General features: G+C 35.3%; 4 protein-coding genes across 6 annotated transcripts in view; 3 read left to right on the top strand and 1 right to left on the bottom strand.

Moving 5' to 3' along the window:
• The window catches only part of LOC127845961 (protein PML-like), a 6,099-nt gene extending 2,049 nt beyond the window's left edge, over positions 1-4,050 (top strand). The window contains exons 2-3 of the mRNA XM_052377138.1: positions 1,898-2,901; positions 3,698-4,050. Coding sequence (XP_052233098.1) covers positions 1,898-2,901; positions 3,698-4,050 — 1,357 coding nt within the window. The remainder of the gene's footprint in view (positions 1-1,897; positions 2,902-3,697) is intronic.
• A 25,140-nt stretch (positions 4,051-29,190) lies between these two features.
• Positions 29,191-31,859, bottom strand: LOC127845960 (uncharacterized). The gene is made up of 3 exons (XM_052377137.1): positions 31,553-31,859; positions 31,056-31,177; positions 29,191-30,177 (listed from the first exon to the last, which is right to left on the bottom strand). The coding sequence occupies exons 1-3, from the start codon at positions 31,839-31,841 to the stop codon at positions 29,191-29,193; spliced, it is 1,398 nt and encodes a 465-aa protein (XP_052233097.1). The 5' UTR covers positions 31,842-31,859.
• Positions 31,860-34,563: 2,704 nt separating this feature from the next.
• Positions 34,564-55,939, top strand: LOC127845860 (vitamin D3 hydroxylase-associated protein-like). Of its 3 annotated transcripts, none has more exons than XR_008033440.1 (20): positions 34,564-34,596; positions 36,381-36,492; positions 36,849-36,929; positions 37,533-37,646; positions 38,196-38,252; positions 38,578-38,650; positions 39,138-39,226; positions 45,151-45,212; positions 45,945-46,063; positions 46,446-46,533; positions 47,016-47,056; positions 47,285-47,409; positions 48,541-48,666; positions 48,946-49,043; positions 49,531-49,636; positions 50,735-50,778; positions 52,225-52,264; positions 52,565-52,669; positions 52,797-52,936; positions 54,852-55,939. XR_008033440.1 is itself a non-coding variant. In XM_052377029.1 (20 exons), exons 2-20 carry the CDS (start codon positions 36,394-36,396, stop codon positions 54,975-54,977), a joined length of 1,740 nt encoding a protein of 579 aa, XP_052232989.1. In that variant the 5' UTR covers positions 34,567-34,596; positions 36,381-36,393; the 3' UTR covers positions 54,978-55,939. The 3 variants fall into 3 exon arrangements, 2 of the variants coding, with proteins under 2 accessions (XP_052232990.1, XP_052232989.1); XM_052377029.1 differs by having other exon boundaries at positions 34,567-34,596; positions 52,565-52,676; XM_052377030.1 differs by lacking the exon at positions 54,852-55,939 and having other exon boundaries at positions 52,779-52,811.
• Positions 55,940-64,195: 8,256 nt separating this feature from the next.
• On the top strand, positions 64,196-66,205 carry LOC127845959 (aquaporin-4-like). The gene is made up of 3 exons (XM_052377136.1): positions 64,196-64,750; positions 65,605-65,685; positions 65,935-66,205. Exons 1-3 carry the CDS (start codon positions 64,196-64,198, stop codon positions 66,154-66,156), a joined length of 858 nt encoding a protein of 285 aa, XP_052233096.1. The 3' UTR covers positions 66,157-66,205.
• The last annotated feature ends 5,884 nt before the right edge of the window (positions 66,206-72,089 follow it).

Raw genomic sequence — 72,089 nt, 5'->3', positions numbered from 1 at the left:
AAGGAGGGAGGGGTGGAGTGAAGAGGGGTGTATAGTGTGGGGTTGTGGACATTTATTACATTATCTTCCAAAAAAGCGAAAAAAAAAAAAAAAAAAATCGGGGGGGTGGGGGGGGGGGGGGTGGGGGGGGGCGATGGGGGGGGGGGTATTTTTTGGGTGCGATGGTTGGACGGTATTTCAAACATAACCGTTTCAAAAAAAAAATGGGGGGGGGGGGGTATAGTGTGAGGGTGTGGTGGTAATTTGTGAGATGATCTTTAAAAAAAAAAAAAAAAAAATCAAAAAAAAAATTGGGGGGGTGGGGTGGGGGGGGTGGGGGTATAGTGTGAGGGTGTGGTGGTCCTTTGTGAGATGATCTTAAAAAAAGAAAAAAAAATTTAGGGGGGGGGGAGGGCGGAGGGGAGGGGGGGGAGGGCACGGGGGATGGATTGGGTGGAGTCTATTGTGGTATGTCAGGTAAGAGTAGTTTCGTCAAAGTATCAATCAAATCTAATCATAAATAGAAGTTATGGCAATTTTAGCAAAATTTAATAATTTGACCTTGAGAGTCAAGGTCATTCAAAGGTCAAGGTAAAATTCAACTTGCCAGGTACAGTAACCTCATGATAGCATGAAAGTATTTGAAGTTTGAAAGCAATAGCATTGATACTTAAGAAGTAAAGTGGATCGAAACACAAAATTTAACCATATATTAAAAGTTACTAAGTCAAAAAAGGGCCATAATTCCGTAACAATGACAACCAGAGTTATGCAACTTGTCCTTTTACTGTACCCTTATGATAGTTTGTGAGTGTTCCAAGTATGAAAGCAATATCTATGATACTTTAGGGGTAGAGTGGACCAAAACATAAATCTTAACCAAATTTTCAATTTTCTAAGTATAAAGGGCCCATTATTTCGTCCAAATGCCAGTCAGAGTTACATAACTTTGCCTGCACGGTCCCCTTATGATAGTTCATAAGTGTTGCAAGTATGAAAGCAATAGCTTTGATACTGTAGGAATAAAGTGGACCTAAACACAAAACTTAATCAAATTTTCAATTTTCTAAGTATAAAAAGGGCACATAATTCTGTCAAAATGCCAGTCAGAGTTACATTACTTTGCCTCCACAGTCCCCTTATGATAGTAAGTGTTGCAAGAATGAAAGCAAGAGCTTTTATGCTTAAGGAATAAAATGGACCTAAACGCAAAACTTAACCAAAATTATCAATTTTCTAAGTATAAAAAGGGCACATAATTCTGTCAAAATGCATGCCAGAGTTATCTAACTTTGCCTGCCCAGTCCCCTCATGATAGTTAGTAAGTGTACCAAGTTTGAATGCAATAGCATTGATACTTACTGAGAAAATAGGACCTAAACGCAAAACTTAACCAAAATTATCAATTTTCTAAGTATAAAAAGGGCACATAATTCTGTCAAAATGCACGCCAGAGTTATCTAACTTTGCCTGCCCAGTCCCCTCATGATAGTAAGTAAGTGTACCAAGTTTGAATGCAATAGCATTGATACTTTCTGAGAAAAGTGGACCTAAACGCAAAACTTAACCGGACGCCAACGCCGACGCAGACGCCGACGCCGACGCCAAAGTGATGACAATAGCTCATAATTTTTTTTCAAAAAATAGATGAGCTAAAAAAGACAGCAGTTTTAAGCTATCTTTGTAATTTGGTCACTGATTTCACATCCAATAAAATATCTGTTGAAATTAATATGTAGGTTTTAGATTAAAATAAATAAATACTTATGTAAATAGCATGTTGACCTAAAGCTAAATTCTAGTATGTGAACTATTTCATTCTGATTTTACCAAAGTACTTTAGATTCCCATTACACAATCTTTTAAAACTATTAAGTATTGTATACAGGTGTAATTTTTTTTTTCAATTTTCTTTCAGACACTGCCAAAAGATAACTCTTATATCCGACATCGTAAAAAGCCAGTCAACAGACCTTCAACAACTTTCAGTTTCTATCCAAACTATTCTAAAAGAGTTGAAGAAACTTCAAGACAACCAAGAGGCTAGCATTCAGTATGTGCAAAGTTCATATGATGAACAGTTACACAAGATACAGAACACTCGCAGAGAAATAAACGCAGCCCTAGACACTATTGAACAGAAGACACGAAAGGAAATGTTAGATACTCTAACCAAACTGCAGGCCTCTACCAAAAGTGAAGCTGATAATTGCATCAGGCTTAGGGATGAATTGAAACGACTTCGAGACGCCACACAGGACATAAGTGATAAAAGCAAGCAGGAGTTATCGTTTATTGCCACCAGAAAATGCGAGGAAATAATAAAACAATCTAAAACTTTTTTGAATAGCACTCTTCAGGATAAATTTTATATATCATTCCAGCCTAACAGTGAAATTGTACAGTACTTGTCAACACTGTTAGGTCTTGGGAAGATTGAACGAATGATGGTACAAGATAATCCAAACAAGGTTATCACTGTGCAGGGCAAGTCTGAACACAATGTGAAAATATCAAGTGATTCAGAGGAATGTGGTATCATAGCAATCCTTGTTCTCCCAGCCAAACAGATCCTGGTTGCAGACAACGAGAATAAGAAAGTCAAGCTTCTTGACCAGCAGTACGAGGTGGTGAGTCACTGTAGTGTGACTGGCTATCCATCGACCCTGTGTGATATCACACCCAGTGAAGTGGCTGTTACTGTGAATGACCCTGCTAAGAACATACATCAGGTCCAGTTCATCACAGTCAACAACAGACAGCTGGTAATAGGAAGAAAGCTTCAGTTTAAACATGCATGTGTTGGTATTGCTTTCCACCAGGGAGACATGTATATTACTACTTGTACTGCACTGTACAAGTATACACTGAATGGGAAACTTGTCAGCAAGATGTATGAGGATACATCAGACAGTTATACAGGTAAGAATCATTGTTAATGAATCATTATATGTGATTTGTTCAATAAATACATTTAAAATGTTCCGTCAGTGTATTATTTCAACCGAAGTTTAGAAAATAATTAATGTTTCGTATCGTTCCCAGAATGCCATGTCTAAAAATATTGTGAAATAATTAAATTTTGTTTACATAAAATTTAATGGATTGGTAAAATCGGGCATATTTAGTAGATCTTTTAATTGTTTGTTGCTTTTTATAATATCTGATATAAGAATTTGACCTAAAATGTTGTTGAACATTTGATTGTGTGGTTCAATAACTGTTTGTAACCTGCTTTTTTTTGTTTTGTTTTTTAATATTTAGTAAATGAGCATGACTTAATAAGTTCAGCAACTGACTTTCATAACTGATGAAGAATATGGATCCAATATCAACCATATAGTTATTCTTTTGAATGATGATCATAAAATATTCCATTTTGTGTCAATACCATTATAACCAAGTTTGTATGTATGGGTAATGTTAATGAGTTATACCACCTGACATATTCCTGTTCATATTAAAGCGTAATTATTTCTTTCTACGTTGTTTGTGAAGACTTTAATTATTCTAACACCAGTCACTAACAAACATTTAGAACACTGGAACAGAACTTCCTGCCAAACATAAATATTTATTATTAGTGGATTTTATACATATCTTAATAATTTGTTGTCTCTGGTATTTTTAACAACACATTATTTATACAGTTTCAATAAGATTTATTATTAACTACTATACATGTTATTCAATATGTTGATGGTACTCTGTTTTACAGTATTCGGGTGTGCTGTGAGCCCCACAGGGGACAAGTTGTACATCATTAATTGCCCCCAGCAAAAGCTCCTGACTCTGGCCAGGGATGGTTCAGTCCTGGCCACATTCACTGACCATGCACTACAATTGCTAAATGGTCTTCATGTGACACCTGCAGGCCAAGTGCTAGTCAGTGCTAACGGGTCCAACACTATCCTACAAGTAGATAGTGAGGGCAAGAGAAAGCTGGCTACTCTTGGTACAAAGGAGGATGGAGTGGTGGAACCAATATCAGTCTGCTACAACAGACACACTGCCTCCATCATTGTGGGATTATACAAGAAGAGTAGTATCATCGTGTTCAAAGTGGGATAGTGTAATTTAACATGTATCTTGATTGATGATTCAGAGGATTTAAATTGCCATGTGATTGTGTTGTTGTGTGTAAGAACATTTTGTTAGGATAATAAAGACTTTTTAGTGTTTTTGCAGGTGCATTTATTTTGTAAACAAATAATGTCATAAGTTCAAAGATATTTCTGTGAACATTAGAATTGATATAGGGTGTATTACTGGTATAGTGTTACATCTATAACAATTGTTTTTGTTTTTCTCATTGACTATACAAGTCAACATAAACTGCTGGTGAAAATACAGGAACAGTTTTAGATCAGAATATAATGTCTGTCATTTTTACATAACATCAACATGACACTGTAACTATATTTATCATACCGCTGCATTATAATCTGACTGATATAAAACTGCATGATATATTTTTTATATCAGTTCAACAGGAATTTTCTTATATCAGTCGATGATAGGAGATAGGTCATATTACTCGGAATCAACTACAAAGTAATATTTTTTAGTAAAATTGATTCAGATTCAACAAAACAAACAATTTGATACCAAAATGTGCTATATTTTTAACACAAAAATGCTACACAAACAGCAAAAACATATTTTACAAATATTAAGCGCAAGAGCTCATGACGTCATTATTAACATGTCAAACAACAAAAATCATATTCTTTCCCGCTTAAAATGCAGCTTTTTAGCGATTTTTTCATTATTTCTCTATACTCCGGACGTAGAGGTATGATAAACAGAAAAACAGGTTACTGCCTGATGTTTTTGTTATATATCAGGATCGGCTGAAATAAAACTAGAGCTTTGTCACAGACATGCCGAATACCCCCACATGCCGCATTGACATATAATATTTTGCATGTCGTCTTCACAAAAAACAGCGGACACCATGCTCAATTTTTAAAACGCACTAAGTGACCCCTTGACCTGGTTCTTGACCCAGAAAGGCCCATGTTCTAACTTGGCCTTAAGATCATCTCAATAAAACTTCTGACCAAGTTTGTTAAAGATCGGATGTAAACGACTTGAATTAGAGAACGGACACCATGCTGAATGTTAAAAAACGCACTAAGAGACCACGTGACCTAGTTTGAAGCCCGGAATGGCCCATGTTCAAACTTGTCCTAGAGATCATTTAGATAAAATGTGTGACCAAGTTTTGTGAGGATTGGATAAAAACTACTTGAATTAGAGAGCGGACAACATGATGACGTTTAAAAATTACTAAGATACCCCGTGACCTAGTTTTTGACCCGGCATGACCCATATTCAAACTTGACCTAGACATCATCTAGATACAATTTCTGACCAAGTTTGGTGAAGATTGGATGAAAACTACTTGAATTAGACAGCGGACAACATCGTGATGTTTAAAACGCACTAAGTGACCACGGGACCTTGTTTTGGACCCGGCATGACCCATATTCAAACTTGCCCTAGACATTATCAAGATACAACTTCTGACCAATTTTGGTGAAGATTGGATAAAAACTACTTGAATTAGAGAGCAGACAACATGGTGAGGTTTAAAACACACTAAGTGACCCCGTGACCTAGTTTTTGACCCGGCATGGCCCATGTTCGAACTAGTTACAACTTCTGACCAAGTGTGGTGAAGATCGGATTTAAACTACTTAAAATAGAGAGCGGACACCATGCTCAATGTGTAAAACATACTAAGTGACCCTGTGACCTAGTTTTTGATCTGGCATGGCCCATGTTCGAACTTGGCCTTCAGATCATCTAGATAAAACTTCTGACCAAGTTTGGTGAAGATCGGATGAAAACTACTTGAATAAGAGAGAGGACACCATGCTGAATGTTAAAAAACGCACTAAGTGACCCCGTGACCTAGTTTTTGACCCGGCAAGGCCCATGTTCAAACATGGCCTTAAGATCATCTAGATACAACTTCTGACCAAGTTTGGTGAAGATCTGATCAAAACTACTTGAATTAGAGAGCGGACAACATGCTGAATGTTTAAAATGCACTCAGTGACCCCGTGACCTAGTTTTTGACCCGGCAAGGCCCATGTTCGAACTTGGCCTAGACATCACGTAGATACAACTTCTGACCAAGTTTGGTGAAGATCGGATGAAAACTACTTGAATTAGAGAGTGGATACTTAATACGGACCGAGAGACAGACCAACCGACAAGTTCATTCCAATATACCCCCCTAACTTTGTTTGTGGGGTATAATAAGCCTCGCCGTTATATTATTCTAAGCCTTGCCTCATATATTACAAAAAGATCAGACAGTTACCTGTTATTCTCTCTCACTATATATATATGTACATATATAGGCTAGAATTTCTTTAACATACATAAACATGTATTGAAGATGAATTAAATTGTTTGTATTGTTGATTTTGAAGCATGATGAATACAGTGGAAACCTGATGGCTAGAACTACCGTTTGGCTAGAACTCTTCTCGAAGAACCGATTTTTTATTGATATATATTTATTTATTATATGGTATTTGTTTGATTGTATGTGTAACTACATAAGTATATTCGAAACCGATTGCAGTGTTCTGAAACCAATTGCAGTGTTCTGCCGTGGATGCGCCCTTGCATCATTGGCGCAAAAAAAGAGATTTGTCCCCACCCGTATTCCGTATATGGGTCCGCGGGCACACAAGAATTAGGCATAAAAACTAATCGATTCAATTTGTAAGTTGGTAAAGAAATTGAGTGAATGCGTAACTAGAACAATTTTTTTCATTGGAAATGTCATTTCGCAGCCAATGGTTAATTTTAGTGAACTGAAAGTCAATAGTAGTCATCTGCCGGTCATGACCAATGTCCCTATGAACTTTCCTGATACCAGGCCTAAGTGTTCTTGAGTTATCATCTGGAAAATATTTTATTGTTTTGAGTCAATGTGACCTTGACCTTTGACCTAGTGACCTGAAAATCAATAGGGGTCATCTGGCGGTCATGACCAAAATGTTCCCATGAACTTTCCTGATCCCAGGCTTAAGCAGTCTTGAGTTATCATCCGGAAACCATTTTACTGTTTCAATTCACTGACATCTTGACCTTTGACCTCGTGACCTGAAAATCGATAGGGGTCATCTGCCAGTCATGATCAATGTATCTATGAACATTCCTGATCCCAGGCCTAAGTGTTCTTGAGTTATCATTTGGAAACCATTTGGTGGACGGACCGACCGACTGATTGACCGACATGTGCAAAACAATATACCCCCTCTTCCTCGAAGGGTTGCATAATAAATATTATATAAGCTACATCTGGAACTAATACTGACAGTGACAAATATAAGTGTAACAAGCAAATTCGTTGAATTGATATCCCCAGCCATTATACTTCTGGACATATAAGTATTCTGGACGGATAAACAAGGCCAATGTGCATCATCCTCTTATCCATATGTATACTCATACCAAGTTTCAATGAAATCTGTCAAAGAACTTCCAATATATGTCTTCGGACACACAAACAAAGTATGTTTTCAAGATACAAAGGGCCATAACTCCGTTATTATCCGATGGTGTACAATGCCATATAAGGTGCATCATCCTCTTATCCATATATAAACTCATTCCAAGTTTCAATAAAATCCGTCAAAGCACTTTCAAGATATGGCTCTGGACACACACAAAAAGCATTTTTTCAAGATACAAAGGGCCATTACTCCGTTATTATCCGATAGTGTTCAATGCCATTTGGCGTGCATCATCCTCTTATCCATATATATACTCATACCAAATTTCAATGAAATCCGGCAAAGCACTTCCAAGATATGGCTACGGACACAAAAGTGCCGGTCAGACGGACGGACGGACGGACAACGCCAAAACAATATCCCTCCGCCTATGGCTGGGGATAATAACATTATAAGTTCTTCTGGTTGTATTTTTTGTGCATATCAATTAAAACAAGAGCTGTCACCATAGGATGACTTATGCCCCCCCCTATAAACGCTTGATAGAAGTTATGAGCTTTTTCGAAACCTAAACGCAGATTTCGAAACCTAAACGCAGACCCTAAGTTAAAGGTCAAGGTCACAGGGGTCAAAATTTGTGTGCGTATGGAAAGGCCTTGTCCGTATACACATGCATACCAAATATGTAGGTTATATCTCAAGGGACATAGAAGTTATGAGCATTTTTCAGAACCTAAACGAAGATTTCGAAACATAAACGCGGACCCTAACTTCAAGGTCAAGGTCACAGGGGTCAAAATTTGTGTGCATATGGAAAGGCCTTGTCCATATACACATGCATACCAAATATGAAGGTTATATCTCAAGGGACATAGAAGTAATGAGCATTTTTCGAAACCTAAACGTAAAGTGTGATGGAAAGACGGACGGACAGACAGACGGACTGACGTAGTTTCACGATCACTATATGCCCCCTTTTCTTTGAAAGGGGGCATAAAAATATATGTGGACATAATCTAATTTAATTTCAATATTTTAAATAAACAATATGTAATTGTGTGAAGTATACATAATGCAAAATAATTAAAATGTAAAATTAAGTCAAACATATTGTATGTGAACAATATATATTTAAGTCCCACATACACACATTGACACAAATGCACACAAGCACTTCAGCACAAACACTGAGTGTTACCTCCTTAGAGAGTCTGTAGTCACACTCTGTTACCAAGGGAGACGGTCCACTGGAGAAACACTTCACACCCATGTTGATGAACTGAAAAACACAACATGGTGTACACCTGGTATTCATAGCACACATCATACAGAACACAACATGGTGTACACCTGGTATTCATAGCACACATCATACAGAGGAATAATGCATTTATACAGAGGAGGTAATCACGTAATAAGCAAGATTGCAACGTCCATGCCAAGACAGTTATTTCTCGCCGTTTTATACCCTTCATTACTTTTGTTTATTTTTTAAATGAAGCTCACGTTTCAGCCATACCAGTAAAAAAGGTGATAAGCATTTATTTCATATTTAAATTCGCTTTTTATCTCGACTTTACTTCCTGCACATTTTCTTAGTGGAGCCCTAATGAGGTCATCCTGCTAAGAAATTTCGCAGCTAGTAACATTGAGTTATAGAGCGAATATTACTATGAAATAAACGCCAGTAACTTTCTTGCTAATATGGTTAGAAAGTCAGCGGAATTAAAACAAGAGGGCCAAGATGGCCCTAGTTCGCTCACCTGAGAGAAGTCGGTTCATTCAATCTTTACCAAATGTCAAACTTGACCTAGATATTGTCCAGACAAACATCCTGGTCAAGTTTCATCATTATTTCATCTACGAGTCATGATCAATATACCTATGAAATTTCATGATCCTAGGCATTCTTGAGTTATCATCCAGAAACCATTTTTCTAAGTTGAGTCACCGTAACCTTGACAGCCATTGTGTGAATACGTTATTTGGCACTGTGACCTTGACCTTTGACCCATTGACCTGATAATCAATAGGGGTCATCTGCGAGTCATGATCAATATACCTATGAAGTTTCGTGATCCTAAGGCATAAGCGTTCTTGAATTATCATCGGGAAACCATTTTACTATTTCACCCCGTCCTTGACCTTTGACCTAGTGACCTGAAATCAATAGGAATCATCTTCGAGTCATGATCATTGTACCTATGAAGTTTCATGATCCTAGGCATAAGCGCTTTTGAGTTATCATCTGGAAACCATTTTACTATTTCGGGTCAACGTGACCTTGACCTTTGACCTAGTGACCTGAAAATCAATAGGGGTCATCTACGAGTCATGATCAATGTACCTGTAACATTCTATTATGTAAAGTTGGAATACAACATTAATTCTAGAATGGACTGTTTCAGCTTCATTTGCTTGGTTATTACCATGCAGACGTCAGTGGTCATAAAAACAACGATTAAAACCATAAATTATAGTTATCAATTAAAAATAGATGGACCTTTACTCATGCACCGCATGGGTAAACCCCCTTTGCTCATGCACCGTATGGGCAAACTCCCTTTGATCATGCACCATATGGGCAAACCCCCTTTGCTCATGCACCGTATGGGCAAACTCCCTTTGCTCATAAAAATACTGTGGATGAGCAAAGGGGTTTTGCCCATGTAGTGTATGAGCAAAGGGGGCTTGCCCATACGGTGATGAAACAGTCCATTCTATAAATAATGTTGTATTCCAACTTTACATAATAGACTGTTTAGAAGACTATAAGATGTCTCAACATACTAAATTTATTAGCCCTAGGCCCAATGGTTATGGACGAGTAGATTTTGAAAGTTTTCACTGAATAGGCCTTATATAAGCATATGTTCAATTTTGTGACCCCCTGGGCAGGGTCAAATTTGACCCCAGGGGCATAATTTGAAGAAATTTGGTAGAGGACTATTAGATGCCTCTACATACCAAATTTGATATCCCTAGGCCATATGGTTATGGACGAGAATATTTTGAAAGTTTTCACAAAATAGGCCTTATATAAGCATATGTTCAATTTTGTGACCCCCGGGGCAGGTTCAAATTTGACCCCAGGGGCATAATTTAAAGAAATTTGGTAGAGGACTATAAGATGTCTCAACATACCAAATTTGATAGACCTAGGCCCAATGGTAATGGACGAGAAGATTTTGAAAGTTTTCACAAAATAGGCCTTATATAAGCATATGTTCAATTTTGTGACCCCCGGGGCAGGGTCAAATTTGACCCCAGGGGCATAATTTGAAGAAATTTGTTAGAGGACTATAAGATGTCTCAACATACCAAATTTGATAGACCTAGGCCCAATGGTAATGGACGAGAAGATTTTGAAAGTTTTCACAAAATAGGCCTTATATAAGCATATGTTCAATTTTGTGACCCCCGGGGCAGGGTCAAATTGACCCCAGAGCCATAATTTGAAAAATATGGTAGAGGACTATTAGATGTCTCTACATACCAAAATTGATAGCCCTAGGCCCAATGATTATGGACGAGAAGATTTTGAAAGTTTTCACAAAATAGGCCTTATATAAGCCAATTTTCATTTTTGTGACCCCAGGGGCAGGGTCAAATTTGACCCCAGGGGCATAATTTGAACAAATTTGAAAGAAGTTTACCCCAGGAACATTCCTGTGAAATTTCATCAGAATTGGACCGGTAGTTTAGGAGAAGAAGATGTTTTAAGGAATTAATGCACGCACGCACGGACGCACGCACGCACGACGGACACAGGACCATGACATAAGCCCCGCTGGCCTCTGGCCAGTGGAGCTAAAAAAGTCTAACACACCCACGCACGATGGAAACCACCCCATGACATAAGCTCTTCAGGCCTAAAAATGTTATTGGTCTTTTCACCAAAAACTGTACTATGTAAAAACTTAACAACACATAAAGGCTTATAAATTTAGATATAAAGTACTTCCATATAATACTAACATGACCATTCTAGGCAAAAACTAACACATTTATGTGATTGAAGTTTCAAAATAACAATTATTTAGAGATGTGTTTGTTAGTGACTCAATGGCCCCTACTGCGCCCTACTGCGCTTTGATTTATGTAATTTATATTATCATTCGGCATGCAAGTACAGATAATTATCTCCCTTTAAAGCTTATTATTTCCCTTGGATTTGTATTTTTGACCTTTGACCTTGAAGAATGATCTTGACCTTTATGCACTGAAAATGTGCAGCTCCATAAGCAAGGCCCTCAATCTGTCGAAATTTGGCCGCAGTCCCCCATCTGAAAAGTATACTTTTTCCCCTTTTGGGGAAAAAATTCCCCCAATTAAAAAAAAAAATAAAAAAAAAATATTTTAAAGATGTGTCTCATGACTATTATATTACAATTCTATTTCAATTTAATCTTGTCAAACATACTTAATTGAAAAAAGAAATGAATATAGTGCAAACATGTACAAATGAAATAATGAGAAAGTAAAAAAATCCCCTAAAAAGGGAAACTTGGCGAAAATTCCCCCTCATGAGGGTAGCGACCCACTTCCCCTAAAATGGATTAAGGGCCCTGATGAGATACACATGCATGCCAAATATCAAGTTGCTATCTTCAATATTGCAAAAGTTATGGCCAATGTTAATGTTTTCAGACGGAATCACGGACTGACAGACAGACGTACTGACAGTTCAACTGCTATATGCCACCCTACCAGGGGCATAAAAATAAGTAATAAAGTAAGTTTTATCACATATATGTCATTATTTCCAAAATAAGTGAATAGCAAAGCTATATGGGAATTGATGAAACCATCAGATAGAAGGATAAACTGAAATACGATTTGTTTTTTTCAATATCATACAAACTCAAGTCGAGCCTTGAGTCATATTTATAAGTATTTTATTTTATAGACAGTGTTCCTCACAAAAATCAAAGAAATATTACTTTTAAATCATTGGTGTATAATGGTATACAACAATTTTCTGGTGGAATATTCGAGGAAAACATAAGAATATTTAGTAAAACTTGTCTGCTGAAATTTTCCTAGTGGTAACTGAAATTACCGATCGTCGCTTTCCGAAATACAAAATGTTGTTGTTTCCATAAAACACAATGGTTGTGTCCATAAAAGTTGGTGTTACTGACTATTACTGGATTATAAATAAATTACTTTGATTCTCATATGTCTGTCAATACATCTGTTCGATTGGTAATTTCCATAACCACTACTCTGTAAGTCCAATTAATTTAATACGGATGACAGGGTCAAAGCCAAAGAACAGCGTTATAAACGGACAGCGTTATAAGATTTGAACTCATTTATTGCGGGCAGCTATTAAACAGGCATAGTATAGCCTACATATATAGGTCCTGTTCATTGCCATGCTGTGTTGTCATTCGTCAATACATGCATTTAAACCAAATTGTATCAAAAACAGCATACATACCGCTTTTCTAATGTGCAAATTTATACGTTAATCCAATAAAATTACAACATCACTTACAAACAAATAATGTTTATGACAATAAATAAGTTTAAGAATTTCATAAGCACAACCATAAGCATATGCCAATTTTCAGAAGTTTTAAGAGTACAGTGCATTATGGGGCAGAGCTTTCATTGGACGAGCGAATTTAAATTTAGATTGAATGCAATACGATACATGTACGAAGAAATGTTTTATTGCGTCATACACATCATTTAAAAAACCAGCTTCCCAGGGAAAAAGTTGCCTACGCCAATTCTTCCCCCCCCCCTAGTAAAATTCTTCCCCCCCTGATTTTTCATTTAATATATCTTTCTGTCTACACATTTTGGCCAGTTTTTCCCCCCTGGCCAGTCCCCCCCCCCCCCCTACCTTGTAAAAGTAGTATTAACAATACAATTTGATTGAGAGTTGCAAAAACTGCCTACAAACTCTTATCTTTTATTTTACTTATCTTTTACATTTATTCTTCGCTTTTTGGCCAGTATTTCCCCCCTTGCCAGTTTTTACCCTCTACCATGTAAAAGTAGTTTTAACAACAGAATTTGATTGAGAGTTGCTAAAACTGCCTCCACCCCCTTATATTATATTTTAATTATCTTTTATATTTATTATTCACCTTTTGGTCAGTTTTTCCCCCTGGCAAGTCCCCCCCCCTCCCAACTTGTACAAGTATTTTTAACAACAGAATTTGAAAGAGAGTTGCTTAAACTACCTCTATCCCCTTATCTTTTATTTTACTTCTCTTTTACATTTATTCTTTAATTTTCGGCCATTTTTTTCACCTGGCAATTTTTCCCCCTACCTTGTAAAAGTAGCTTTTACAACAGAATTTGATTGATAGTGGATTAAACTGCCTCCACACTCTTATCTTTTTTATCACTTATCTTTTACATTTATTCTTCACTTTTCTGTCAGTTTTCCCCCTGCCCATGCAGTTTTTCCCCTCTACCATGTAAAAGTAGTTTTAATAACATAATTAGATTGAGAGTTGCTAAAACTGAAAAAAATAGTAAAGAAATTGTAAAAAAAAAAACTACAAGGGACAAAATTGTCACAAAACCAGGTTTTCATTGTGAAAAAAAAATCTGATAAAGGGAGAAAACTCAAACTGAACTTTTGAAATGACCAAAAAAAATTAACCCCCTTTGTAAGTTTTTTTTTTTTTTTAAAATCTATTTTTAGTCGTGGCGACCTTGACATTGGAGATATTGACGTGATTCTTTCGTGGGACACACCGTCCCATGATGGTGAACAAATGTGCCAAATGATTTTAAAATCTCACAATGAATGACATAGTTATGGCCAGGACAAGCTCATTTATGGCCATTTTTGACCTTTGAACTCAAAGTGTGACCTTGACCTTGGAGATATCGACGTAATTATTTCGCGCGACACACCGTCCAATGATGGTGAACAAATGTGCCAAATGATTTTAAAATCTGATGATGAACGACATAGTTATGGCTCGGACAAGCTCATTTATGGCCATTTTTGACCTTTGAACTCAAAGTGTGACCTTGACCTTGGAGATATCGACGTAATTATTTCGCGAGACACACCGTCCAATGATGGTGAACAAACGTGCCAAATGATTTTAAAATCTGACAATGAACGACATAGTTATGGCCCGGACAAGCTTATTCGGCCAGCCCGCCAGCCAGCCCGCCAGCCAGCCCGCCCGCATTCGCCAATCTAATAACCAGTTTTTTCCTTCGGAAAACCTGGTTAAAAATGTACGGGTGTGGTACAAGCTATATATTGTTTGTATTTACATATGAAATTAAAATATGGAATAACAAGGGACAAAATTGTCACAAAACCAGGTTTTCATTGTGAAAAAAAAATCTGATAAAGGGAGAAAACTCAAACTGAACTTTTGAAATGAACAAACAAAATTAACCCCCTTTGTAAGTTTGTTTTTTAAAAAATCTATTTTTAGTCGTGGCAACCTTGACATTGGAGATATTGACGTGATTCTTTCGTGCGACACACCGTCCCATGATGGTGAACAAATGTGCCAAATGATTTTAAAATCTCACAATGAATGACATAGTTATGGCCAGGACAAGCTCATTTATGGCCATTTTTGACCTTTGAACTCAAAGTGTGACCTTGACCTTGGAGATATCGACGTAATTATTTCGCGCGACACACCGTCCAATGATGGTGAACAAATGTGCCTAATGATTTTAAAATCTGACAATGAACGACATAGTTATGGCCCGGACAAGCTTGTTCCGCCCGCCCGCCAGCCTGCCAGCCAGCCCGCCCGCATTCGCCAATCTAATAACCAGTTTTTTCCTTCGGAAAACCTGGTTAAAAACCTGGTTAAAAATGCTTACTTTAAATAAAAAAAAAATTGAATGTTTTACATGAAAAACACCTGGGGGCTAATGTCCTAGCGTGCACTTTTTTGAAGGGGCTTTTGTCCTAGGGGCTAATGTCCTAGAGGGCTAATGTCCATACTCCACTAAAACTACCTCTATCCCCTTCTTTTTTATTTTACTTCTTTTTTACATATATTTTTCACTTTTCGTTTAGTTTTTCCCCCCTGGCGAGTTTTTCCCCCCTAACATGTAAAAGTAGTTTAAACAACAGAACTTGATTGAGAGTTGCTGATGATAATGATGATAATGATATACACTCATTTTTTGTTGGGAAGGTAGGGAAGGGGAAACAGAAACATAAATATTTGTAGTTTTGGCCGTATAATACTTCATTACATTTGTGTTTTATTAAGTGTTTGATTTTCTTATGGGAAAAACGTCTCTTTATCATAATATGTCACAATAAAATTAATACTTCAGAAATGGAATAAAAAACAAAAAAAACAAAGGGTCTGCAACAACACATCACCATAATGTCCCAGAGGGCTAATGTCCATACCCCGCTGAAACTACCTCTATCCCCTTCTCTTTAATTTTACTTCTGTTTTACATATATTCTTCACTGTTCGTCCAGTTTTTTCCCCCTGGCCAGTTTTTCCTCCCTACATGTACCATGTAAAAGTAGTTTTAACAACAGAACTTGATTGAGAGTTGCTGATGATAATGATGATAATGATATACACTCATTTTTTGTTGGGAAGGTAGGGAAGGGGAAACAGAAACATAAATATTTGTAGTTTTGGCCGTATAATACTTCATTTCATTTGTATTTTATTGAATGTTTGATTTTCTTATGTGAAAAACGTCTCTTTATCATATGTCACAATAAAATTAATACTTAAGAAATGGAATAAAATTTATGTACATGTATCGTGGGGGATTGTTTGGGTGGAGTCTATTGTTGCATGTCAGGTAAGAGTTGTTATGTTAAAGTATCAATCAAATCTAATCATAAATAAAGAAGTTATGGCAATTTTAGCAAAATTTAATAATTTGACCTTGATAGTCAAGGTCATTCAAAGGCCAAGGTAAAATTCAACTTGCCAGGTACAGAACCCTGATGATAGCATTTAAGTCTTTGAAGTTTGAAAGCAATAGCTTTGATACTTTAGAAGTAAAGTGGATCTAATCACAAAAGTTAACCCAGTGATTTTTTTTGCTTTTTTTTCTTACAGCCTGTGCCTTTTGGATTGGGAAAATTAGCGCGATAAACCATGAAATTGGGAAAAATTGCGCGATAAACCATGAAATTGGAAAACATTATAAATATGATTATAAGAACAGAATTAAAATTATTAAAGTATGTTGGACAGCATTTTTATATTATAAAGTAATAATTTAATGTGTTCTTACAATGAAGACAATGTTAAGTTAATATCCTTCCACATTCATATTGAACTTGCAATAATCTATATAGATTCTTAAATATACCATTTAATCATAACCTCTTTAACAGTAAGAATTTAATTCAGTATTCTTTTAAATAAAATATCATATGGTGAAAACATTAACACATATTTATAAAAAAAAAACGCTTTAGTGGTCTTGCTATGTTAATGATGTATTATATGGAGTTAAAATAATTTATTTCATTCCTTTACCTTTCAACATCTTGCACTTCAATGCTATTTCAGTAAACTGTAAAGCGTGACAAACATAATAAAGCAGAATATGCATATGAATCTGATTTTACACAGATCCACTAACATATAAATCATATCATGTTTGTCTCTTTCCGTTTTGAACGATACTCATCGTAAATGCATTAACTTTGTGAGTAAAGGTAGACTAACTCCAATTTCCCAACACTGATTTCCATGATGCACATTCACTGTGAATATTTGTAATAAATATTTGTTGTTTTTATCTCAAACGTTATATTTTGCGTTAATTGACACACGCATTAAATTATTCCGTAATAACCATATGATATCCGTTGTTAATTTGAATGCTATTTATCATTTTCGCCGCGCATCGCAAATTTCTCGTCTGCTTGCCGCCATCTTGGGCGTGTGTAAAAACAGGCGTTTACAATCGGGATACATCGACTATCGTCGGTATCCTCCGCAATATAGAGAGTGTGGATAGCAACGTAAAATCATATTCGACTCATTCGCGAAAAATACGTAAGTCAGTTGTTGTTCGGCGACGACTCAGCAACTTGATCGGCACTCGTTCGAAATTATTGCTAAATTACATTGTAATCTTATTGGCTTAATTGGGAAAATTTTGTCTTTTTTTGGGAAATTTTAATCAAATTTTTGGGAAAAAACGTCATTTTTTGCAATTGCAAGCAGCCAAATATCGGCTGTAATTTCTGGCAAAAAAAATCACTGTAACCATATATTCAAAGTTACCAAGTCAAAAAAGGGCCATCATTCCGTCACAATGACAACCAGAGTTATGCAACTTGTCCTGTACAGTCCCCTTATGATAGTTTGCGGGTGTTCCAAGTATGAAAGCAATATCTATGATACTTTAGGAGTAAAGTTGATCAAAACTTAATCAAATTTTCAATTTTCTAAGTATAAAGGGCCCATAATTCTGTCTAAGTGCCAGTCAGAGTTACATAACTTTGCCTGCACAGTCCCCTTAAGATAGTTAGTAAGTGTTGCAAGTATGAAAGCAATAGCTTTGATTCTTCAGGAATAAAGTGGACCTAAACACAAAACTTAACCAAATTTTCAATTTTCTAAGTATAAAAAGGGCACATAATTCTGTCAAAATGCCGACCAGAGTTACATAACTTTGCCTGCACAGTTTCCTTATGATAGTAAGTAAGTGTTACAAGTATGAAAGCAATAGCTTTGATACTTAAGGAATAAAATGGACCTTAACACAAAACATAACCAAATTATCAATTTTCTAAGTATAAAAAGGGCACATAATTCTGTCAAAATGCACGTCAGAGTGATCTAACTTTGCCTGCCCAGTCCCCTCATGATAGTAAGTAAGTGTACCAAGTTTGAATGCAATAGCATTGATACTTTCTGAGAAAAGTGGACCTAAACACAAAACTTAACCGGACGCGGACACCGACGCCAAGGTGATGACAATAGCTCCTTTTTTTTCAAACAATAGATGAGCCAGTGCCCCAGATAATTATTTGGGAATTAGGGTTTTCACCCATTGATTTTGATAAATAGGGTGATTTCATTCTTGAAATAGGGTGATATGAGATATAAAAATGTATACCATAAAACCAGTGCCGCTTTACTTCTGTTGAAGCTGCACACTTGTATTTATTCAATAAACTGTAAACTTTCATCATTTACTTTAATAAACTGATGTTTCATAACATCTTTAATCCTTGAAACTGTGCATAATCAGTGATTTTTTTTGCTCAAATTTACAGCCGAATTTCGGCTGCTTCCCAATCGCAAAAATACACGGTTTTTCCCAAAATTCTGACCAAAATTTCCCAAAAAAAGCCCAACTTTAAAAAAAAAATAAAAAAAATTATTTTTTTTTTTTCTTTTTTCATTTTTTTTATTTTTTAGAAAGAAGTCTCATATAACTTAATTATGATTTCTTAAATCTAGGTCTCAACTTTATTTTTAAACATCTTACAAAATATATAACTTGAATTTAGTCATTTTTGTCCATAAATCATTCCCAAACTTGCCACTTTTATTGATTAAAAAAAAAACAATTTGACCAGACTCCTTTTCTAGAAAACTCCCTGAACATGCACTTAAAAACAATATCACTTCTGTTACTTATAATCCTATTTATAATGCTTAATTTTTCCCAATTTCATGGTTTATCGCGCTATTTTTCCCAATTTCACGGTTTATCGCGCTAATTTTCCCAATTCAAAAGGCACAGGCTGTAACAAATTATAGCAAAAAAAATCACTGATAATATAAACTTTAAACTAAAAAAAATGATAACATGAATGAATCGGCACTTATGGGCTTTTGCTTTCTTGGTTCGAAAACGTTTGCGATCGACTGATATTTTGGCGCAACAATCGCGGACATCTTTCGACCTCTCTTAGACATTTTATTTTGCATCGTAATAGAAGCTGAAAGTACAGATGCTTTACAAAGACATGCACAATGAACGACGGATTAAGTCAGATTTAAAACGCATGTATGTCGTCGTCAATAATTTGGTCAGACGCATTATTCAACAATGAAATCTAGACCGCAGAGCGTTTGGATAACTTTGACTTTTCCTGCTCCGTCATCCAGGCGCATGCTGAATGAAAGCGTCGTCGCATTACGAAAATAATTCCAATGAGAAAATACCGAAAATGAGCAAAGCATTTTCGATCGAAGCTATTGTACGCATCAAATTTGACGAATTTGCGTATAAGTATGATATTGTGTTTCTTTGCGTTTTTAAGCAATTAAATAGGGTGAAAGACGCAGATACGCAGCTTATCTGGGGCACTGATGAGCTAAAAAAAACAAATAAATAAAACATTGCCATCGAGCACCTATGACAAAAACAGGTTGATTAATCAAATAAATTGTCTTTTGTTTTTTTGCCGAGTTTCAGAAAATAGTTTGTACAGATTACATGAATTGGTATTTGGAGCATGTCTTTGTGCAAAATTTGGATACTGGGGGCATTAAGTAATTTTGCCAACTAAAACCATTGAACACAGTGGGGGTTTTTGCCAAAAATTACAGCCTTTTACAGGCTGTTTCCTAATGGCACAAAACATTTTCCCCCCAAAACTGACACACATTTACTAAAACATACTTTTCCAATAAACTTGATGCTTGGTTTATCGAGTTTAGTATTTAAAAAAAACTGTACAATTCCTGGCACTTTATAACGTAAATATAAAAAATGCAGTTAAGAATGCACTTATAAACGATCAAATATTGTTATTTATAAGCATATTAATGTTTTGTTTTCCCAATTTAATTGTTTATGGTGCTAATTTTCTCAAAAGGCACAGGCTGTATATTAAAAAGCAAAAACAAAACCATTATACAGAAGTTTTATTTTACATGTCTGTTGGATAGTGAAAGATTAATATTGAATAAGATGATCAAGCCCATTTGACATGTGTTCATTCATTACCTAATTAAAAAAACCTCGCACGAAGTGCACGTGCTCTTAGTTTAGCACATTACTCTTTTTTACGAAATAAATGTACTTACGATTTCAATGATGTTGCAACTGCCACTAAATTTATCATATGGTGTCAACATGGAAAGCATCGAGGCTTCCAAAATCAAATCATTACGAATTTATTGTGTAAAATTCAGTATCTTAGGTTGACTTGGCGGCATATAAGAAATGCTCCGGAAGCGGATGTGAGGTAGTTGGTTGCTTACAACTTTATCAAGTTATAGGCTACAAACCAGTAATCTTAAACAAATAAGTAGTTCAGTAGCAGTAAACACGTGTTACCACAGGCTACAGTATATTGTTTATAATTGGTAAATACTACTTTATACAGTGTAACAAGCAGACTATACAGCATCCACGGGCACAGGCTAGCCTTAGCCAAGATAGGAAAGTATTTAGGTGTGACCACAGGTGGTTAGCGTGTGGCTATGATATTAATTAGTGAAAACATCATTTTGAATGATAAATAATCATATTATAACGAAAAATTAACTTTTCTGAAAAAAAATATTTCACTATCAAATATATATATATAACAAGGTATGCAACTCAAAATCAGCCCAAAACGGGGGGCATCGCTTTGAACAGCCATATCTTCATCAATTGTGAAGCGATTTTCACGATCTCGGTCTTATTCAACGCAGAAATGAATTTCCTTTCTGGAAATGTATATGTCTTGCAATATTTTTACAAATGCTGGGTCAACTTTTAAGAAATAACACGATACACAACACGCATGACCCAGTTGACAGTGATTTAGAATTGTATCCCAATTGTATCCCAATAAAACAAACTGGTGCTCCTTATTGAAGAACTTATTGTGCTCGCTTGGTTTTGTTGATGCCTGGACTTTTCAAGGTGTAGGTAATATTAACATGTTTCTATATATTGTTAAGCAGAGATTAAATGACCAATTTATACAGAACTGGTACGCCAGATTAACTCAGTCTAGTTGAGCTTTATTCTACAACACAATTTCATCTTTTAGATTTCAACCATATCTTGAATGCTTTAATATTAGTAAGTTTTGTCAATCGTTTTCTCGTTTTCGAGTCTCGTCGCATAGATTGCATATTGAGGCTGGTCGACGGACCAGACCTTTGAGTACCCCAATAAGTGATAGAAAATGTTCAAGATGCAATAAAATTGAGGATGAATATCATTTTGTTATGGAATGTGTAATGTATACTGACATTAGGAAAACATATATTGGCAGAAAATATTGGTTTAGACCTAGCATGGCTAAATTCGTAGATCTTATTCAGTCAGATGAGAATATACTTAGAAACTTAGGAACCTATATTCATAAAGCATTTATTATTAGAAATGAGGTAATGTATAGAAATTGACATGGTAAAAATTGATGCACAATGTTTTTCTTGTGATACTGTACATACATGCTTTCTATGTGTTTCTTTGTACGTGAATTGTATATATTTCATATTTGCTGTGTGTTCCTGCTGAAACTGTTAATATGTCTGATGTACTATGTATGTTCCTTGGTATATTACAGAAACCATACGCAAACTATGTTAACATGTTTGTTGGTTACTGTAACATACATATTGTAATACGGATAATAAATATGATATGAGGCCTTTATGCCGTTTTAATTGTTAAGTATACCTGACTATGATAGCGTTGCTATTTACAACTGTAATGTATTGTAGTGAAATACGATTACATTATAACATTTACATGCATTTTTCTATTACGATTAATAGATAAGACATGTTGCCTTATTACCATTTGTATTATTATATTTACCAGGCTATAATATCGTTGCTCTGTACAACTTTAAAGTATTGTAGTGAACTAATCTGAAATTGTTAAAGCAAAATTAATTCTGCTGTTTATGTTAACATCACACCATATAAGCGTGCTATCGTATGAATTGATATGACAAAAACATCTATAATGTCTGTCTTACTCGTTAAATCATAATGTAGTTCAAGATCTTACAATTAATGTATTATAACGTGTCATTATAAGTCTAGTTTCCACAATATTTGTCTTACATGTTTCTTTCGGTAAGACAAATATATTAAAGTGGATATAAATTGTTAACTTAAGTACAGATGTTAGTCATAGCAGTTGCCATGATATAAGTCTTACATTTTCGTTTCGGTAAAGCATATATATATGGCACTCTTAATGTTTATCCCATAGATGTTAAAATACCATCTGTGATAGATATATAATTCAAACAAGTTAAATGATTAACCTATATTATATTTTTGTAGTTGAAGGTTTCTTTGCGATTGGTTATTGTACTTGTTTTTCGTAATAGTAAAATTGAACTAAATTTATAAACATATCCGAAGAGGCCGATGTAGAGAAACCATTCAATGCAGGATAAAGTGGTGTAATATGGCATTCTTATGTAAATGTGTATATATAACTACTCTTTTTGTCATTGTTTGTTAAATCGATGTATATGTTTAGAATACAGCCCTAAAAGGCTTCTTTTAAACAACATACTATCATGCTTATATGATGATATTTGAAAGATTGTTTAAAATAGATTGGTTAAATGCTTAGAAAACGTTCTAGAATTATCTTGCATGTATGTTTTTTTTGTATTGTTTTTAAATATTGTTCCCAAAGTAATCTTCTCCAAATGTTGGAAATATACAACTACCCGGTACAACTTTTGTTAAAATTTTGTATTCTAGTCTACACTGTTCTTCAACACTTGTATTGTATATATGTCCTCGTGGGCTTAAATGCCTTATTGGATTGAAATAAACTGTCTCTATCTCTGTCTCTCTCTGTCTCATCTCTTGAGCTCGATTGTGGAACCAGCTACCAAAGCACCTCACAGTTCTACATACCACATAGTCGTTCAGGGATGGACTGGCCGGCCTCCAATTCAAACATTATACATATTAAAGGTTTTATTTTTTAAAACTGCACTCCCACGAACACCTTGTAAAAATAAAATGCACGACTATGCTTCGGAGTGAGATTTGTACATCACATGGAAGAAGAAGAAGAGAAGCAGAAGTAGAGCAGTGAGTAATTTAGAAGTATCAGGAGCACTGTGAATGAACAAAAACTGTCACGTGACCACAAAAGTCAACGTCAGTAGTCATTTTATGACAACAAACAGCCGCGCAAGGTAGGTTTTTTTCCAATATCTTTGCTGATCATCCTCTGACTTTCATACGACCTAGTGCACGCAATATGGCATGCATATAGCTTTCGATCGGTATACCACGCGTTTTGTGTGTTGCTCTGGTTTTCGAGAACACTTCGGCGCAAATTTCCATTTAAGAAGCAAACGTCAGTAGTAAAATTACAAAGATTCGGTGTTCTCGAAAATTAACCATCAAAGAACTGTCTAAGCTTTACCGGACGAATATATATTACATATGTCTATGCATAAACAAGGATCATTTTGTAATGTTCAAACAAGTAAAATAGTATAAGTCAATTAGTGTAAAAATGTATTGGTTTTAAACCAAAATATGAATAAAGCACACACATATTGAATGTCAAAAATGTGTTTATGTTATTCTATCCGTCTTAAGTTTTAAAATGATATATAGTTTGACCATATTGTACCACATTGAATGAAGATAAACCAAAGCGAAGTTTTAATAAATTTTATCCCCCCATGAACCTTAATAACCATCATCTTCGTATCATTATAAACATTTTCTTTATTTGCATCATCATTATCCTCCTCTACTTCTCAACCATTATCAGCAACATCAACTTCAACATTATCACTATCCCATCCTCATCTTAATAATCATCAGCAGCAGCGGAAGCCACAGCAGCAGCAACATGAGCACCACGAGTATCATAATTATCATCGGCATGACGCCACCACATCCATATTTTTTATTATGACATACATCATCGGTCTGGTTTTGGTGAGCTTGAAAGGTGTTCATTTATCTAATGATGATAAAATCAATCTGAATTAACTGTAAAACGTAGCTGAACGATAGCTTACCCCGGTAAGTGGTTGGTATATACGAAATTATTCTCGGTTTGATATATACGGTATCGAATTGGTATTGTACAGTGTGTCATTGAGAAGAGGAAGTACGGTAATGTACGGTGATGTTGTGGCGCGAAAATGCACGGGTTTCTTGTAAAGGCTTTAGAGCGAAAACAATCATGGGTTTCTCGTTTTTGGTTATATATGAGTTACATATCTATTGATTTGCTATTCGAGGTGCGTATTTGACGGGCATAAGTGATGGAAACGGAGCAAGAAAGGATGATAAACCCGCCCGCCCGCCCCTTAATGGATATATGTGTTAACATAATTGATTAAGTTATTTATACCTGTACTATTGCGATGATACAAGTCGATATTTAGTTGATTTTTAGTCCAGATCTTAGTTCATTTCAATAGGGATTCTCACATGGACCGATTCCTTTACTGTGTAGGTCAATTGATGAATTTAGATTTAAGTCAGCTTAATTTTCTTGATTATTTTGTTCCATCCTTAGCCTCATATTGTGTTTTTAATGCGATTTTTAAGAATCGCTTTTGCTTGAGATAATTCTTTGTCCATATTTATTTAAAGTTTAATATGTTTACATGTCCGACACATTTAAATTGCTCAAGTGTTGTCATTTGTGTTATGTTATGTACTGAATGATTATTTTTTAACGTAATTATTGTTTATATATATTTGTTAATATATTAAATCGTTCATTACTACTGAGTATTGTTTCGGGTGTACGTGAAGTCATGTGCACTTCTCTTTATTGGTGGTGATGGATAAATATAGCAATTATCGCAGTTGCTTCAAACAAACAAATGCTTCACTGTGTAAACTTTTCGCAAATTGGCGTAGTGGATGGGCGTTGGGTGCGTCCTGTGTGCGCTTTGGGCATCGGCGGGGCGCGCAGATTGTTCGGGCCGTGGCGGCAATAGGCTTGTACGTTTGATTGGTGTAGCTAAATTGTGCATTTGTGTGTTTTTAACTTGAGCTTACCGTCTGATGCCTATTAATAATATTGCACTATGACACGCATGATTTTTTATAAAACGTATAACGACGTTCCTTACAAAATTTAGTTAGTATCGTTTCAGTTCTTTACATAAATAGGAAGCGTAACGTTTAAGGACTTGTCGAGACCCTTCAACTAGGCGATACCATTGAGGTTGATCTCTGTTGCACATTGAAGACAGACGTTCTTCAGAATAATTGTTTGTGCATGTATGCGTAGAAAAGCTCTGTCAAATACAAACACCCACTCCTAGTTTGGCTTTGTGATATTATTTATAAGGAAATACGTTGTAAATTTGTTGTTGATAATGATGAGAAGGATTTTATAGTGTTTTGAGAATAGAGAATAATAAATTTACTCATGACTTTTAGTAAAGCTAGTGGTGTTCTAGTTGCTATATTAGCATACATAATCATAACGCTCAGCCATATTGTGCTATGGATATGATTATACCAAAAAGGATATTTGCTGATGTTGTTGTCCACGATACTGATGCAGCTATATATATATTGTTGTCCACGATACTGATGCAGCTATATATATATATTGTTGTCCACGATACTGATGCAGCTATATATATATTGTTGTCCACGATACTGATGCAGCTATATATATATATTGTTGTCCACGATACTGATGCAGCTATATATATATTGTTGTCCACGATACTGATGCAGCTATATATATATTGTTGTCCACGATACTGATGCAGCTATATATATATATTGCTGTGCACGATACTGATGCAGCTATATATATATTGTTGTCCACGATACTGATGCAGCTATATATATATATATATATATATACATATAGCTGCATCAGTATCGTGGACAACAACATCAGCAAATATCCTTTTTGGTATAAACATATAAAATAAAAATATACATAATATACATGTTTTTCAATTAACTTAGACTAACACGATACGTTACTATCAAGATCACCTATTAGTCAGAATGTTATATAATGGTTTGCTCACTAGTATCACCTATTAGTCAGAATGTTATATTCTTGTTTGCTCACTAGTATCACCTATTAGTCAGAATGTTATATTATTGTTTGCTCACTAGTGCATAATTAATTGAAGGAATAGTTTAAGGACGTGTAATCCTCTCCATATGTGGAATTCCTGTCGACGTATTGGCGTTAGCACACGGTATATTGACCCACCATAACATCTTAAAATTAATACTTGTATCCCTGTTCTCTATAAACAATAGTGCTCTTTGGTTCACATGTGTTTCCACTCTATCAATGTAAATGTATCACGCGTCAATGTAAGGATAGTCAACTAACGTATATGACAGTGCATAATCATATTAAATAAAATTGTCCATCTATTACGTGCACTAAAAGGTGTACACGAAATAAATTCAGAATAACAACGAGTGAATTATTTTTTTGTAAGAATGACAAGTGCGAAACATTGCAATCTGAATTGAAACGTTGTTGTTTGTATGCGTGAAGAGACTTTTCAAAGATTTTCGCCTTTCATGAAGAAAAGCATTTTTCTTCACTAACAAATATGTAATGCTTTAAGTAGTCTTAACTAATAATTATTGCAAGATAAAACGTCTAATAAAAAATGCACTGCGCGGGATTCGACACAGGGACCTCTGGAAGCAAAAGGGAATGCGCTACTACTGAGCCGCACAACCAACATTTTAACAATTCATCGAGAAAAGTCGTTACAAAAATTACTAATTTACCGATTTCGAATGATCCGTTAATGATCCAATAGTTGAAACATTGTTGTTTTCCAAAAGTGTTATTTCTCTTTTTAAACGGGAACTTTTCACGTTTTGGTAAATTGACAAAATAAAAAAAATGTTTCAGATTCGCAAATTTTCGTGGTAGTTATGGTATTTGTGAGGAAACAGTAATACTGTTCATTTACGATGCTCTAAAATATCCATTATAAGCATCTTTTGACGATTAAAAACCTTAAAATTATAAAGCGTTGCAACGCGAAACGATTGAATAATTTCTGCTGTTGCCGTTATATTTTGTGACACAACGAGGATTGCTTATATATGGTATACATCCTTGTATGGGCAAGTGGTCTAAGCGAAAGACTTTTGCTCCAAGGGTCAGTGGTTCGAGCCCAGTTGAGAGTTACTTTTTTTCTTTCTTTATTTTTTAATGGAGCTTTTTAGATTCAATGTTTACATTTATCAATATAAAGCATTTAATTACAGCTTCAATACATGCCAAAATATGTAAAAAGGCCCCTTTAAACTTTACACTTCCAAACAGTCTGTTTTGAATTGATGAGAATAATTGTTAAAATCGTCATTTTACCACACTGTGAATAAGTCCCATTGACTCCATATCGTGCTGTCCATTCGTTGGGTTCAGTACTAACCGTACGAATCTTATCATGCAGTCAATTTGTTGAGTTCGGTACTAGACGTACGAATATAATAGAGCTTGAGTAAATGAGTCGTGTTCTGAGAAAACAGGGCATAATGCTTGTGCGTAAAGTGTCGTCCCAGATTAGCCTGTGCAGTCCGTACGGGCTAATCAGGGTTGACACTTTCCGCTTTTATGACATTTTTCGTTTAAATGAAGTCTTTTTTAGCAAAAATCCAATTAAGGCGGAAAGTGTCGTCCCTGATAAGCCTGTGCGGACTGCACAGGCTAATCTGGGACGACACTTTACGCACATTCATTTTGCCCAGTTTTCTCAGAACACGACTCATAATCTTAAAATCAAAGAATTCATGTTCGTTCTAATTTGAAATACTCTCAGTACGCAATGCGTCTCATTAAGTCTTTACTTTGCGTATGGTGTCATTCAAGGACAAAAGCATTTTGCTTTATATTAACACAGTAAATAGTTGAATTTTATCTGAATGACTGATAATAAAGCATCTTTTAGGGTGTAGTATTATGGTCTGGTGTCCACTTCCATGTTAAAACATGTCTAGATCTTCATCATGACAAATTAAAACTATCAGTTTATTTGATTAGCTGTAAAAAATGTCGCTCGATCTTAAAAAAGATACGAGCGTGAGTTTTTTTTATACTGTTATCTCATCTCTGATAATATAATCTGCAAAGACAACAAGTACTGATTTGACCAAGGAAACGAACTCTTGTGTGTCTCAATAAACATAAATATATTGCATGTACAACTAAAATTCAAACATTCCTTTCTGGTCTGTTCAAAATGGTATATGAGAAAAATATATCCAAACATATTTTGAACATTTAATTTGTTGTTAGCATAGACTTTTTATTTTAAGGTTTCTTCATACCATTTTTTCTTCGACGGAAGGGACCCCATACGAAACATAATGGAGAAATAAAATGCACGACTCACGTTTATGCATTTAAATTTTATATACTTTCTTAAATCACAATACTGATTATGATATTTTTTCCTCTATACAACATATCCTTTTAAACTATATCATGTTTTACAGCCTTTACAACTCGATATGCTTCTAATATCAGGATCACTACCAATCATATTATAAGTACTTATTTGTTTACAAAATCTTATTAATCAAGCTATTGTATCAATATAATCACACATCTTAAGTATCAAAGTACATGTATCAAATGCAAACTTGAAATCATTAAATATTTCATTTTGTTTCGTTATTTCATGAAGGAATAAATGAAAACACATAATATTTACTTATTCTGTCTTAAAAAATTGCATGTGCACTTATTCTTATTCATAATATAATTCTAATTTAGTTGAATAACAGTGGATTTTAGGCACATGCAATTTATATCAATCTCTTGACAGCGTTTTTGCTACAAAAAGCTATCACTACTTCATCTGGATATACTTTTCTTTGTAAAGGCCGTTCCGTCTTCTCATACAATAGCAAAATGCACCAAACATAGAAGACAATATAATAAGAATCAGTATAACAAGAAGCGCGATCTGGTCAGCCATGAGCTTTGTGTCCGGAAGTTCCCCATGCTGCACGGGTCGGCCGGACTCAAAAGACTCGAATACCTCAATCTTAGTAATACCAGCGTCTTTCAAGGAAATGACGTCTTTCAGTGTTCCTTCAGATACGGACTTTTCTAGGTATTCAAAAATGGGCGCCATTCGCAGAGACGATGAACTGTCGGCGTCTCGCAGGTCATACAATTGCTTGGAAGTGATCAGAAAGAAAACGTTGGTGTTATACGCATCGGCGTTTCTTTTCCCAACCCTGTGTTCTGCAAAATCAAGCGGAAAGATCAAAAGCTTATTTAAACCAATCCCAAATTTGACCTCCAGCTGTCTCCTCAATTGATCGGCGATCATTTTTGAAATGCTGGAGATTTTCGATATGAGGTCAAGGGCTTTAAGTCTCATCTTAAGAATTTTGAAATGACTGATGTCCCAACCACATTCCTTTATCAGCGCTGTTCCCTCCTGAATGATCCTTTCATCAAGGCCTCTCAATTCCTTCGTTGGGTCTGCAGGCATCGCATTCTGCTCATCTTGAACAGTCTCCCTAACTGTTCCAACTACTTTTATCCAGTTCACAAATCCGACGTCGCATAAATTCGGCGCTCCCCCTCCCGGGGTTCTGTAGCAAAGCTCTTGTATCTTCGGGCCGGCCGTTGTCAGAGCCTCACACGAAGGCCGCACGTACGGACGCAGGAATGGAACCTGCATGTCGTGCAGGCATTTGCCTACACCAGATATCCACCGTTGACCAATCACGTCAAAGTCGTTCTTATGCGTCTGAAATAGCTGGCACATACTTGATGCGAGTTTCGACCATTTCATGTTGGCCCAGTCGCATTTGAATTTGGACTAAAACAAATATATGAATATACTTGAAATTTCTTTTTGACATATGAAATAAAATATTTCATATTTTTTCTTTTTTATTCCGACTTTGTTAGCCTAACATTCGTATAGCCAGATGCGTTATTATATACACAACATATTATCACATGAACTTAAGTATAATCATCGTCAAACTACGCAGTTTATGATAGGACAAAACTAGTTCGGAGTCTGACCGGCGTTTTGTTTCCAAGAAAAGTGACCGTGACTTGAATATGTATCATCGATTTCACGCATCAAAACTGTAAATCATTGCTGATCTGTCTTATGGCACCGGTTCATTAGAATTTGTTGTGGATTAAACGTCGGCCTGTGCTTCAAGGTTGTATGAAATATTAGGAACTATTAAAGGGACCTTTTCACGTTTTGGTAAATTGCCAAAATTAAACAAAATTATTTCAGATTCGCGAAATTTCGTTTTTGTTATGATATTTGTTAGGAAACGAACATTTATCATGCTCTAAAGTATCCATTATATGCATCTTTTTGACGATTAAAAAACCTGAAAATTAAAAAGCGTTGCAACGATTGAATAATTTGGAGATTTCTGTTGTTGTCGTTTTCTTTTGTTACACTACGATGATTGCTTATATAAAGTATAAAACACAATACTATTTTTTTAGCACGGATGACCGAAGTGGTCTGAGCGTTAAACTTTTACTCCAGGGGTCAGTAGTTCGAAACCGGATTAGGGTTACCATTTTTTCTTTCTTTAATTTTATTCTAGTTTTTTTTTTACTGGAGCTTTTTAGATCCAATGTTTACCTTTATCATTATAAAGCATTTAATGACAAACTTCAATACATGCCAAAATCTGTGGAAAGGTCCCTTTAACTGCTTACCTGTACACATTCGTCGTGCCAGGTGCAGTCGATACCGGTTGGGGTAAAGCATTTTGCCGGCAGCGTGGTTGCGTTTACCATAACGGCACTAGGATCACACCTACACGCTTCAGTCACGTCGGCTTTTGTGACATGACATAAAAACAAAAGTCACATGTACTATATTTTGAAATGCACGTTTATAGAAGTTATATTCTTTAAGTCATAACAAAAATTAAATGCAACATCATATCTCGAAGACGTTCACAAAAATGAAATCAAGCTATTAAAAACATATACTCTTCATTAAGCGAACAGCTTAAGACGTATGCACATGTAAGCGTTTTCTAGAAATGTATACTAATACTAGGTTTTAAAAGTACATAAACTAAATTTAAAAAGTCCATCGTGTTATTTTATTATTAAATTATACTTGTTTCTGGGATAAATATTAGGGCATCATTAAAATGTGAAATCTCTTATAGTAATTTAGACAGTGACACGAACAAGACATATACCTTTTTCCACATCAAACTCCTTGTGAACGTCCATCAATTCGTCCTGGCATTTGTAAGCGCATAACCCTTGTCCTGCCGCACATATTCGAGTCCCATTAGAGGCAGCGGACAGGTAGGAAGATCTTACACATGTCTGCCACTGATACTGACCAAGCAAGCGCCCAAAGAAGCCACGCCCCACGCAATACGATGACCCGTCGGCAGTTGCCGGTCCTTCGCATTGTGCGCCCGAGCGTGAAACAAGACAACCAAGTGCTAACAGCGCACCAATAGTTACCGATGACTTCATGTTCTGTTCAAGCACTTGCTTGATTTATAGACACGTTATTTTTTGTTAAAGATATTGAAAATTGTGAAATTTACCCCTGTTCTCCATCAACAAAAGTACCGTCTGATATGAACGTGTCCCGATTCTATCAAGGTATATGTATCGAATCAATGATCATGCGCGTGAATAATTTGTATTTCTGTTGTCCCAATGTATACAATGTATTATATGTATGGGCCATAGAGCACGCCAAGGTAAGGATAATCAACATCGTGACAGTGCATAACAATATTAAATAATAACTCCATATAAAATGCGCTATAACAGTTGTTAGATTAAATGAAATTCAGATCAAGGCTGCTTGAATTTCTTTTATAATGCAGACAATTGTAATACATGACAATCTGCATTGAACCTTTTTTGTTTGTATGTTTAACTTTATCGCGGTGTTTTGTAATTCCCAGTTTGTGTTGCATCACTAGCGCTCGTTTGGTAACAATATGCTTGATACGTATAACCGGGGTACATTTAAGTATTCTTAGGAGTACAATAGGGTAAATTTAATTGGTACACGAGCCGACGAAGACCAATCGAGCATTACCAGGGTGAAGGATCAACGGGGTTGAACATATCGATAGTAGTAGTAGTAGTAGTAGTAGTAGTAGTAGTAGTAGTAGTAGTAGTAGTAGTAGTAGTAGTAGTAGTAGTAGTAGTAGTAGTAGTAGTAGTAGTAGTAGTAGTAGTAGTAGTAGTAGTAGTAGTAGTAGTAGTAGTAGTAGTAGTAGCAGTGGCAGTGGTAGTGGTAGTGGTATTGGTAGTGGTATCGGTAGCGGTAGCGGTAGACGTAGCGGTAGCAGTAGCAGTAGCAGTAGCAGTAGCAGTAGTAGTAGTAGTAGTAGTAGTAGTAGTAGTAGTAGTAGTAGTAGTAGTAGTAGTAGTAGAAATAGTAGTAGTAGTAGTAGCAATAGTAGTAGTAGTAGTAGTAGTAGTATTAGTAGTAGTAGTAGTAGTAGTAGTAGCAGTAGCAGTAGCAGTAGCAGTAGTAGTAGTAGTAGTAGTAGTAGTAGTAGTAGTAGTAGTAGTAGTAGTAGTAGTAGTAGTAGTAGAAATAGTAGTAGTAGTAGTAGCAATAGTAGTAGTAGTAGTAGTAGTAGTAGTAGTAGTAGTAGTAGTAGTAGTAGTAGTAGTAGTAGTAACAGTAGCAGTAGCAGTAGCAGTAGCAGTAGTAGTAGTAGTAGTAGTAGTAGTAGTAGTAGTAGTGGTAGTGGTAGTGGTAGTGGTAGTGGTAGTAGTAGTAGTAGTAGTTTTTCCGCTTAAACTAGAATTTTGCTTAGAAGAGACATTCTTTAAACGAAAAATATCATTAAAGCGGAAAGTGTCGTCCCTGATAAGTCTGTGCGTAATGTTAGCCTTATCTTCCTTATTGTACATTGGCTACATTTTGAATGTGCTTTTATATTATTATTTTCTTAACACACTCTTTCCAAGACATTTGCCGACGCGTATATGTTTAAATCTTTACTGCGTCTTGTTGAACTGGCATGGTTGAAATCCTCTTTGAGATTAATTAAGGACCAACATGAATAAATGAGTCGCGTTCTGAGAAAACTAGACATAATGCATGTGCGTAAAGTGTCGTCCCATATTAGCCTGCGCAGTTCGCACAGGCTAATCAGGGACGACACTTTCCGCTTTAATGTTACTTTTCGTTTAAAGGAAGTCCCTTTTTACCGAAAATCTAGTTTAAGCGGAAAGTATCGTCCCTGACTAGCCTGTGCGGACTGCACAGGCTAATCTGGGACGACACTTTACGCACATGCATTATGCCTAGTTTTCTCAGAACAAGACACAAATGATGATTACGCCCAAGCCTGTCATCAGAGTCCACGGCTTACATACATTTTAGCTGCATTCTTTAGAAAGAGGTTTCAGTGTACTCGCTTATAGGCATGCAACTATATTATCAAGAAACTTGAACATTGTTCGATACACACGGGTTTATGATCTTTAAATATGATGCGTTATCACTAACGCAGTTAGTTTAAAAATGTCTATGAATTTCATTGTTTCAATATTAATTATTTATTTATAATTTGTTAACACGCCTGCATTTGCTAAATATATACATAAGCATCCAACGTTGTGTTTTTTATTTGCATCGGTTTATTCCCGTATATTAAACAGATGTCTTGGTTTGGTCGTCGCATGCGATGGACACAATACATCGAACCATGTGTTGTTTTGATGAATAGCTTTTGAAACGACACCTTAATTTTGTTTATTGTTGAAATAGATTAACTACTTAAATAAAAAAAGGTTTAAAAATAAAATCATTTTCTGAACCAAACGCAAAGGTGGTATGGATTAGTGTATGAATAATGATTTCTTATGAATACATATTGAAGTAGGTTTTTAGTTCCAACTACAAGACCTACGGTGAAAATAAGAACCAAAAACCAGCTAAATTGGGTATGCCAAGTAAACGAGGACATGATAAACTACCCATTTTCACAATGAAAAAAAATATGGTATTCCTGAAACGTGAATAGTTAGATTTATCTCCTTCAGGCGCTATTTGAATTTTTTTTTTGTGATTGCGTGCCATGCGTTTTCAAACTGATTGTATAAGGGAAGCAACTCAAACTTTATATTAGGTCACACTCATAGCAGTCATTACATCCTTTTTAGGAAGCATATATTGATACATATGCCTCGGCCTCCACCTCTACTACAGTTTGCATACGTGAAATGAGTGTCCATGGATTTTGATAACTAGGTACGTAATTTCGATCACGTGCGCATGAATAAAATATATTGAGTGTTTTTTTAATGCCAACATATTAGAACAATTTATAAAATATCTTTATCGCATGTCATTTCGGATAAATATTTCGGACGTTCTACAAATTGACCTTTTCATATTGTTCTTGAAAGTCTATTTGAGTTTCAAAGAAATTGATGTAAACTGATAACAATTAATTATATCGTGCAAACACAACCATGTTTTTTTCATATAAACGCGTAATTCATAGTTATTTTGCTAACAGTTGCTATAAATTTTTGCAAAAATTCACAAAAAATCACCACAGGCATAGTCCGTCAAAATCTATAATCACAGCGGGTAAACTCTAAGAACCATTGATTTGCTTTCAGAGTAGAGAACATTGACCATTGTTTTGAGGACAGTACAGTACTATCTCAATTGTAGCTAAAGAAACTTCAGCGTACAGTTTATATACATGTAGTATTGAACGACCTGTCAAAAATCATAATAAGCGACTTTAAAAGTGGCCTTTTCACAGATTTTGGCATGTTTTGAAGTTTTTCATTAAATCCTTTACATTGATAAATGTAAACATGAAATTTTAAAAGTTCCAGTAAAAAATCCAATATAAAATTTAAAAAAGGAAAAAAAAGTAGCCTGCGGCAGGGCTCGAACCAGTGACCCCCGGAAACCTGATGTAAAATCGCATTAGCCAACTGAGCTATCCTGCCAGCCATACATAAGAAGCGTATTTTATACGTCATATAAGCAATGTTCTTAGTTTAACATATTTTAACGACAACAACAGAACTCTCCAAATTATTCAATCGTTTCGCGTTGCAACGCTTTATAATTTTTAGGTTTTTAAATCGTCAAAAGATGCATATAATGGCTATATTAAACCATGGCGAATGTCCAGTAATACTGTTTCCTCACAAATATCAAAACTTAACCGAAAATTTGCGAATCTGAAACAACTTTTTTCAATGTTGTCTATTTACCAAACCGTGAAAAGATCCCTTGGTAGCCAGAACTATCTCAATTGGTGTATTTTTGCCACAGGCAAACGTATCATAAATTTGCCCCCTCTCCCGGACTCTACCCCCCCAAGCTTACCCAAGGGGTTCAAGATTGTTAAATGTACACCTATAGGTAATTATATATAATACCTTTACGAGGGGTATTTTTTCAAACTGTGTATTTGTGTCGATATACGTTGTTGAAAAGTCAAACCAGACACAACAGGTGTACATACATTTAACAATCTGGAACCCCTGGGGTAAGCTCTGGGGGCGGGGGGGGGGGGGGGGGTCCGTGGGGGGGGGGCGGTAGGGTCCGGGGGGCAAATTTATGATTCTGCTGCCTGTGATTTTTGCTACACTGTGTTTTGTCTATTGAGTATATAATTAATGTATATAGTAAATAAGTACATGCATCCCCCAAGTTGCTACGAATAATGGCAAATGCTCTCGGAATTTGGGTATTATACATGTTGCCTAATCTTGGTGTGGTCTGATTTTCTTAAATGTGATTTTCTTTAATGGTCGTTTGTCTTTCTCCTTTGTTACTGTGTATCATGCGTTGGGCTTCATTGCATAATTTATTGTAGTAAATATGGTCAGTAATGAACAGGCTCACTCCATTCTCTCAACAATTCAAGAAAATCTAAAACATGCTAAATATGATATTTTAAAATGAAAACTTTTGCATATTTTGCGTATTATGATCAAAATAATGTTATATGTATCTGATACTATTTTTACCTTGCATTTATAAAATCATTTCCTTTTTTTCAGAACACAATTAAAAATGGCAAGCAACAGCTGTAAGGTTTTCGCTTTTGGTGCTGGAGCAGTATTGACAATTTTCGTTGTAGAAAGAGTAAAGAAATGGAAAACTGCAACTCAGGTATGTGTGGTATTTATTTAAAAGTATTATAATATATATCTATATCAAAACATCACAGAGCGATCATTGAATTATTAAATAATGCTACAGTGTTCTTACATTTACATTTTCCATTCATAATTTGCAGATTACAGGTGATATAAGCAATCTTATAGTCAAGGATCTATCCATCCAACAAACAAATATTGTCAACGTCTTTATTTGTGTACACAATTATTTTGATTAAAAAATAACAACAACACAACGTATTAACTCGTTTAACTCAAGAAATGTAAAAAAATCTAGTGATTGTAATGCGGATTTGTGGTTTGTTACTGTAATTGTACTATGCTCCAATACCGCATTCATTATTAAAGGTTGGCAAAAAGATTCAGAGGAAGCGACAACAATGCAAGGCAGCTAGAGCAAATGTTGAGGAGGTCTTACGGGAATGTGGGGTACTGAAATTACTACATCTAGACGTTTTCAGTATGCTTTCCTTTAATAATTTTTTATTCAATCGCTCCTAGCTGCGTATTGGTCTACGTTGTTTGAACATGTTCAATGGATGTGCTCCATAAAAAAATAGTTTCGCTTCGATACAAACAGATGGTCACTTGATTAAACAAGTAACAGATAACATTCATATGATAAAACATATATGTGTCGTGCTCTGTGAAAAGGGGGTTTCATGCATGTGCTTAAAATGTCGTCCCAGATTAGCCTGTGCAGTCCGCACAGGCTAAACAGGAACATCAACTTCCGCCTAATCTGGATTTTTGTTTAGAAGAGATTTTCTTTAAACGAAAAATACCATAAAAACAGAAAGTGTCGTCCCTGATAAGCCTGTGCAGGCTGAACAGGCTAATCTCGTATGATTCTTTACGCGCATGTACTAAACCCCTTTTTTCACAGATCACGGCCTATTTATTATTATTATGTAATCATCCTTCCAGATTACATGGTTGAATATTTTTGCACGTTTATTAACTCTAATTCTATTTGAAATGATATATTTTATGTTAAGTCATGCATTCACTCATATTACTATGTATGTTAAGATGACATGTGACCAGGCGAAGACGATTGTTGCATTACCATATATGGAGCTACAGAGACAACTGCAGAATGGTTCGCTGACTGCATTACAAGTCCTGCATGCCTACCAGATTATGGTTAGTGGTAGAAACAATGATTTATTTTTTACTGTAATCCCGCATTCGTATATAATTCTCTTCAGGAGTGTTTTTTACCCATTTATGCATAGCATCTTGATAAAAAAGGCCTTGGCAAACAGCATAGACCCAGATGAGACGCCGCATGATGCGGCGCCTCATCAGGGTCTGCGATGTTTGCTTGAAGAAATTAAAGAAATATTCTAAATATAGAAATAAATATACTAGATATCACTAATTTTGGAAATAAATTGATCCAATTTAGAAGGATGGAAGAGTCCACTGGGCATAAATGGGTTAAGCCTTGTTTCAAATTACGTTTGTTCTTTGTTTTTACGGAATGAAAAATATATTTTTTATTTAATACTAGTAATTTAGTTATACAAAATATAAGTATAATACTATTTTTAGGTTTTAATTATTCATATGTTTGATCATTGTATAGCTTGGTCATAGTATTATTCGGGCGAAGACATATTAATCATGTCGTTTTTTACAATGCAATATATTGCTTGTATGAATACGTTTATCGTGATTTTTTTGTTATAGGCATTAGAAGCAACGGACAGACTCAATTGTGTGACAGAATTTTTGCCGGAGGCTGAAGTAAGTTGTATAAAAAATATAATCATTTAAATTTCTATTTCTTACATAGTTGTCCCGCTAGCGCAGTGTTTCCCCCTCGCGTTTCCTACATGGGTTCAGTTCCTACTCCTGGTGCTTAAATTGGTGGTCACCATACTGGAGATGTGTAGTTTTCTTAGGGTCAGCCGGTCTCCCCCACATGCACATGGCCATGCCAAAATTGATGTTCTTTACAATAAGATCCAAACTGCAGATATAATTAAAATAAAAACCAACTTGTTTATGTGATGGTCTATAGTGTTATATATTGTGAATACTGCAACAACGTGTGTATTGTTTACTTCAGGCTATTGCACAATCTCTGGATAAGTTAGATAAGAAAAATGGACCACTTCATGGAATACCAGTTAGTCTTAAAGGTAATGTGCAATCACGTGATAAATTTTCTTATGCTGGGGATCTATTTAAAAGTTTCCGATAATTGACATCTACACAGAAGCAGATTCTTACAATCTCCGTAAGTGAACTTTTTGGAATATGCAACGTGACTTACGCCTTTGATGTAATGGAAACAAAATGCGTTGTTGTAAGTAAGCAACAGTTGTTGTTTTTGGATATTTAAAATTGCTTATAACTATAATGACTAAATGAAAAAATCTAAGTGCTAAGCATTTGATACATTTACATTAACGTTTTTCATAAAGAAAAGTTTGTACTATTACATAATGTAATGTACCTAAACGTTTTCAAGTTGATTGTTTATGTGCTGTAGTTATTCAGGCACTTTTTACTTTATCACGTATAATACATATAGTATATGCATGGGGTATATCGGGAGACCGCTACAGTGGAAGTGTTATATAAAAGGTATCTACATACCATGTTGTTGCGTTTGTTGCGACCCAGAAAGCTTCGAACTAGCTGGCAACGACTCATCAGCAGGGCTGGGACATTGGCTCGAAGACTACAAATCACAGGACGCGGTTATCATACAGGTAAAACTTACAGGTGTCTTTAGTTTGACTATTCACCGAATAGTTCGAACTACTCTACTCACCTTTTCGTCGGCTTTAGACCCAGGTCAAATTTTTTGGGTGAATGGTCAGTGACGAAGACCATTGATCCTTAATTAAGTCGAACTGTTCCCGTTTCGAATAAAATCCTATATCGCGTAGGGTCAATCGTGCCGAAGGTGTTCGGCATCATAGCCGCGTCAACACATTAAATGATCACTCTATTTGTCACAGACATGCGAGCAAGATGTATTTACCAGTTTCAATATGGTATATGATAGACAGCTTAAACTATCATAGCCCAACCTCCGCACAGAGATTGGACTAGAACCACCAAAGCTGGATCCAATCCCTACCTTCATACCCAACCACGTGATGATAGCCAAGTCACTGGTACAATAATTTTACCGTTGTTATTTGTTAATTGAGGTAAATAAAATTTACCATGAACCTTAACTTATTTAATATTTTCAAAATATAAAAGAAAATGATGCAACTTTATCCTATATCACTTAAACGAAACAAGAAATATCTTTAAAAAAAGATATACGGCGTTGATTGTGGTCGATGTTTATGAACGATCAAAAGTTATCTCTATGAGATAAAAAGTAGCGGATGCCTTTTTTCTGCGCAGTTCTTAGCTACATCACAAGCAAATCAATTACGGGGTGTTGCGCCAGATTTCGTGGCTTATTTTGCTTTATGTGATATTATTACTCAGATATCTATATTTACAGAATAGAAAAACACAAGAAACATGAAAATAAACGAGTGCATATAGGTCAGCCGGCAATACTCGAATCTTATTTAATTGCATAATTATAGTATAGTGAATTATTGTGCTCATGCTTAATAAACTGGTCTAAATGGATAAATATTTCTAATTAATTTTATCAAAATTGGTCCTTATCATGCAAATGTTGAAAACATATTAAAAATCGATGATTGACATACCACATCTTTATTTAGTATCTTTCTGATCAAAACAGACTTCAAGTGCACAAAGTTTACGAGACGGCGTTTATATAAAGATTTCTGCAACTGACCGCAAACTGACCTTGATGCCTTGCGGATTGGAATGCAATGCATTAAAGTTAGGTAACAATTCTGCTGCTGAAACGACGGCTTGTTTACGCCAACAGTACACGACCAAGGCAACAGCTGTGCCTAAAATATTGATATATCGACAAAGCGAATAAACGAACTATTTACTCCATCAGACAAAAATAGCATAGATTACAATTTTTTCCTTCAATGAAAAGATCGCAACCCCTTCTGCGAACTCCGGTGATGACCTGTATATAAACTCTGACTTTTACACACTGGCCGCGAATTGACCCGAAACCTCGCGGGTTGAAATGCAATGCAAGTAAGTACTAAATATGAGAATATAGCCTTTAGTATAAACGCTTTTGCGCTGGTAATTCTCTGAAAATAAAAGGTGAACGCACAAACTGTATTTATGTCGAAAATTTATTGTAAAACTGTTCTATCTATTGAGCCTTTTAATTAGAGATAAAATTGTTTCATGCAGTAAAACAGTGTTACAAAGACGCGGATATGTTTCCAATGTTCTGGTGTTATACTCAACTCAGCCAATGGAATAAATGAAGTGTATTCATTCGTACCTAGCCGCGGTAAATTTTATTTGAATATTATTGGACACTTACAAAGGTCAAGTCAGGGTGAAAAGCTGGCTTAAAACAGCTTACGCCGAAAAAAATCTTACAAAATCTGGTAGGATTTTCACATGATTGCAGAGATTGAGAGCAAGGAACGAAAACTCTGCGTGTAGATTGGTGTACCGCATCATAGCCGCATAAAAACCTGTAATGATCAATGTACGGAATACCGTTAGGGCCAACGTGGCCAACACATTAAAATCCAGAGGGCAAGAATGCGAGAACGCGATAGTATTATGGCGACAATGCAACAATACGATGACGACAGTGCGACAATACGATGGCGACAATGCGACTGTACGATGGCGACAATGCGAGAAAGCGTTAGTACGAGGACGACAATGCGACAGTGAGCTGACGACAGTGTGACAATACGATGTCGACAGTGGGACAGTACGATGGCGACAATGCGAGAACGCGATAGTACGAGGACGACAATGCGACAGTGAGATGACGACAGGCCAACAGCATAACTAAAATAATCTGAGTAAGATGAACATGATTTAACAGGAGACTTGACATTTGAATACATATCCTTAACTATTCTAAGCAATTTGCCTTGAATACCAGACTTAAACATTTTCAGCCATAATGCATTACGGTATATACTATCGAAACATTTTAACATGTCGACGTAAATTACATACAAACCTTTATTTTCATTTAAATAATTTTGAACAATTGACATCAGTATAAAAATAGCATCAACAGTCGAATATCCTTTCCGAAATCCGAACTGCGCATCCGAAATAATAGTATTTTCATTGCAAAAACTTTCGATGCGCTTATTTAAAATCGTGGAAAATAATTTTGAAAAACAACTTACTAGAGTAATCCCTCTATAGTTATTGACATCGTTTAAAGAACCTTTTTTATGCAAAGGGATTATAACGCCTTCTGTCCACTTATCGGGAAAGAAACCCGATACAAAGATACCGTTAAATAAGTCACACAAATGGGCAGATAAAATATCAGCACATTCAATAAAATATTCATTCAAAATACAATCACTGCCAGATGATTTATTACGTTTTAAATGTTTAATTGCATACTTAACTTCTTCAACAGATATAGGTACATCAAGTTCAGGAAATGTTGAATTTTCTTAGTTAAAATCATTATTTAGACAGAAATCTTCTGCTTCAGTATTACAAAAATCAGACATATTGTTACTAAGATTGTTAAAAAACCGTGTAAATTCTTCTAAAGATATTTTGTTATTTATGACGCTATGTTTTGATTTAAAAAATCGCACAAAGTCTCTTGGTTTGTGTTTCCTTAAATTTTCAATATTCAATATTTTTTGTCTATAACAAGAGGCTTTCTTCTTACGAATTAAATCTTTATAGTATCTCTTACTTGAACATAAACAATCTCTATTTGTATCTGTTTTACAAGAGTTAAAAACACGTAAAGCGCCGCGGCGTGGTACAAATTTCGTGCAATAACGCACTCATGATCAAACCATTCCGCATGCTTTATACAGGTATTTACATTGAAACTAGGGTTTGTACTATAAACACGGCTTTTGGAAAATAACGGGTCCGCAACGCTGCGAATGGTATCAGTAAAACTATTCAAAACGTCGTTAATTGATGATCGACTTGAAAAATCTATATGTTGCACAATATTATTAAATGTAGGTAACAATAAAATAATCCCTGAGCGAAATTGCTCGCGTAAAACATCGTCCCATTTATAATTGACATCAGTGTATGACTTAAACTCTGATGGGACATTATTACAAAACAAAGAGAAATGTAGCGGTGCGTGGTCACTAAATTCATTGAAGTCGTGCACGTCAAAATCCGATATAGTTGAAAATGTGATTTCTTTTGTCAACAAAAAATCAATGACAGACGTACCGTTATGAGAATAAAAAGTATGCTTGCAGCTATTGCCAACTCTGCCATTAACAATGCGTAAACCTGTGGCTTTACATAAATCTAATAGTTTTACACCATGACTATTTACTAAAGTATCTATTGAGGCCCTAACTAAGGTGTTATCTGGGCAATAATCATCATCATCATATACAGTGTTAATTATGTCTTGAACAATATAATCATATTTATTTCCAACTCTACTATTTAGGTCGCCTACAACAAAAATTTGGCCATAGTTCAGAAAAGTAAGTAATATCATTTTCTAAAATTTCAAAGAGATCAACGTTAAGTGTATTGTACACTGGAGAATCCTGCCCCCATAAATAGGTTGCACATATATACAAATCATTTGGGGTATTAAAGAAAGTATGGTCAAGTTTTGGCCAAATAATTGTATCATAGTGGTTTTTTACAATTTCAATACCATCAGATAATTCAGATTTAATATACAAAACAATGCCACCACTATTTCTTCGAGCTTTTTTATGTTGGAATTTTCTAAAAAAGTTAAAAGTTAAATATCCACTTAAATTTATATCGCTATTACTATTTGACCATGTTTCATACAGAAAACATGTATCATGATTGCTCAAAATATTTACAAAATTAGGACATGACTTTTTACAATCTGTTAGACCGTTTATGTTCCATGAAAGGATCTTAACATCACCGCCGTCGTGCTCCTACACTCGCACCGGAGTTCCGTCTATGTAGAGGGTGTCGTAGGCCAGGTACGCTCGTTTACCCTGCCTCCTCGCCTCCTTCATTAATGGCACCAATTGTCCTCTTATGCAGGACTTCCTGAGGGAATTGTTCGAAGACACGATAACCAGTACCTTCCATCTCTTCCTCACATTTTCTCTGTCTTTAAAGAAGGCAAATTTGGCAATAATGTTTCTAGTTTTACCAGGCATCGGGGTCCCAGGTGACCGGTGCACACGCTCAAACTGTATTGAGGCTGCTTCTTCCTTGGCTAATTTCATTTTCTCCTGGAGGAATGACCGCAGCGTGATTTCCGCGTCTTCAAACGTGCCGGTGCGTGTTTCCGGTATGCCAATGAACACCAAATTGTTCCTCATGGACTGGGATTGTAGATACACTATTTCATCTTGTAAATTATTTCTCTGTTTCTCCAGCTCACTAACCTTACTATTAACCTGATTCAGAGCAAAATCAATACTTTCAGTTTTTTCCTCAACTTTCGCCACTTGATCCCCCAACTTCCGGTTTCTGTCATCGACCACTAGCCAAAGCTTTTTCAGTTCAGATTCAAAGCTGCTGACTTTCCTTTCTACTTCTTCAAGAGTATGTAACCTTTTCTCTGTGCTATCCATTCTTGTATCAATTTTTTTCAAGTATGCCAACAACTCCCTATTTAATGGTTCTGCCATAGTTGCCATAGCTGGGACTTTCTGTTGGTCAGAGTTACTTGCAACACAACTCACACTACTAATATTACTAACACATTCACTGAACACATTGTTATCAATTTCTAGAGATGTTACACACTCAGTTTCATAAAGCACAGCATTCGTCTCAGATAAAATGTCACTCACCGAAACGTTTGTATCTCCGGACGGGCCTCTTGGTTTGAAAATTTTTCCTTTGTTTACTTTTCCACTTTCACTACCACTACTACCTCTACTTTTCCTTTTTTTATATTTCCCCATAACATATATCCATCAGTTATATACACATTTTGATCGTTTTCTACTCACTATATGATGTATTTGAATTATATTAGCTTAGTTTTGTTTAATATTTTACGAGCTCGAAAAAATGCAACTTTTCCCGCCTAACCACGTGACCATAATTTTGTAGCACAATACTAGCAACATAAAAATAGCCATTTTACGATTTTGCTGTTGGTAGTCTTTATGTACCTATCTGGTATGCATGAATGAGTTTTATGCTGTTCAGCAGAAAATTATTTGCAAATGACTATTAGTCGTTCATATTCTTACACTTCTTCTTGTGAATTTTAATTTAGTATTTGATTTATCAACGTGTTTTATGTTATGAAAAAAAGTGAAATAATCGTAGATTTTAGCTGTAAACATTTGTTCAGTCGTTTCACGTCTTTCAGATAAAATATTAACACGTCTCTTTTTGTTGAGAATCGCTCCCGGTTTGAGTGTTTTAATAGCACAGCGTACACAGTCTAGAATGACGTTAACGTATAAATGCCCTCCTTCAATAACATGTAGGAGGTAATGACCGTAAAAATAATTGAATGATATAGCCTTAAACAATGTACGCCGCAAGGCTTTACCAATCGCTGGTTTGACAATAATTGTGTCGGTAAGAACACCAAAGAAAACTTTGATGATCGTTTCAGGTCTTGAAGGACCTTGGAGCGGTTCCGTTTGTGAGAACAAATGTTCCACAGACCATGATGCTGTACGTACTATTATGTTATTAGTTAATTTCCGCGCTTATTGAAAATTGTGAGGTATTTTTATGTAACATAATTAGTTTTTTGAAGTGAGTCTAGTTATAAGCTTTTATTTGTAGAATTATACGTAATGAGAGAAAAGTTGTCTAACACATAAGGTTTTGTTTTATTGCTTGACGATGATATCATATACAACAAAACCCATTTAGTTAAAGATCTCGGTTACCCGATTTAACTATATATTCGGCGGCTATGTAGGTATCAATCGATTTTGTCCTTTCATGATGTCATTTATTTTATTGTACTAAAGTTTCAATTGTTCAATTCAAACTTCGCTTAGAGTCTTATATTCGGTGTACTTTTAATCAATACTCATTCGGTTTACGTTATACACTTAAAAACTTAATGTTGACGTCAGGGTTTTTCGGTCAGAATTTGTGACCCAACTTAAAAGATAAATATTTTTCACAACATACTGCCTAAAAATTATTAATAAAAGGTTTCAAAAAATGTAAATAAAATTAAACATTTATTGAACTTCCGTATGCAGCTCTATGTGTTGAACCTTTGTTAATATAATATTGAAAACACGTATTCTCAATTTTCAGTATTTGTATTTAAATATCCAAACTTTAGTCTTAGTTTTAACGGCACGATTATTTCCAGTCTAAAGGACGCTGCTCCGTTCCCGAAATAGGGAAAAACACTGGCACTATGTTGTTGTTTTTTACATCCAGTTCTGAGACTAACAACCCTATATTTGGAAGGACCTTAAACCCCGTTGACCTCAGTCGAGTACCAGGAGGATCCACAGGGGGCGAGGCGGCCCTTATAGGGGCCGGGGCCTCTGTTTTAGGTATTAGTTGTAAAATGTATTAGATGTATATAGAGCGTGTGGATAATATTATTTTACACTCTTTGTTTACGTTTGGATTTGTTTGGTATTTAGCTTAAGTTTTTTTGTTTGATATTATGTGCGTGTTTATTTTTTAAAAGAAGATTGTTTTATTTGAAATCCCCTTGAAGTTTTTAACGTGTATGCTTTACTGAAACTAAATGTTGCGGCCATGTTGGTCTTAAGCAGATTTTACTTTTGTGTATTATTGAAATACCATACTATTAGATATTCAAATATTTATAATATCGTTCAATTTAAATAAAGCTCCCAGATATGTATTTGTAGACACAACGCAGTTAATGAGATACACAATACAGTTCGAAAATATTGTCATTTGCAGGTTTTGGAAGTGATGTCGGAGGCAGTATTCGACAACCGAGTCATTGCTGTGGCTGCTATGGGCTTAAACCCACGCTAGAAAGAATGAGGTCGTTATCCATTGTCAATGCGATCGTGTTTGTGTGTTTCCTTAAGAATGGCATTGATATCTGGTCGTAACGGATTTAATTTCGTGTGTGTTCAAATACCGGCATATTATGTTTTACATTAACATATAAATACTAGTATATGATATTTACAATTTCAGGTTAAGTGAGAAAACAGTGTTTTGCCTTAATGTCTTTTATTTATCACGTTTGTTTTAACATATTTTTGTTCTTTAACAGGCCGATGTTTGCATCGACAATTGCTTTATAACTTACTTATCACGATGTTAATTTTATAAATCATTAAACATAACACATAGTGAAATGACCGGTTGTCAGTCATTTGTTTCCTTCTCTCTTTCACCGCATATCTTGAAAAAAATCCAGCCCGTAAATATAACGTATCGAACAAATAGTATGTGAAATACTACATATTTAATCTTTAGTGCACAGTTCGATGTTTTACAAGAGCCTCTTTCTTTCAGCCGTAAGGGGCACATTTCCCTCGCAAAAGGCCAGACACTAAGTAAGAATCTTAAACATGATTTTGTGGAAAATATAAATGGAATTCCTATTAGTAATACTACTCAATATTTAAACGGAACATAATTGCTCGGATAGTTGTATAAACTTTGAAACGATATAAATTACATTTGTTAAATATATATACCATGTTTTCTTTTGTGCTTGCGTTCAAAAAAACACATCGCAAAGCGTAAGTTTTGTTGTTGTTTAATATTGCAAAACTTTGCAGTATCTGGCGCTGTCGGGCCGATGTCACGTGACTTTGATGGTATCTTGGAGTCATTAAAGCATTGCCTTAGCGACCTGCACTTCGCTCTCGATCCACAGGTGGCGCCCCTGAAATTCAACGATTCGGTACGGTTGCTATGAGTGCGTTAGACTTTGTCAATAAACGGAGTGTATAGTTCCAACAATCACGTGAGCCTTGCTCTGAGAAAACCGGTCTTAAAGCATTGTCGAAAAAATGTAATCTCTGGTTAGCCTGTGCAGTCTGCACAGGTTTATCACGGATGACACATTTTGACTACACCAGATTTTCTTTTAGAAGAGACATCCTTTAAACGACAAGTACCTAACATGCGGAAATTGTCGTCATTGATTAGCCGGTGCAGACTGCACATGCTTATCTGGGACGACGCTTAACGCACAAGCAATATGCCCAGTTTTTCAAGAAAGACGCTCGTATTCAGGTATCGGGTTTTGTGTGGCGATTGCACAGTTGAAGTTTTCTTAAATCTCCAGTTTCACGTTTGCTCATATCGTTGGGCTACCGAGAATTTTATTTCTGCATCTTGCAACACATTATTTCAACGTTGAACGCTTTTATTAAAGTGTGTAAATGTGGATATTTTAGCAGCACCGTTTCTTGTATATTGATAGGTCTTTGTTACAGCGAACGTCTGCAGAAAAAGTATGAAAAAGTATGAAAGTAGCTGTTTTATTCTCCTTGTCAAAATTCACGAATAGATCTATTCTCAAGCTGATGTCCAATTACTATAAATATAGTCTCAATAATTATCTAACGAAAAAAAAAACCTTTAAAAAAGCAAATAATGGTAAAATATATGAATTGTTGTAGCCATTCGGAAAGAATTTTGTTTTATCAAATGCTGTCGTGACGTGAATCGGTCACGCAAGTCGGTTGACAATTATTTACATGTAGTATAACAGAAGATATATGTAAATAACAAACTAACACTGTTCATGTGAGCCTTGTTCTGAAAAAAAACTGGGCTTAATGCATGTGCGTAAAGTGTCATCCCAGATTAGCCTGTGCAGTCCGCACAGGCTAATCAGGGACGACACTTTCCGCCTAAACTTGATTTACGGTATGGATGGACTTCCTTGAAACTAAAAAAATACCATAAAAAGCGGAAAGTGTCGTCCCTGGTTAGCCTGTCCGGACTTCACAGGCTAATCTGGGACGACACTTTACGCACATGCAATATGCCCAGTTTTGTCAGAACGCGACTCATGTTATTTCAGATTTTTAGCTCAACACAGCCGCTCCGTGTCGGTTTCTACGACTACGATGGTTATTGCCGTACTGTTCCCGCTTGCGAGAGGGCTGTTCTGATAGCAAAAGACACCTTGGAGCGACTGGGACATACTGTATGCTACTTCCCTATTGTATTTATGAAATATTATAATTGATACTGGATTCGAACCGGCAATAATTACTGGCACACTCGACATTTTTCCTGTGTACTTAAGACTGATACCGGTTACAGTGAAATTAGGAAAATAAGCGTAGATGTCAACCACATTTTTGTTTCAAATGTATGAATAAATAATTGTTAAACATTGTCTGTATTCACTTGCACAAAGTGTTTCCACTATTTAAGATGAAAGTAAGGCATCCGTACATAAAATTGTAATGATATTATCTAGTTGGTAGCTTTCACCCCTCCTCACGTCAGGGATGCCATACCGGATTTGTACATTAAAACTATAACAGGAGACCGTGGGGAACAGTACATGTCACAGCTGTAAGTTCTTTAGTAATATTCTTAATATGTGAAATAACATGAGCCTCGTTCTGCAAAAACTGGGCTTAATGCTTGTGCGTAAAGTGTCGTCCCATATTAGCATGTGATGTCAGCGCAGGCTTATCTGGGACGATACTTTCCGCCTAAACTGGATTTTCACTATGAAGAGTATTTCTTTAACGAAACAAATTGTAAATGCGGAAAGTGTCGTCCCTGATTAGCCTGTGCGAACTGCACAGGTTTCACTGGGTCGACACCCCTTACGCCCATGCATTTTACACAGAGCAAGGTTCATATTGTCTTTAGGAATAAGCTTGTACAGAAGTGCGTGACTTTTGTGTAACGTATTTAGTGTTTTCTGCTCTTTGGTGTTATGTTAATTTTACAATTAAAGACGATATTGTCTTTTTAAATAATTTTGTGACATTTTCCTGTCATATTGTTTAATAATAAAGTATGTTCTTGTTATTCAACGTGCGTTCTGTAGGCGAAAAGACATCGTTGTTCCTGAAATTGCTAAGTTGACATTTCCACATACTCTTCCGCGATGGCTGCTTTGGTTGTTATCGTGGATAGTGCAAGCCGCTGCGAAGGTATGAATTTCGTTTAAGCATGACTTCTCGTGTATGCTCTACTATTATCAAAAAGTTCGAGCTCTACTACTCACCCGTTTGTCGGCTCAGTTTTCAAGTTAAGGCCTGATTGCAACAACACCATATCTCTCTGTCTACTACGGGTATTAAATTGAAGCTGCACACGTCTGTTCGGCGTTTGTTTCTGACCAAAGCGCATAACTCTGATGGTCTTTAGAGTCCTTTTTGTACATCGAAAATTTAACTTTTAATTTGCTTGCAACAATTCTATATCACTACATTTCACACATAAAGTAAAAAGAACTTTAAATATATCTCAGTAACAACAACAGAATGCCATCAAAGGGGCAGAATAGTCGCGTACGCTGGTGTGTAATAGCTGTAGTTTGCATGATATGATTCGTGATTTTCTATGCACAAAGTAAGACAATTTTTTTCCGAGACAACGTATTGCAATGTATTTGAAATAGTGATAACAGTATTGAAACACACAATATGTCTTATTAGCTTATTATTGTTGCAGAAATCAGTAAAAAATATAACATAAAAAATTCTTAAAGCAAAACCACCATTTCTGCATTATGCATGCTTAAATCCCATGTTTAATAAGGTATTACAATACAACTTGGACACGCATATTTTTTTGTTTTGCAATTCAATTCAATATGTCTTTTTGCATATTTGTGCAGCTTTGCCAAATAGTGAAAAAATGAAGACCATTATTTATAAGTTCTAATAATTTGTAAATAAAAAATTTGCGGAATGATCATCATGACATGTCAAAATATGCGCTCGAAAAGACTTCAATTTGGTTACCTTAGGTTATCGGATTTACCAAATTAACTGTAATGTTCATCGGTTTGTTAATCATATAAAGGTGAGATATATGATTTACTTTGATGGCGGCGATGCTCATTTCAGTCCGTGTCGACAGTTGTTTCTGATTGTTTCTTTTAATATAAAGCAACTCATGCTCCTTTCTGTTAGTTAACATTCTATGCTACAGAAGCCAATAGGTTTTAATATGATATTCATAAGTATATTTGATAATACGTGTATTTATTCCTCAAACTTAAACACTTTAATTCATTTTTACAGGATCCGCAAGTAGGACGAGCATTAAGGGCCCCTTTGGGATTAAGGTAGGTTACCTTAATAAAAGTAAACCTAATAATTCTATGTTTTGAAATAACGTCATACTGCCTGTCTTTTTATCTATAAAGACAAAGATAGATTTGCTATAGTAACAAAACATGCACACCAATTAATGTCATAGGTCTGCATTATTATTACGAATTCAATACCACTGTTTTATACTATGCTGTTGATGTGGATTATTTGTAATGCATAGTGTATTGTGTCTCGTTTGTAATTTTTGAAACTTATTATTGTATTACCATTATATTTTAATAATGATCAGAACATTCTTCTTAATCGACATTTTATGGTAAATTTATGCTCTATATTGTTATTCTCCCGACTTAGTCGCCACTTTTCCGTAATTTAGAATTTGAATTTTGGTTGCATTGAGTTTGCGTCGGTCTGAAACGAATTTCGATGATAATCGTTTTTCCACCTAATGTCCGTATTTCCGTCTTTCCGCCTGCCACACTTCTTTTCAGCGCGAGATCTCAGCCACTTATGTTCCGAATTTGATGAACACAGGCTGCAGGATCACGTGACTTTTTTTGTGGGGTTACCCCTTTTAACTTTCATGGATTTAAACACGATGGCTAGTGGTGCTTAATTTGAAATAACTTTTTAAAACAATTTTTCTTATGCTGCTTATGGCCATGCGAAATACATCTGAATTACTTTATTTAATAAGCATGTGTTCTTGTTCAAAATTTGATTTGTACTACACGGCTACGCTTCACGGAACGTGAAATGTTGTCACCGATTTCTGACGTATTCAAGGATTTATTTTTATACCTTAAGACATCGGCACAAACTGCAAGAAAAGCTGTCTTTTATGCACAAAAGATTTTGCAACTGTATTTCAATAACTTGAGATATTTACAAAAATAAAGTTCTTTATGGTGTGATTACATCCTGTCAAGCCCGTGTGTAAACCCCTGAAAACCCCGTTGATTCTGCACCCTGAACATTTACATGCTCCATAATGCGCGTTGTTGTCAGGTCGTTCCACTGGTTTTCAGAGTTATTGGCATTTGCTTATTAATATTGATTTTGTAATGGATATTTTGTTTCCGCGCGAGATCTCATCAGCTTATGATCCGATTTTGAATAATTATATGTACTAGACTTGTTGGGCGGACATGCGCATAATGTATGCAGGTATAACAAGGAATACCGTGCTCTGTGAAAAGGGGGTTTATTGCAGGTGCGTAAAGTGTCGTCCCAGGTTAGCCTGTGCAGTCCGCACAGGCTAATCAGGGACGACACTTTCCGCATTTAATGATATTTTTCGTTTACGGAGAGTCTCTACTTAGAAATCCAGTTTAGGCGGAAAGTGTCTTCCCTGATTAGCCTGTGCCGACTGCACAGGCTAATCTGGGACGACACTTTATGCACATGCATTAAACTCCCTTTTTACAGAGCACGACCAATATTTGTTTTCTTTGTAGGGGTGTAAATGATTGGTTCCAACATGCTGTACAATTGCAGGTAAATTTTAAAGGATTTTTAGTTTGTTTGATTGTCATCATGATGGTTTTAATAAACACAAACCGAAGTTCGCAATGCAGCTCGTTGTTCATAGCAGTGTATTTCGATGAAAAATAAACTGATGATCATTTTTGTATGAATTCATACCATTTAGGCTTCCGTAGCCGTTTCATATCAATAAGCGGTTATGAAAAGCTTCAAGTATGTAACATAGAAACCAACGCTCCAGTATGTATAAAATGTATTCCAAATACCTATAAAACTTTTGCGTCTTAAATGTGATTGTATTGTCTTTTCGAGCAATTCAAAGACGAGTTCCTAGCGTCGTGGAGGGAACTGAAACTAGACGCGGTTATCTGTCCAGTGTCTGCAACGGTTGCATTACCACACAGTGAAACCGTGAATGTAATCAGTAAGATTGATTATAATTATATTTGTCGTGTTATTTTTCGAATTTTCATTTACATTTCATGTGTAACGGACATATTCCACGAGAACCATTTTTGCATTACAGCTTGATCGTTTACTTTAGATACATTCAGTTACGCCATGCTGTATAATATTCTGAACTACCCTGCTGGCTCGATGCCCGTCACTAAGGTTACCAGTGATGACGTCAGCAATATGGCGAAATACCCCAACACGACGTTTGGGAACAAATGCGTTATCAAGGTCATATAACAGATATACACACTTTTATAAACAAAGTAAAATGACATCAGAAAATGTATTGTACTAAAGTGAGTCACACATGCTCACCCAACTTATGTAACAAATCCAATGTTATTATACACTTATACTCTGTTTCGCTTTATAAAATAAAAGAAGCAGACTAATACGAAGAGTACAGCTGCAAACCAGCACCCGATTGTATAAACGCTGGTTAAAGTTACCGCTCGGTAACATTCAAACCTTGGTAAGTTTGCGGTTATTCAGGTATAGAAACCTTCAAGGTAACTCGATTGTATAAACACGATATACCGCAAAGTAACCTAACAGCGCACAGTGGAATTTAACCACCGGTAACTTTAACCAAAACATTCCCACAATGCATTTTCTAATGACGTAATTTTCGCGCGAAGTGTCACGCTTATAAACAGCGACATGTATTTTTTTATCAAATTCATTTACAAATGAATTCACAATAAAATAAAGTGTAACTATGAGTTCATCAAAATGACCAGGTACAAATTAATAATGCTGTCGGGATTTGTATCATTTAGCGGAATCCCTGGTGCTTCCAAACTGCAAGAGAGTGCTTTCAAAGACGTCTATTCTTCTAGGTGTTCTAGATGTAACATAAAAATTATACATGGTCGTCGTAACATGCTAGACTATTCTTCTAATTTGGCTTATGTTTACAATAAACTTACTTACTTTCTTCTACAATGAGGGAATTTACCATAGACAAATAAAACAGTGTTCAAGTTTAAATATATCTTTGTATGCAGAGTTCTGCAAATGCAACCGAGTTCACCAACGGCTATTATTTGTGTCGTGTTTTGAGAAAACTGGGCACAATGCATGTGCGTAAAGTGTCGTCCCAGATTAGCTTGTTAAGTTCGCACAGGCTAATCAGGGACGACACTTTCCGCCAAAAATTGATTTATGCTAAGAAGGGACTTCATTTTAACAAAAAATGTCATTAAAGCGGAAAGTGTCGTCCCTGATTAGCTTGTGCGAACTGCACAGGCTAATATGGGACGACAATGTAAGCACATGCATCATGCCCATTTTTCTCAGAACACGACACATTTGATAAACTGCTCCGGTTAATTTTAACAGCAGTAATGTGCATAGAGTACATGACGTAGCGTGTGACAAAGAAGAAAGTTTATTGAGTTCTTATTTGAATATAATGATATGATGGCATAAGGGTCTTTATTTACCTATGCTAAAATAATTATCAAAGACCCTAGATGCAAACGCGTCAATTATTGAATTAAATGGATTATTTATGGATTTTAAAGGATTATTAAAGGTAAGATACTAGTTCGAACGTGTTTTTTTTGTTTGTACTTTTGTTCTTCCCTGTTCTCGGAGAAATGCTTTTAACATGGACGCCATTGATGCATCGGATCACAGACGGCATACCCATAATAGAATGTACGAAACACGTTCTGTGCGTCCTTAAATTCGTCGTCCGAAGTCGGAAATCGTATTGTCCTGTAAATTAAGTCAAATAAAGTGTCAGTCGCTGCAATTTGTTGTTTATTCGTCGAAATTGTGAAGGTCGTCGATGGTTAGCTTTTATAATGTCGCGCGCCGCGGCCATTTTGTGTAAGTTACCTTTCGGTTACTTGTACTTACCCACCTAGGGAAGCAGGGTATGTTTTATCTGGGTTTTAACCGATCGGTATAACTAACCAAATTTTATACAAACGCTTACCGACCAGTAACCAACATGTTACCGACTTTTAACCGCCGGTATGTGGTTAACCGCCGCTTTAACTGTTTATACAATCGGGTGCTGGTGGTAATATTTCAGTTAATCCATAGATTAACAATAATTTCGTAGTTTTACTAAATGAACGTATGTACATAATATTTTACTAAGTTTACAAATAAGACGAACCTTATTTTGCAGTGCATGCAAGGTACGGAAGGTTTACCTGTCAACGTGCAAGTTGTTGGTCTCCCCTACCAAGAGGAACTCGTGCTGCGCGTCATGTCGGAGCTGGACAAAGGTCTGAGAGCTGAGCAGGACGGCTAGTTACATGACATGTATGAGGTATGCGTTGGCGACAGTTGCTACCTCAAGCGGTATTGATCTTGTAGTTTGTTATTTAAATAAACCAGCTGCATTACCCTCTATAGACGGATGACGCTCAAAATTATCGGTTAAGTAATGTGTTCAGGTGAAACAGTTTTTTGCTTGGAATTTTTTTTTTATTTGTGTTATTTGAGACTTGTGTTTTGTATGCTTTTTATGCCACAATGTGTATTCGTCATTTGTATGATAGTGTAATGTATGAACTTATGCATGTTATAATCTTATAAAAGGTCTGTAAGATTGTGTTTGTATAATGCGCTGATTTTATGGTTATATATATCTATTGTATAATCAATATATTATGTTCTAAGACTACCGATTTTACTTCAGATACATAATATTTTTTAAAGTAACATATTAATGATGTGTGTGTGTTTTTTTAAATTTATTTTCTGTCTTAACTATTGTATTCTGGGCCTGCAATCAAAAAGTACTGAATACAATGGTGTCTTATATTGATTGTTCCACTTGTTAATAGAACGTTGTATCGTTCTGTTTTGAATATATTTTGTATAAATTAAATGTGATGATATCATTTTTAGCGAGGCTGTTTTCGGAGAAAACCCGAGGTATTGTCATAGCCTGCTCGTCGTCCTACGTCCGCCGTCAGCCGTCCGCCGGCGTCGTGCTAAAACCTTTACATTGGCTCTAAAATCAAAGTGCTTCCACCTACAACTTTGAAACTTCATATGTAGATGCACCTTGATGAGTTCTACACGCCACACCCATTTTGGGTCACTAGGTCAAAGGTCAAGGTCACTGTGACCTCTAAAAAAAAAAATTCTGATAAGCTTTCGCAGCCGAGCGTGGCACCCGTTATGCGGTGCTCTTGTTGTATTTGGCACCCTATAAGTTTTGTGTATACATATGCATATATTGAATAAAAATATTTTGTTTCTTTACTTTGTGGAATTTGTGTTAATTGTTCTGTTCTTATAAAATTAGTTTATTTACGGAAATCACGATCATGCTATTTCGGGGTTAATCACAGTTTCTCTGGCAAATACTGTTTGAAAATGTAACTGACAGTTGAAGAAATGAAAACAAAGAGTTTCGCCTGGCCTCATTAGTTAAAAAAATTCATTCAATTATTACATATATATTGTCGTATATGATTTATATGGTTTCTGTTACTCGCAGCATTAAGTTATATTGCGGGTAAAACTGTTCCTTCTAAAAATCAGGTTAAACAAACCACTCAATGGGTATTACATTTGATTATTTCTGTTAAAGTTTCGGACACTCGAAACACTTTAGGTATTTGAATCTTTTTTATTTAATATATCAGTTAACATTCCGTTCGGTCTTGTCAATGTTATATAAAGATGACTACTTATACGTCCTTGCTGCGAGTCTTGTTTTTCATGTTAATTAAAGATGACTACCTATACGTCCTTGCTGCGGGTCTTATTTTTCGAAGAATGAACAATTATATATCCATTAGAGCATCGTTCTGGGAAAACTGGGCTTAACGCATGTGTGTAAAGTTTCGTCCGAGTTGAGTCTGTGCAGCCCGCACAGTCGTGCTGATCAGGGAAAGCAATTTCCGCGTGCATGGAAGTTTTTTTTAAACGAACCACTCGATGTATATTACATTTGATTAGTTCTTTTTAAGTATAATGCATCTGAAACTCTTTGCGAGGTATTTGTTTCTGTTATTTAATTTATTTAATAGCGTAAATTTATTTGCGTTTTTGTCAATGTCATTTTAAGATTATTACGATACGTCATTGCTCAATCTACGGCTTTAGTTTCTCGCAAACATAAGAATTATATACCCATCACTGAGAACTGAGGAATTATATGAGTCGCGTCCTGGAAAAAACTGGGCTTAATGCATGTGCGTAAAGTGTCGTCCTAAATAAGCCTGTGCTGTTTTGTAAATGTTAATCCAGTCTTGGTTGAGAATGTTGTCACTCTTTAGCCTGTGCAAACTGCACATACTAATCTGGGACGACCACAGGAGGGAATCCCATATTTTTTTTGTATATATGCTATATTAGAAAGTTTCTATTATAGCATATATACAAAAAATATAAAAAATACGGGATTCCCTCCTGTTGGGAAGACGCTTTACGATCATGCAAAAGCCCAGTTTTCATAGAACGCGAATCATATATCCATCGCTGAGACGTGAAAAATTATACATTTGTAACGCCTTGTTTATTGTCAAGATAATAAGTTTTAGCAAATCATTGGGGATGTTTTCGCACTGAAAATGACATTCCGGAAAACTGCCTCCGTCCATTTTATGTCGATTTCACAGCTCGTTAGTCTAATGACATAGAAATGAAGTCCATTATTAGTTCTCTGCCGTCAGGATGTATATTTTACCGCTTATTTTCCAATGACGAGGCTGATAAAAACGGATACTACATTTCAATGCAGGAGTAAAAAAAACAACTGTACTATAATTATGCTTAATTGGAATCTTAGCACTGTACCACAGAGGCTGAAATAATACTGAAAACAGCTGATGCTCACTGAATATCGATATTTGCCTTATACCAGAAACATCTCTGATGTTTGATATATTCTTAATAGTTTCAAAAGCATGTTCGATTCAGCTGCAAAAAACATATCAGAATTTATCACCGACGTTAACGCACATTATTGTTGTTTTCAGATGTTTTCTTATCTGTACCGATGGTATTATTATATTGAAAATGCCAATACCGTTTGCAAAATCATGTGTCTATTTTTTGTTAAAACAACTGCCTTCAGCAAGAGTTATCAACGATGTCAGTGGGAATGTTTCCACTTAATTTGTTGTAATTGCAGTCTCGTTATTTTTGCTTTCTCTTTATGCCCGCGGCTCTTTTATGACTTGTTCTAAACTATCTTAATTGGTTTTGGAAACAAACATTAGCCCTCATGTGTATGTTATTGCAAGGTGGTAGAGGGGACAATTTATTTTTTTATCTAAACTATTCAAAACTTTGATTATGTTCATACCATTAAGGCATGAAGTACGCTTTATCCAGGCAATACTAGCCACATGTATTATGATAAGAAAGCAGATTTTAACTTATATAACTGAAGATGTTTCAGCTTGCTTGTACTATGAATTATATTATATGTGTTTACAATGAAACTGTGGAACTACGTTTCGTCATTTTGGTGTTATAGACATTTCATATTGGACTTCGGTGAAATATACATGCCGGACATTAATTTCAAGATTGATCTTTATTTACTCGTATATATATTTAGCTTGATCGAGGTCTAGGAGAATTTAATATACCTCAAATTAATGTTAATATGAACATCGGTTTAGTTTTTAGTTGTTCGCGTAGCTCAATGTGTTATGGTGTCATTATGTATCTCCTGACTAGACTGAGAGATGCGCAAGCAGAATTGGCTATATATATGATGGGCGCATATGGAATAAGACACATTTTCGCATGACGAGGGTCATTAAAAATCTCATTGCGAATTTTAAATGGCAAATTGTAGAACAATGCTTTTCGATAAAAAATTAATTTCAAAATGGCAAACTTGTAAAGGCGTTCAGGAACGATTTCCAGACATGCTGACCGAGTACGGCAAACATCGTGGTTGGATAATTAAACGATTTTCCTCTTATCGTGACACTATACTTTTTCGGTAATGTTTGTTTTCTCATCTTGAAAGCAAAACTGTGTTTATCGATAGTCAATTATATATTCCCCGGACGATTTAGTGAACGAGTACTGACCCTAAAATTCTGCGAGATGGGTTTTATGGCGTAATTGTAACTGGGCCCAAATGTGTGTCGTTTGAACATACGGAGAGTACTCCGGAATTCCTTAAACTGAAAAGTTCTACATCCTTTGCGCTGAGCACAGACACGGTGATGTAGCCAAAGTTCAGAGGTTTTATCTCGAATCAGCCTATGCAATATTTGAAAATATTCACGCCGAAAAAGCGCATTACTAAGTGCTCTATACCTATGTTTAGGTCAGAGTTGTTGACACCGTGTGAACTGCTAGGGTAACAAGTAATGCATAAACAACAAAGTACGGGTCAACAGGGCTGTCTTTATGACTACCTAATTCGTGAGTATAAAGTATTGCTCGCAGATTAATTTTTTATTTATTTTCATCAATTATCTTATTGTATATTTTGAATTTGTATATGATGTCAAAAATCAAAAGTTTTGTACAGGGAATTTTCATCATGAAATTATTTTCTTAGTGAGATAGGTATTCGATATTCCAACAAGATTTATTTAATATGATGGTGAATGCAAATTGTCTTTATATTCAGTTCTCATTACCATTTTCATCATACTTTCAATGCTTTCAGAACGTCAAAAAAGGGCCATGTTGTTGTTATCTTTTCTAAGTTATCTTTATAAAATAAATAGGATGATGAAAAGTGCACACACATCTCGACCCGTGCGTTATGACACACGTACATTTGAATGGCGTGTGTTCATTTTAAACTTGCTATTAACTTTGAAAAATGAGTTGCGTCTTAAATTATTCAATAGCGAACAACTTAAGTGCCTTCAGCGCTTTGCCATCGGTTCAGTTCTTATAGATCCCACATAGATATTTCACTTAGGTAAATCCAATTGTATCAACTGGTTTGTTGTCAGTATCTTGCTCAATTGATAATCGTTCTTTCAAAAGGAAGACAATCAGTCTAGAATCTCGCCAAGGTTTCCTTGGCAACCAAGTATTTCTGCGCGAACAAAACGACGACTAAAAGATCTATTTAATTGCTTGAAAAAAGTCCTTCACAATGGAAACGGTATCATTAGTATTATTTCTTCCGCTTAGCTTAATTATGAGCGTGCATTTTCAATCTCTGGACATTTAGATGCGAGATACATGTAATCATTTTTATGTCCGTCGTTAGGAAGATTTTACCGTTTTTTCTAGCAAGAACCTACATTTACCTTGTTAAAATTTGTTGATACATTGTTATTGCTTATGATAATTCGTTATCAATCCGTATCACACAACCTCACATTGAATGCAATGGATTTCTTGGATAAATAAAGTGTACCGTCTCGTCGAGAAAAACGTCATTTGCACATGCGTTTATGAAACACACCTTTTTTTAACGGCAGTATACAATTAAGGAACCATTATGATTTTTTGTTAATGTTATGGATTGTAAATGTTTTTAGCGGTGTTAATTGGAAAGTGGTGTGTTTTTGTTTTTGATTTTTAATTCTTGCGAAATAGACAAAGGGCATGCCATATATACCTCGGTGTGCAGCAAATTTCTCATTCGCCCATGCTTTCCTCGTTCAACCATTCGAAGAGGAATTCAATCAAAGATCTACTACAACTTGTCTGAGAGAATTATTGACAATGCCTGTTTATGTCAAGCAATTGGAAACCAGATCAAATACAATATTTGTATTCACAGTCTAACAAACTGCGCAGTGTTGTATTTACACAGCGTGGCTATCAGTTTTATTCTCAACCATTTACAAAATATGCAGCATTCTAAAATAACCTGGTCTAAATGCATGCGAGAAAAGTGTCGTCTCATATCAGCCTTCTAGACCACACAGGCTAATCCGAATCGACAATGTGCGCTTGTATGCGTATGCTTTGTACAGCTTGATTGGACAATTTGAGCCGCGAAATGGGAAAACTGGGCTAAATGCATGTGCGTTTCGTGTGATTGTAGTGAGAAATTTGCTGCACACCATCTTTCTTTTTAAGAAAATCTCTTCTTGGCGAGTATCCAATTTAGGCGGACTGCAAAGGCTAATTTGAGACGACACTGAACGCACATGCATTTAGCACAGTTTTCCCATTACGATACTAAAATGGTCCAATCAAGCTGTACAAAGCATACGCTCAGCTGTGTAATCTCTGCTTATACTGATGCCTGCAACTAATACAGATATCTAATTGAAACTGCGCATGCTATTTTGGAAGATCATTGTATAGGTCACTTACTTTGACGTACATTTATCCCATTTAATGTAGCATAATATTGCCCATTTGTTATAAATTCTAAGGTAAGGTTTATTCGTAACCAAGGAACAAATCACATATCGTACAGTCTCGTTAGATTCGATTTATAAATAACTATGCGATATTTAAATAACGCGATTAATTGTTAAAATGAAATCTGCACTAGAATGGTTCTAATTAACCCATTTATGCCTAGTGGATTATCCCATCCTTCTAAATTGGATCAATTTATTTCCAAAAATTAGGGATGTCCAGTATATTTATTTCTACATTTAGAATATTTCTTTCAGAAATTCCTTGAAGCAAACAGCGCAGACCCGGATGAGACACCGCATTATACGGCGTTTCATCTGGTTCTTCGCTGTTTGCTAAGACCTTTTTCTAGACGCTAGGCATAAATGGTAAAAAAAGAACGTTTCCGAAGCAGTATGTATACGCATACACAGTTGATAATGGTGAGGTACTTGCTATGTAAAGTATAAAAACATATACTGTAGTTAAACAGAGATTGACTTTCCTTTAAATAATCAGGGACCTATACAATGTATAGGTCCCTGAAAGAATACACCTGTTTCATTTTAGTAATAGCAGTATTAAGTGAGACATGTGGGGTAGCATTGCGAATATAAGACTAATAAAACAATAGTACACCTGATAGGAATTGTTCCTTTTTTCCGCTCGTATTTTAATTAAAGAGAGTATTCACGACTTTGTCAAATATGTATGAATTTATATAAAATGTTTAAACAACTTATTATACAAATAATTCAATATAAATAAAAATAAAAATTAAGAAGAACATGTGTCGAAAATGCGAAATAAGCCAGATATTTAATTCTGAAATAAAAAATGTCTGTGAAGTCCAGTTCGCCAGAATGTATATCATGCATGTACGATGTAAATCGAAATTGAGTTTGACGGATTATTTTAATTTCCTGCAAAGATATCTATTCATACGACACACGAACACTAACTCCGATCCTAATAAAAAGACGAATGTTTCGGTAATTGTAGGAAAATATGTACGAAATATCTTCGTCACAATCGGCTCGGGCGCTAATTTGTCTTTGCAGCATTTTATGAAACTCGTCTTCAATGTATAATTTTTCTTGCCTATTGTGTGTTATTGTAACATATTACTATCAATATATTACAATTTAACACATATAAAAATCGTATAATCTCACTTTAACACAAAGGAACGATTGCTTGAACAGAACATCACAAACCTTCAGAGCAACAGTAAACATAACCACATGATTAAAGCTTAGGCCATTGTTCAACATCGATAACTCTGTTATGTCAGAAGGCATTAAACTACAAAATAATTTAATGTATTAAATTCATCGTAGCCTTTTTAGATCTACCTTATTGTCTACTCGATTTGAATAAGATTTTTGACATGTTGTCACTGTAAAGTAAGAATATTTTGGAAAGATAGTGTAAGCAAACTATACAATAATGCATTTCTTGGCGACGAAATATTTAAAAAAAAAGGTAAGTAGAAACAAAACTGTACTGTACTTTGCTAGGTGAACAGCAAAGCAAATCAATCGATTGGTGTCATCAAGTTCGAGTTTTTAATTGCTTTCTGTCACCTTTCTTGTATTGTATCATGTATACACTTAGCTGGTAATGGAACCCCATAATTGTATAAGTCCCCACTGGTTTGTTACGAACAAAATGAACCCGATTGGTGCGATGGGTGATCTATTTAGCGTTTATTACTGGTTAAGACGCACCGCATTGCCGAGGCAAAGTGGAAAGCGGCAATCGGAAAACTATCATTTAATATTTGTCAGTAAATGTCTTATCGGGGTTCTGTGATGTAGGCATTGTGTCGTGTTTTTACGTTGTTGTTGGGGTCATCATTTGAAAATTTTACTGGATGCTAGTGTGAGGGCACAGCAGGTATGAAAACAACTTGTGTCGTAAACTGCGCATTAGTTTTGCTTTATTTATTTGCTACGTAAGATTTATTCATATAAAATTTAGCACTGCTGTGTGTAGAACAATTACAAATACTGACGGCTAAATTGTAGATCCAAATTAAAAATGCTTTAAAGTATATGTTTGTTATCAGTAAACACATATATCAACTGAACATTGATCACTTGGGTATTAATACTCGACTAGTGTTTACCAAAATACAAGTTACTATTAATCTGACTTTCAATGTCGACCTATTATTTAAATACAAAGAAAAAATCTACAGCTCGGTCGATAAGGTAAAACGCAATATTAATCAATTGATGTTAGATTGTCAATTGCAGAGGTGAATTACTATTAAGCGGATGCGTTGGTCAATAATTTAGCGCTACTAGTAGAGCTTTACAAAAACAACCGCGTGGTCAAAATTGTGATACGCGGTTTACAAATCCGATTCTTTTATTTGTTTTAATTGAAAAAAGTGCTCATGATTTTATGTATTTCTACGCATCTTTGAATATACTATTAGTATTTTAAAGCTTTTATGCGTTGGCTTTATCACCTGGAACTGTCTTTTTTCGTTACTTCTAATTGTATTTCAGATTGTTTTTTATATTTAAACTTTTTCCTTCTATATTACAACTTTCCTTCTTCTGTTTTAAATGCCTTATTGTATGTTTACTCAAAAATGACTACCACCCTTAAAACCGTAAAGTTACAATCCTGCAAAAGCTATGTACGGAGAAGAAATATATAAGACTTTTCTTGAAATAAAATATGTTTAATCTAAACTAACTGGAACTGCATAAAACTGTACGCAACCTCGTACAGCCGTGCTCGAAGATATGTTACATACACACATATTAGTTTAAAGTTACTCTTCAAATCGTCAAATTGTTAACTTTGTATGTATCAAAGTTCATCATGGTTTGTTTTAGTGTGTTATATACTTAAGTATTCAAATCATATAAAAATATCACTCATTTTTTATGTGATTATTTCTATAATATGAAAACCTGACATATTTTCTGTAAAAACAAAAATGAATTAAATGTATATATTTATTTGCTTAACTAACTTGCATTTCAACACTACACAAGAGCCGTTTACATAAACATCTATGTATAACAGATTTAAGTGAATTTTGCTAGTTTGTAAGTAATGCATCGATTATGACGGAAGCGTACGTAACATACAGTCAATATTATCCTACCGTTCTCTCTGTTTTGCATCGTTGTTTTTTGTTTCAGCACGACAACAAAATGGCAGGATATGCAACCCATAAACCGTAACGAGCGGGAAACAATGTCAATAAAAACTAGACTAAAAGCTCTTAAAGAGGAACTGGTGACCTTTTCGTTTTGGAAATCGGTTCGCTGCGAGTTCTTGGTAACACTGATCTATGTTTTCATAGGATGTGGCTCGCTGACACACATTCGCCAACCATCGAATGATACGTTTCTGAAGGTGGCCTTGACCTTTGGTCTTGCCGAGGCCACGTTGATGCAATGCGTGGGTCATATCAGTGGCGCCCATATGAATCCTGCGATCACAATGGCTTTGCTCGCAACGGGCAAAATCGGAGTTGCAAGGACGGTGTGCTATATCCTTGCTCAAGGCCTAGGGGCAATAGCTGGTGCAGGAATATTGTACGGTGCCACACCTAATAAGTACCATGGTGGTTTAGGTGTGACGTTTATTAAAGATGACGTGAAGCCGGCACAGGCTTTTGCTGTGGAGTTCATGGTGACGTTTGTTCTAGTATTCACATATTTCGCTAATTTGGAACCTAAACGTGTTGACATGGGCTCTAGGTCACTTTCGGTCGGCTTGTCGGTGGTTTTGGGACATTTATTTGCGGTATGTATAACATAACAAAGTATTTTTATTAGTTTCATTATTTTCGTCATTATTTCAAGCGATTTGCTAGTGTTGTCTGCATAATAACAACGTTTATAACAAAAATACAATACAACCCTTGTCTTCAACGACGTCTTAATTATACCTTATACGTGGTGACAATATCGAATACATATGTTCTATTTTATTTAACCGATTTGTTACATAATTGTCAGATGCGATGATACAAATGTTACAACCATGATTTGTCGATTACTTCTAAAGCTCGTATACAACAGGCGCCCATTCCAGAAAAGTGTAATTTTTTCTTACTGCTTGCTTTTATTGCCAGTCACAAACCCTAGCCCTCCTCCATTCCCTTGTGCAAACAAATAGTGTTGATGCTCTGTAATCTGTAATTGAACGTCTCGGGCTAGTATTGACGAAACATCGCGTTTACGAAATTAACTATAGCTATTCTGTCATATTTTCTCATTTGAAATGGCTGGAAGGTTCGGGTTGTCTTAGCTATCATTATATCAATATTTCATCTTGCTTTTTCTCCCGCAGAGCAAAGGCTTTCACAAAAGAGTTTCCATGGCATTGTGATGAATTTCATTATATTGCTACAACATTGCACGTTTTTATTAAAGAGTAAAATTGTAACCCTGGGCGTCGCTTTATTTAACGATTGGACATTTACATTCATTTAAACGAACCTATTAACTAATGCAAAAACGTTCTTGAATGAAAAATATGTTAAAAAAGCACTTAATGTAGCATTTCCTTTCAGTTTATTTCTATCAAACTAGCAATTAAAATGTTCATACTTTTTCAATTGATTTAACTTTTATAATTCATGCTCGCATTTTCAGTTCGACTATACGGGATGTGGAATGAATCCAGCACGCTCGTTCGGTCCCGCAGTAATAACGAAACAATGGAAGGATCATTGGGTTAGTATGAATAAGTATAGCTCCGGTTAATTATCATTATGATTATGCCGACAACGACGGTAACGACATAATGATGATAATGATTACCATGTTCATGCTTATCATTTTAATGATCCCATAAACGAGGAACCAAAAATCCACATTTGCACAATATAAACATACATTTATAATAATCAGCCTCACTTTGCTCTACTTTAATCGAAGATGCTTCAGTTATGTAAGCAAACAAATATTTTTTTTCTCTGAAAGGTGTTTTGGGTGGGACCCTTGATCGGAGGTATATTTGGTGGCTTCACCTACGAGTACACTCAATGTTCATCGGAGGACATTCAGCGGTTTCGGAGCTCCTTTCGACGTCAGAAGTCCCAGGCCTATGGCGAGCCCGGTCAGGACCAGCGTTGTGACAGCCCGCTCACGACGGAATTTTCGTTCACCCCTCGAACCGCATCGAATGAAGATCTCAGACTGTGATTTAGTAATATTATTCTCTATTTTTGTATCAAATCCGGTGTAAAATGTATTCACAAGTAAATTTACTTTGAAAGAGTATAAGCAGTAAAACTATTCCTCAATACGATTATGATGTATTTGCAAATTGTGTAAAAACCTTTTAAAAACAAGCTCTAAAATTATGTTGACATTATATCGGTCTTTTTATTATATTTTGTTGAATTGGTATGATACATGGGTGTCATGTATTCCGTGTGTGTACTATTCATGTTTCTCGATACGCAAGGTATATTGTAAAATAAAACTTGTTTTAACCATGACTGTTTTTTCAGATTTCTAATTGAAAAATTTCATGCATTTCAAATTAGGAAGTTCTTATCGCATTCAGTTTTGAATAGTTTTACAAAGCTTAATGAAAAATATCGAACATTAAACAACACGTATTGGTAGATTCGTAATTACAACACAACGTTTCGAGAAAATAACAGCACAAACACCAAAATATAGTGCCAAAGAGCACAGTGACCACATTGCATTTCTTCACAACCACGTGTTTCTTTTTATTGACAACAATCTTCGTATTAATCTGCGATCAGTTTGCCTTCACCAGGGACTTCGAGAACGTACTATTTCCTTGACGTTCCGGTAGTAATGGGAGGCTTTACTGCATCATTAAACACAATTACAGTCTTTGGAATCTTGTTGCTAGAAATTACGTAATTAGGGATGACGTTCAGGGAACATACGTGTCGCTGTTTCACATAACTGGAAAAGTATATGCGACGTGCAATTATTGGATTACCGCATCAGCGACATCAATATATAGTATATGGCCATTGAGTTGTTTTAATAGTTTTTCATATTAATGTATTTTTAATGAAATCTTCAGCAACATTTGTACGTGTTAACAGGTTAGAAAGAACACGCTGATAGATCGATCGACTGATTCATTAGTGACATGATTGCTATGTTTCCTAGGCTTTCAAATTATTATTATTTTATTGATTCATTGCATTTTTTTGCCGTGACTTGAGCAAGAGTGTATGTTGAAATCTAAATACTGCACGAATTCAGTAGAGTTCTACAACACATGAAACTAACTCTTCCAAATAAACGATTGTGTGTTTGTCCAGTTGCCAGCTGATGAGTGCCAATTCTTGAAGCCATGCTAAATAGGGCATTATTTACAATAACATGATTTATGACCATAGGACCTTTGTTCATCAGGCACGGAAGAAACGTTTCCACACATGCTAGGGAATTTCACTAATACCACAAAATTGGCGCATTGATCGGTGGATAGAGAATAACCAATGGAGAAAAACATGCAGGGTTCTTGACGTTTATTTTCTTAAATGCCAAGTGTGATTTTAATTACCCAGTAATGCTGCAAAGTCGAGTCGACTATGATTGCTAATGATTTAAAAACGCTTGGTACGCATAGATCGCATAGTCAAGTATATGCCTTTGTAATAAAAAAGCATCGCCAGTCATTACTATTGTATGAAAGACTCGATGTTGCTTATTACTTACAACGATATTTAAGCACGAAAATACAGCTTTACTAATTTTTATTTCATTTATCATTGAATAATGTGCTTATGAGAGTATGTGTGTCATGTGTTGTGTTCTACGAACACCCATATATTTATCAATTTATATTCGTCTGGTAGAGATTAATAAATAAAATAAAGGACAAATCTCAAATTTATGTGAATATTTTATTGAAAATATTAAATTTATAGAATACAAGCGCATTTGTAGCGAAGAATCAAAAGCACCACAACCTTGTTACACTGATTTACTTAATATACAAATGATACAACGAGTTTTTAATTCTTTTTCAATTATACACTCGCAGTAATTTGCAAGCTAGAAGAAGAGTCTTCATTTTATATTCATATTCCGTTGAAAATGCTAATTTCTCTTCTAAACATAAGATCAGCTCTATACAAATTATGTGCAATAGCTTTCTTTATGTCGTACGATTACATCGACTTAATCGTTAATAAACACATGCATATCAATTTTGCTTCAGTCCGATAGTTTCTTCAGAGACATTTTGTATGTTTATTGATTATTTTTAATTACTTTCTTAGTTGTGTTATTTTTGATCAGACATAATGGGAATTTGTTTACACAGAATACTACATTTAATACTTCGTAGAGTGTTGAAATATCAGGAATGTTATTAATTATAAGTCAAATGTTCTTCTCAAATTTTTTATATTGCACCATTCCCAATTTAATTTACATTTACACACATGGTTAACTATATAAAGCATACTGTTTGTCAAGTATGAACTAACTTCAGTTTGGGAAGTAAAAGTTTTCTTATTAATTTAATTGAATTGATCTCATATAGTAAAATGTTACCCTGGGTTTATTCGTGTATACACATTGCACTGCTTCTGTATGCATTAATGTATTGCTAAATATTCTGCATTCATGTCGTTCTTAGGATAATATCAGTTATTTACAACCCGTAATTTACTGTTTTAAACACTCACTGATCATTGAAAATTAACAATTACTTTTTTTTGTTGAGACATGACGTTATTACCGCACAATTCGTAATTTGTAAATGTAAGGACTCGGTGGGAACAGTTATTTATTGTTTAAATCTCTCATGAATTTTAATCGATTATGAATCGGAAACGACAAACATAAATCATACTACCTCATTATCTTTTAAGATATACGCAAATAATGTGTCGCCTTCGTTTCAGGATATATGTGCATATATCATGGTTTGCTTATAATATTGACCGTTAACACTCGTCGTCGTTGGTTACTTCTTTTTAAAAGTCGCGCACTATGCGGAAGGCATATGACGAGTAGGTTTGAAATCATTCGGTCAGTTCTGATGCTGTATTGTACTTACTAACTGCGTTTTTTCCACGTGAATCTTGAAATACAGTTTTTTAATTCAATTACCACAATTGAACACTTCTCATATCGATACAAAGTATTGATACCTTGTCATAAGCAAAAGCGTCAAGTCATTTTTGAAATAAAGTAAAATATATCCGCTAATCTGCGAAAACAGCTTTTACTCGATAAGGTCAAACATGTCACACTATCAACAATATGAATAATTCGGTAGACGATATGCATTTTCCGTCCAGTAATTGAATGACCCGTGTTTGCTTATCATTTGTTTGCAATCAATTAATACTAACAATTGCTCCATTTGTATTCATACATAAATAAATCAACAAACATGAATTCGTATTGGATATATATCAAGAGCATTTAAATTTTCAGACCGCATAGTGAGAGATTCTTTTATAAAAGAAAAACATTCAGTAAAGGCGGAAAGTGTCGTTCCTTGATTAGCCTGTTAACATTCATTTAGCCCCTTTTTCACAGAGTGCGGCCCATATTAATGTAATCGGAACCAAACATTGTTACTGCCATTATTAATATACACATAATACAACTTGCTTCATGAACAAATGCATGAGGTTCGAGGGAGACGACCGGTTTGCTGATTCCATAAAATCACTAGAAACCAGCTACGATGGCATGAAATGTGTGTCAGTTTCAATTAATATCCCAAATACACATAATTGAATTTGGAGAGTTTTGTGAACAATACATGTACGTGTGTTAAAGAGTGACAGTAGATTTTATATCGTTGTATGTGTGCATGTTTACGGGACTAGTTCAGAGATTGTTTAAGTTTGACATTTTCCAAATCACAACTTAAAATAATAAAAGAAATCTGTACATCAGGAAGCTAGTAGCACAAATACCGTAGACTTCATATTAAAAATACATTTGTATGTTTATGATTAGTAATCATTAATGCAGTAGTAAAGCAATGCTAACGCAAAACGACGTAATACTGTGTAGTGTTTCTGTTGTTTTAGTTATTTTTGTATCACGACGTGAATTGCATATATACACAATTAAATGTACTATATATTGTTGGTAAGGTGGTTCAGGTGAAAGCCTTTTACTATAAAGGTCAATGGTATGAGCCCATATAGGGAATAAACATTGTTTCGTTTTTGTTTTCTTTTTTACGTGTTATTATTGTTTTACAATAGAACACTTCAGTTCCGATGTTATCATTTATCAATTATCAATTTATCAATTTAATTTTTTAATTACGAACAAACAAGAAGTACATCACCTGTGAACACGTTTCTTTAAGATAATTAACAATACATGCACACTCGAATATGGTAAGTTTCTTGGACAACGCAAGTGTTTCAGAGTGATGGTGGCTGTAATCATTCTCCAAAGAACTTGTTAAGGTTGCATTTATTTTGCACACCTGGTTTGACTGTCTATTACACGAAGTTGTATACGTAATATTATATTAAGTTTTATAGTATAATGTCTTGTAAAAATTAAATGATCAATCTATAATACGTGAAAAATTAAAATGCACAATTTTGATTTCTCTTAGTTATAAATATGTTATTCATGCGGAGAATTTGAACTTTAAGGTTTGGTTTGGTGGTGTTTTGGGTCATAAATCATTCGTTTCCAGGAAAGTTTAATTAATTTTATGCACATAAATGCGTCAGTGAGTACGATAGTCGATCCACCATTCGATACTGCTATTGAACTCGATTAAATTTTAGAATTCAATGTTTGTCGAGCCGAGAAAAGGGTATCACTACGTTATGTAATGTTTACTTAACGTGATATACATCAATTTACGTACATTGGTTCTAACGTAATAATATTCGTATGTTCAGCATCATAGTTTGTGAAATATAAGGCATACATTAAAAACAGTTTAAATAATTTAAATCCTTAAAACAGTATGACAAACAAAATATGTGCTTGCGTATAATGTTTTGACCTACCGCACATTGGTTAGTATCAGACAGTTGATTCAGCGGTATGGCTATACTCGATAAAACAGATTTGGCTATACTCGATAAAACAGATTTTAACTTCAGTGTACATTGTCTGCGAAGAAATCAGCATGCTTCGAAACACGACACCAAGAAAATTATATTCAACGTATGTAACCTTTATTGTCATGTTTAAACGCCACATTTCTGTGTTTTTACAAACCCAGTTTTTGCGCTCTTAAGACACGTACATGGTTACACAATGAAAAGGAACCATAAAAGTTTAACCAAGATTCAACAAATTCATAAAATATTGCATAATCTTACATACCAGTGTTTACTGAAGCTTAATATGTTTTTTTTTACTTCTATTTCATTGTGAATGAACAGCCGTGATACATTTCAACATAAGTTTAAAATGTCGGCATTCCAGCATTCTCTTTCTTTGACTATCAAACGACCTGTATTAATATCCGAATGGTTGATTGTACTGATTGAATTTTTTAATATCAACGTGCGCTTGAAGAATGTTTTAATGAAAAAACATTTTTATTCAAGACACAATACTGATGAATTTTCTGAAGATCGCCTCCTATCATCTGTAACTTTGTAAAATAAATTATACTATTATGCCACTAGTGCACACTTACGTTGGAGGCGCTGACATGATATTTTAAGTGTTAACGGATACCCCATCCAATAATGCTTCTAAACTCCGCGCATCAATAACATTTTTTAACTCCTCCAACATTTGATTTAATCAATACAATGTGTAGCGTTCTATGTTCGTTTAGTCCCGCCCATTCTGAGAACTACTCGCCCTTTTCTACGCCAGTTCAGCCCCTCTGATATCACATGATATCAATAGTCACCAACCATATATTCTCTATTTATATTTAGGTCCATCGTCGCATATACAATGCAAGATTTACATACATATCATACTCATATTTACCAAAAATCAACAACAAATTATATCTCAAAATAAAACAAAAAAGGCAGTATTGTTTTTAATTGATCAAAAGGTTCCAGTAAATGCGATACATGTTAAAAGTGAGTGTACAATACTACTATTACTAATGAGTGTCCATCTTCTTTTATATGAAGCTTACAATATATTAATACTTTCAAAAATAT

Source organism: Dreissena polymorpha, chromosome 9, assembly GCF_020536995.1.
Source record: "Dreissena polymorpha isolate Duluth1 chromosome 9, UMN_Dpol_1.0, whole genome shotgun sequence".
In the NCBI taxonomy this organism is placed as follows: Eukaryota; Metazoa; Mollusca; class Bivalvia; order Myida; family Dreissenidae; genus Dreissena; species Dreissena polymorpha.
Note: the sequence above shows the minus strand (reverse complement) of the source record. Positions and strands in the feature narration are given on the sequence as shown.

Bases quoted from the DNA above. Each gene is read 5' to 3' on its own strand.
- LOC127845860 (XM_052377029.1), top strand. From the start codon at position 36,394: ATGGCAAGCAACAGCTGTAAGGTTTTCGCTTTTGGTGCTGGAGCAGTA. The intron at 36,493-36,848 runs GTATGTGTGGTA...TCATTATTAAAG, and splicing joins AATGGAAAACTGCAACTCAG to GTTGGCAAAAAGATTCAGAG. The intron at 38,651-39,137 runs GTAATGTGCAAT...GTTGCGACCCAG, and splicing joins AATACCAGTTAGTCTTAAAG to AAAGCTTCGAACTAGCTGGC.
- LOC127845960 (XM_052377137.1), bottom strand. From the start codon at position 31,841: ATGAAGTCATCGGTAACTATTGGTGCGCTGTTAGCACTTGGTTGTCTT. The intron at 31,178-31,552 runs GTATATGTCTTG...ATGTCACAAAAG, and splicing joins GGAGTTTGATGTGGAAAAAG to CCGACGTGACTGAAGCGTGT. The intron at 30,178-31,055 runs GTAAGCAGTTAA...TATTTGTTTTAG, and splicing joins GGCACGACGAATGTGTACAG to TCCAAATTCAAATGCGACTG.
- LOC127845959 (XM_052377136.1), top strand. From the start codon at position 64,196: ATGTCAATAAAAACTAGACTAAAAGCTCTTAAAGAGGAACTGGTGACC. The intron at 64,751-65,604 runs GTATGTATAACA...TCGCATTTTCAG, and splicing joins TTTTGGGACATTTATTTGCG to TTCGACTATACGGGATGTGG. The intron at 65,686-65,934 runs GTTAGTATGAAT...TTTCTCTGAAAG, and splicing joins AACAATGGAAGGATCATTGG to GTGTTTTGGGTGGGACCCTT.